A 68,937-nucleotide genomic window follows, 5' to 3' on the forward strand; every position below is an offset into this window, starting at 1 on the left:
GGGTTCTGCTATCTGGGATGAGCTCAACCCAGGCTCAGATTTGCTCTGCAGAAACCAGAGATGACCAGGTGCAGGAATGCCCTGGGATGTGCATGTTGGGTTCCCTAGTGCACCTGGATCATGGAATCATAGAATGTCCTCATTGGAAAAGACCTTGAGATCACAGAGGCCAACCATAACCTAACATCTCCTTGTACACAACTGTCAGACCATGGCTCTAACCTCCTTATCCAAAGGGCTTTTAAACACTTCCAGGGATGGTGACTCTACCACCTCCCTGGGCAGCCTGTTCCAGTGCCTGATGACCCTTTTGGGGAAAGAAAATTTCCTAATATCCAACCTAAACCTCCTCTGGTGCAACATGAGACCATTTCCTCTTGTCCTATCACTTGTTACCTGGGAGAAGAGGCTGGCCCCCACCTGGCTCCAACCTCCTTTCAGGGCATTGTAGAGAGCAATGAGGTCTACCCTCAGCCTCCTCTTCTCCATGTGGAACAATCCCAGTTCCCTCAGCTGCTCCTCTTAGGATTTGTATTCAAAACTCTTCACCAGCCTTGTTGCCCTTTTCTGGACATGCTTCAGCAACTCAATGTCCTTCTTGGAGTGAGGAGCCTGAAACTGAGCCCAGTATTTGAGGTGTGGCCTCACCAGTGCTGAGCACAGGGAGACAATCACTGCCCTGGTCCTGCTGGCCACACTTCCTGATACAGCCCTGCTGTGACAGGACAAGGGGTGATGGTTTGAAACTAGAAGAGGGAGATTCAGACTGGAGGGAAGGAAGAAATGTTTGACACTGAGGGTGGTGAAACCCCATCCCAGGATACAGTCACAGAATGTCAGGGGCTGGAAGGGACCTCTGGAGATCATCCAGTCCAGCCCCCCTGTCAGAGCAGCAGCACCTAGAGCAGGTCACACAGGAACTCATCCAGGCAGGTCTTGAACATCTCCAGAGAGGGAGACTCCACAACCCCCCTGGGCAGCCTGCTCCAGTGTTCTGTCACCCTCACAGGGACATACCCAGGGAGGTAGGAGATGCCCCATCCCTGGAACCCTTCCAGGTTATTTGGGCCTTTGGGGACCTGCTCTATTTGCAGCTGTCCCTGCTGGCTGCAGGGGGTTGGACTGGATGAGCTTTAAAGGTCCCTTCCCACCCAGAGCCCTCTGTGATTCCCTGATGCACAGCAGCATTTACCTGTAGTGTTTTCACCAGGAGGCCAGGAGAGGAGGTTTCCAGCCCCACTCTTTGCATGGGCAGCGTTAGAGGTGCCAGCAGGGATGCCCACAAGGTGCCAGCCAGGCAGTGGGGGTGATAAGCGCAGGATTCAGCCTGTGCCCAGCCCAGTGGTCCCGTGGGGACCCGGGGCTCTCGGTGGCTGTTGGCAGAGGCGGTGGGAGCAGGGCAGGGCACAGAGGGGGAGGTTAATGCCGTTGTAAGCCGGGGCAGAGGGTCTCCAACAGCCGAGGCCTCGCCAGCCAGATGGGGAGAGAGTCGTCTGCCGCTCGCCGGGGCCACAAAGGAGGGTCCCCTGGTAGCAGCTGGTCCTGAGGATGAGGTTAAGAGACACGTGTCAGGGCAAAGCCCAAGGGTGGCAGACGTGGCCCCAGCCTTTGTTGGGGGTCACCTCCCATCTGACAGGGAGCAGGTGGGGCGGGAGCAGCCCATGCCCGGGGCTGGAGGGACGTTGGCTCCATCGGGGCCCCGCCGGGCAGCGGCCGGCTGCAGGGCCACGGCACCTCCTGCCAGAGCTGCTCAGCACCCTGCTGCCTTTGCTGCTCTTCCAGATAATGAAGGGTTTTTTCCTTGTCTCCTTTTTTTTCCTTTTTTCTCTTTTCTTTTTTCTTTTTCCTTTTTTATTTTCTCTTTTCTCTTTTTTCTGTTTTCTTTTCTCTTTTTTCTTTTTTCTTTTCTCTTTTTTCTCTTTTCTCTTTTTATTTTTCTTTCTCTTCTCTTCTCTTTTTTATTTTTTATTTTCTCTTTTTTCTTTTCTTTTCTCTTTTCTCTTTTTTCTTTTCTCTTTTTCTTTTATCTTTTTTATTTTCTCTTTTCTCTTTTTTCTTTTCTCTTTTTCTTTTATCTTTTTTATTTTCTCTTTTCTCTTTTTTCTTTTATCTTTTTTCTCCTTTTTCTTTTCTCATTTCCTTTCTCTTTTCTCTTTTTTCTTTTCTTTTCTCTATTTTCTTTTCTCTTTTCTCTTTTCTTTTTTCTTCTCTCTTTTTTCTTTTGTCTTGTTTCTTTTCTCTTTTTTATTTTCCCTTTTTTTCTTTTTTCTTTTTCCTCTTCTCTTTTTTTTCTTTCCCCCTGAAAGAATGGGAACTGTCCCATGGTGGGAGCTGCTCAATGTCCCAGCCCGAGGCAAAGTGGGGGACAAGGGTGAGTGGTTCAAGAGATGGGGCAGGGTCTGGCCAAGCCTCTTCCTGGTCTAACAGGAGCCCAGTGGGGACTGGGATGAGTGTCCATCCTGTTTGCTCTCCTCTGCTACCATGGAGAAAACTCCAGGCAGTAATTTCCACCCCTCCCCGGGGTGGGAATGGCAGAGCTGCAGCCCCATGGGCACTGCTGGCCCCAGGACCCACTGTGGCTGGTGCACAGGAGGCACCAGGTTCCAGCTAGGGGTCAGACCTCACCCCTCACCTAGCTCAGCCCCCTGGGCTCCCCCTCCCCAGCAGCACAGGGCTAATTTCAATTATCTTCTGCAGGCCATATGAACTCTATTAATATCAGAGTAATGAGGTAATTACTGGGCTGTGGAGGAACGCTGGGGAATTGCTCAGGATGGGATTTCCCCAGCCAAGAGGGTAAAATCAAACTGCTCTTTGGAGAGGAGCAAAGGGCTGTCTCAGAGGGGAGCAAAGGCCAGCATGGGCACTAGGTGATGTTCAGGATGTCCTTCCCCATGGGGCCACCACTGCCATCCCTGGGGCCCCTCCTGTGTTGGTGCAGCCCTTTGGAGATGCCAGGGCCTGTATGGTGAGCTCTCAGCAGGGGTGATGTCCCCCAACCCCTTGCTGTAATCAGCCCAGCCCCTGCACAAGCCCCCTTCAGATCTCCTGCTTGGAGCATCCAGCCTGGAGTGCAGACGGATTCCTCTGCTTCACCTTCCTGGCCTGAGTGTGGGTTCCAGCCCCTGCCCTGATGCTTGGTTTAGGGAGCTCCTAAAGCAGCCCTGAGGTGGGCAGTGTCTGCTCTATGGATGGCAGCAGCACTGAGGCTGGGGGTTGTGGTGACTCCTCTTGAGGCACTCAGGGTCTAGCAGCCTGGTGAAGGATGGGGAGTGCTCACAGACCCTGCCTGGTCCTTGGACCCAAGGAGCTGGGGCTTTTACCAGGTCCAGCACCCTTCCTTGACCATCAGAAAGACCTAGTAAAGCTCCTAGCACCAACCTCCCAGGGAGACCCCATTTAAGGGACCTGAGCCATACACCAGAACAGACCATTGGGAAGGGGGACAATAGCAGGGGCCATGTGTTTATGTGTATGTCCTCCTGGAAAACAAGCTCCAGCTCCTTGTCAAAGAGCTTTGCATGGGGCAGTGGATGAGGCCTGCAGAAATGATGCCAAAAAATGAAGGGAAGGAGCCCCTCCTGCATCCCCCCCTGCCTGTCTGTGGGGTGCTTGGGGACATAAGCAGAGTCTGGTCCCAGCTGCAGCAGTGTCCCAGCCAGGAACTGGGGACAATGCTGGGCAAGGGGAGGGCAGGAGGCTGAGCTGGGGGAGTGAGTATGCAGCTAAGGGGTAAAAATAGCTTTTGTTGTGGAGCAGCAGTGTCCCAGACACCTGCCAAACAGGGAGGGAGCACGAGGTGCCTCCCAATTCCTTATGAAAGGGATTTAGTAAGGAAGGGGAGGGTGGCTTTTGGGGCCATGGTGTGGAGCAGAAAGCCAGGGGATGACAGAAGACCCTGCTGGGCATCACCCCATAAAATCCCAGGCTGGGGTGAGCCGGGACTCACTGGGCAGTGAGAAGAGGTGAGAATCCCTCTCCAGTGCCCCCTTAGACCAGAGGAGGACAGAATTTTGTCATGATGAGGGTGGTGAGACACCAGACCGTGTCGCCCTGTGACAAGGTTGCAGAGAAGCTGTGGCTGCACCATTGCTGGGACAAGGTCAGGTCGGGCAGGGCTTTGAGCAAGCTGATCTAGTTGGACGGGATGGTTTCTAAAGGTCCTTTCCAGTTCAAACCACCCTGTGACTCTATGATAACCACAAGTGGCTGGCCCAGAAGTATGTCTCCTGTCCCCTGTGGGTGATGGCCTGGGGCTCTGGAGCACAAATCCGTGCCTGACCCAGGGGGAGTAACGTCCCCCACTGCTTTTGTTGGTGCCAGCACTTTCGCAGCAGCTGCCCCGGGCTGGAAGAGGGCCAGCGACCATGTGACAATTTGTGACCCGAGCTGGGGGGTTCTCAGCTGGCTGCAAAGCATCGCCTCCGATCCTCCAGCTCCCAGCAGGGTTGTCCTTTAGCAGGCAGCCCCCAGCCAGCTGGGTGGGTTTGGGCAGAACATGCCACAGCTCGCAGCGGACGGGGGGCTCCGGCCACCCCCTGCCCACGGCTGGCTGCGGGGTGGCTCTTTGCTGCCATCTGCTGTCAGCTGGGAGCCCTGCAGCTGCCTCCTTCCGCCGAGCGAGGCTGAAACGCGGCCCGGGGCTGCTGTTCTTCCATGGGAAGGAGGAATAGTCCCTGGGAGGATGGATCCAGCACCCAGCAAACACAAAATCACAGAACTGTTTGGGTTGGAAAAGCCCTTTAATACCGGAATGCTGCGTCCAGTTTTGGGCTCCCCAGTTCAAGAAAGACAGAGACCTGCTGGAGAGAGTCCAAGGGAGAGCCAGGAGGATTATTTGGGGACTTGAGCATCTCCCCTGTGAAGAGAGACTGAGAGCCCTGGGGCTGTTTAGTCTGGAGAAGAGAAGGCTGAGAGGGATCTGATCAATGTCTCTCAATAGCTGAGGGGTGGGTGTCAAGGGGAGGGGGCCAGGCTCTTTTGGGTGGTGCACAGTGATAAGCCAAGGAACAATGGGTTCAAACTGGAACAGAGAAGGTTTCAGCTCAACAGGAGGAGAAACTTCTTTGGTGTGAGGGTGACAGAGCCCTGGAACAGGCTGCCCATGGGGATTGTGGAGTCTTCTTCTCTGGAGCCTTTCCAACCCCACCTGGATGCATTCCTGTGCAGACTGCCCTGAGTGATGCTGCTCTGGTAGGGGGGTTGGACCTGATGATCTCTTGAGGTCCCTTCCAACCTCTGATATACTGTGAGACCGTGAGACTGTGTTCAGTCCAACCCTTCTCTAACTCTACCAAAGCTGCTGCTAAACCATGGCCCTCAGCAGCACAGCTCTGCCTCTTTGAAATGCCTCCAGGGATGAGGCTCCCTGGGCAGCCTGTTCCAGTGTTTGGGAACCCTTTCAGTGAAGAAGTTTATTCCACTGTCCAATCTAAATGTACAGATGTCAGCATCCATATGACACACAGAGTAAACCTGTCATAAAGAGGGCAGTGTGGAACTTTAACCCTTTAACAAAGTAACCCTTTTGTGAAAGACCCTACTTGATAAAGTTAAAACTCTCCTTACTGGGTGTTTAGTGTCAGAGAGGAAAAACTCCTTCTTTCTTCATACATCTGCAGGGCCAGCAGTGCCCAGAAGGGGCATGGAATCACAGGATTGTTTGGGTTGGAAAAGCTCTCTAAGATTATCCAGTCCAACCATCAACCCAACACCACCATGGCGACCAAACCATGTCCCCAAGTGCCATGGCCACACATTTCTTGAACACCTCCAGGGATGGGGACTCCACCATAGAGAGCAATGAGCCTCAGCCTCCTCTTCTCCAGACTAAACACCCCCAGTGCTCTCAGCTGCTCCTCCCCAGCCCTGTCCTCCAGACCCTTCCCCAGCTTTGTTGTCCTTCTCTGGACATACTCCAGCCCCTCAGTGCCCTTCTTGGAGTGAAGGGCCCAAAACTGAACCCAGTATTCAAGGTGTAGCCTCACCAGTGCTGGGTAAAGGGGAATAATTCCAGCCCTGCTCCTGCTGGCCAGCTGGCCACACCATTGCTGATCCAGGCTAGGATGCTGGTGGCCTTCTTGGCCACCTGGGCACACCCTGGCTCATATATTGAGCTGCTCTTGGCCAACACCCCCAGGTTCTTTTCCACAAGGCAGCTTTCCAACCACTCTGCTCCATGCTGTTGTGACCCAACTGCAGGACCTGGCACTTGGCCTGGTTGAAACTCATCCCGTTGGCCCTGGCCCATTGATCCAGCCTGGCTGTAATCCTCTGCCTTCCTACCCACAAGTAAACCAACACTCCCTCCCAGCACAGTGTCAGCTGTAAACTCACTGAGGGTGCCTCCCTGCCCTCATCCAGGTCATCAGTAAAGACATTAAAGAGAACTGGCCCCAACTCTGAGCCCTGGGGAACACCACTGGTGACCAGCCACCAACTGGATTTAACTCCCTTCCCCACCACTCTCTGGGCTTGGACTTCCAGCCACTTTTTAACCCAGTGCAATTTGCACCCATCCAAGCCATGAGCAGACAGTTTTCCCAGGAGAATGCTGGTTAGATACTGCACATTTGAATTTATTTATATCTTCATCCAAATCTATCTATGTGAATATTGATCTAATCAAAGCCATTTTACTCCCTTTCCATCTCTTGCAAGGTTTTCAGGGCTCTCAGTCCCTCAGGGCAGGATTGGTACTGTGCCCCCTCATGAATTCCCAGGAGACACTGAGCAGAGCAGCACTTCCCTGGTGCTGAGGTCTAAAGACTGTCAGAGCATCTCAAGCACCTGAGATGCCACCTGGATCCCCATGGCTCAGGAATGCTGTCTCAGGGACTCAGTGTGAGCCCTTGAGGTCTTACATTTCGCTGCAGAAGGGATTAATTTAATTAACACAAGAAACAAACCATCTCACAGCTCTCTATAAATAGATGGGTGGGCTCTGACAGCTCCTGGTGATGCCAAGAAATGAGTCTAAGAATAGCTGCTTTATGCTGGAGCTCAGGAGGCTGGAGAGGTTAGGGCAGAAAACGCCAGGAAGGGCTCAGCCCCTTGATGGCCATGGCCTGGGGCAGCACTATCTGAGAAAGCAGTTCAGCATGGGGGGGGGGCCACAGGGTCCATCACCACCCACCCCACCAGGTCCTCCTCCTGGGCACCCTTTGGAGGGCAGCTGGAGACAGGCAATGTTCTTTTCAGCTCGAAAGTGACCCCAAGGGCTGGGGTCAGGGCCCTGGCAGCACCCCCACAGCCCTGCACTGCAGCCTCCCACACTCCCCAGCCCCTTCCCCCTCCCACTGCTCCTGCTGCCAGGGAGAAATTCCCAGCTGAGCCTTTGTCACCGAGGCGTGTTCCTGCGGGAAGTTTCTATTTCTGTCAGTAGCAATGTTTCAAGCAGCTCCCCCCCTGCCTGCTCCCTCTCAGCAGGAGCCCTGACGAACGCTGCTGGCATGCCTGGAAGCTGAGACTCACCCCTGCGTGCCAGCCCTGGCCAGAGCCTTCATCCTCCTCCTCCTCCTGCCCTGCAATCCATCCTGCAGTGCCACTGCACAGGAGGTACTCTCCTGGTGTCCTGCAGAGGGTCAAATGGAGCTGGGACCACCTCTTGTGCTGGGCTTCCAGTGCTTGCTGTCTGCCCTGGGACATGAAGGGGCTGCTAAAGAAGTGAAGGAGCCTGAACAAAACCAGGCTTGAGAGCCTGCCCAGGGAGCCATGCCTGCAGGAGAGTCCCCAGAAGAGCAGCTCCTCTGCTTGGTGGCACCAGGACCCCCAAGAACATTCAGTGCTGTTTCATGTCTTCATCAGTGATATTGACAGGTGGACTGAGTGCAGCCTCAGCAGGTTTGCAGCTGAGTGCTGTGGTTGGCACACCTGGGGGATGGGATCCATCCAGAGGCACCTGGACAAGCTCCAGAAGCTGGTATGAACCTCATGAGGTTCAACAAGGCCAGGTGCAAGGTCCTGCACATGGGCTGGGGCAACCCCAAGTATCATGGTGGAGGATGAAGGGCTGGAGAGCAGCCCTGTGGAGAAGGATTTGGGGGTGCTGGGGGGGTGAAAAGCTGGAGATGAGCTGGCACCATGAGCTCACAGCCCAGCACCAGCCCTGTCCTGGGCTGATCCCCAGCAGTGTGGGCAGCAGGGGCAGGGAGGGGATTCTGCCCCTCTGCTGTGCTCTGCTGAGCCCCCACCTGCAGTGCTGGGGCAGCTCTGGAGCCCTCAGCACAACACAGACAGGCACCTGCTGGAGCAGGGCCAGAGGAGGCCACAGCAAGGCTGAGGGAGTTGGGATTGTTCAGCCTGGAGATGAGAAGGCTCCAGGGAGACACAGAATCACAGAATCAGCCAGCTTGGATGAGACCTCCAAGATCACCAAGTCCAACCTATCACCCAACCCTAACTAATCAACCAGACCACGGCACCAAGTGCCTCATCCAGGCTTTTCTTAAACACCTCCAGGGAAGTTGACCCCACCACCTCCCTGGGCAGCACACTCCAATCTTTCTCTCTGTGAAGAACTTTCTAAGATCAAGCCTAAACTTCCCCCTGCACAGCTTGAGACCTTCTGATGCCCTCCTAGTGCTTAAAGAGGCTGATCAGAAAGCTGGGGACAGGGTCTCACCACCTGCAGTGTAACACATTTCTTCCTTCTCTCTAGTCTGAATCTGCCTCTTTTAGCTTCACACCATCAGCCCTTGTCCTGTCTCAAGAGGCCCTGCTCACAAGTCTGTCCTCAGCTCTCTGACTGACCTCTTTAAGCATTGAAAGGCCACCAAGGGTGGTAGATGCCCTGGAACCACTCCAGGTCAGGGCTAGAAGTCTAATCTCCTTTCCATTCAAAGAAACCACCACCTGCAAGACCTGCCTTGGGTCTCCATCCCACAGAAATCACTGAGGCAGTTCCCAAAGGAATATTAATTGCTGCAGAAGGGGTGAGCAGGTGGTCCCATGGCCAAACAGAGGCAGTGGCCATGGGACCAGCTTCCTGCCTTGCTGTGCTGGTGGGAGGAGGCAGTTTCTCTGAGGGAGGTGCAGTCTGTGTGCTGAGCCCTGGCACACACAGTGGTGTTTTCTCCATCCCAGCAGTGGACCAGGGAAAAGCAGGGTTTGGACACCATCTGGATGGCTTCCACGCCTCCAGGCCATGCTTCTCAGCATCTGTGGCTGCAGGCACAGAGCTGAGGAATGAAAGGAAACAACCCAAACGGTGCTGTTCTGTTCTGCTGTTCTGTTCTGCTGCACTGTTTCAAATTCCCACTGCTGGGAACATGGCCTTAGAGGCTGGAAAGATCAAAAGCAGAGATAGGGAGGAAAAAAAAAAAAAAAACCAAACAAACCTGGACAAACTGCTGATTGCAGCTGCCTGGCTGGGAAATAAAGTGGGTGGCAGAGGGAAAAATGAGCCCTCTCAGCACTCACAGAATCACACAACCATGGAATCGTGGAATGGCTTGGATTGCAGGGACCTTTCAAGGTCACCTAGTTCAACTCTCCTCCAGGTTGCACAGAGCCCCAGACAACCTCACCTGGAATGGTTCCAGGGATGGGGCATCTCCCACCTCCCTGGGAAACATGGGCCAGTGTCTCACCACTCTCAGTGTGAAACATTTCTTCCTTCTCTCCTGTCTGAACCTCCCTCTTTTAGTTTCAAGCCATCACCCCTTGTCCTGTCACAACAGGCCCTGCTCAAAACTCAGTCCCCAGCTTTCTGGTTGGTCCTCTTAAGCACAGAAAGGCCACAAGAAAGCCTCCCTGGAACCTTCTCTTCTCCAGGCTGAACAACTCCAACTCTTCCAGCCTGGCCTTACAGCAGAGGGCTTCCAGCCCCCAAGGTCCCTCAAGGACTGAAGGACCAAATTCGCCTCTGCTGTACAGAAACCAAGCTGGAGCAAGCCCAGATAGCCCTGTTGGGTGGGCAGAAGACAGGATGATGGAGCACCAGCTGGCTGGGTGATAGGACAGTGTAGAAGGGCTGGGGACAGTATAGAAGTGTTTGGGACAGTGTAGAAGGGCTGGGGACAGTGTAGAAGTGTTTGGGACAGTGTAGAAGGGCTGGGGACAGTGTAGAAGTGCTGGGGACAGTGTAGAAGAGCTGGGGACAGTGTAGAAGTGTTTGGGACAGTGTAGAAGTGCTGGGGACAGTGTAGAAGGGCTGGGGACAGTGTAGAAGTGTTTGGGACAGTGTAGAAGTGCTGGGGACAGTGTAGAAGTGCTGGGGACAGAGTAGAAGAGCTGGGGACAGTGTAGAAGTGTTGGGGACAGTGTAGAAGTGTTGGGGACAGTGTAGAAGTGTTGGGGACACTGTAGAAGTGTTTGGGACAGTGCAGAAGTGCTGGGGACAGTGTAGAAGTGTTTGGGACAGTGCAGAAGTGCTGGGGACAGTGTAGAAGTGTTGGGGACACTGTAGAAGTGTTGGGGACAGTGTAGAAGTGCTGGGGACAGAGTAGAAGAGCTGGGGACAGTGTAGAAGTGTTGGGGACAGTGTAGAAGTGTTGGGGACAGTGTAGAAGTGCTGGGGACAGAGTAGAAGTGCTGGGGACAGTGTAGAAGTGTTGGGGACAGAGTAGAAGAGCTGGGGACAGTGTAGAAGTGTTGGGGACAGTGTAGAAGGGCTGGGGACAGTGTAGAAGTGCTGGGGACAGTGTAGAAGTGTTTGGGACAGTGTAGAAGGGCTGGGGACAGAGTAGAAGAGCTGGGGACAGTGTAGAAGTGTTGGGGACAGTGTAGAAGTGTTGGGGACACTGTAGAAGTGTTTGGGACAGTGCAGAAGTGCTGGGGACAGTGTAGAAGTGTTGGGGACACTGTAGAAGTGTTGGGGACAGTGTAGAAGTGCTGGGGACAGAGTAGAAGAGCTGGGGACAGTGTAGAAGTGCTGGGGACACTGTAGAAGTGTTGGGGACAGTGTAGAAGGGCTGGGGACAGAGTAGAAGAGCGGGGGACAGTGTAGAAGTGCTGGGGACAGTGTAGAAGTGCTGGGGACAGAGTAGAAGAGCTGGGGACAGTGTAGAAGTGTTGGGGACAGTGTAGAAGTGTTGGGGACACTGTAGAAGTGTTTGGGACAGTGCAGAAGTGCTGGGGACAGAGTAGAAGAGCTGGGGACAGTGTAGAAGTGCTGGGGACAGTGTATAAGGGCTGGGGACAGTGTAGAAGTGCTGGGGACAGTGTAGAAGGGCTGGGGACAGTGTAGAATTGTTTGGGATAGAGTAGAAGTGCTGGGGACAGAGTAGAAGAACTGGGGACAGTGTAGAAGTGTTGGGGACAGTGTAGCAGTGTATGGGACAGTGTAGAAGGCCTGGGGACAGTGTAGAAGGGCTGGGGACAGTGTAGAAGTGTTGGGGACACTGTAGAAGTGTTGGGGACAGTGTAGAAGGGCTGGGGACACTGTAGAAGTGTTGGGGACAGTGTAGAAGGGCTGGGGACAGTGTAGAAGAGCTGGGGACAGTGTAGAAGTGTTGGGGACAGAGTAGAAGGGCTGGGGACAGTGTAGAAGTGTTGGGGACAGTGTAGAAGGGCTGGGGACAGTGTAGAAGGGCTGGGGACAGTGTAGAAGAGCTGGGGACAGTGTAGAAGTGTTGGGGACACTGTAGAAGTGTTGGGGACACTGTAGAAGTGTTGGGGACAGTGTGGAAGTGCTGGGGACAGTGTAGAAGGGCTGGGGACAGTGTAGAAGTGTTGGGGACACTGTAGAAGTGTTGGGGACAGTGTAGAAGTGTATGGGACAGTGTAGAAGGGCTGGGGACAGTGTAGAAGTGTTGGGGACAGTGTAGAAGTGTTGGGGACAGTGTAGAAGTGCTGGGGACAGAGTAGAAGAGCTGGGGACAGTGTAGAAGTGTTGGGGACACTGTAGAAGTGTATGGGACAGTGTAGAAGTGTATGGGACAGTGTAGAAGGGCTGGGGACAGTGTAGAAGTGCTGGGGACAGAGTAGAAGAGCTGGGGACAGTGTAGAAGGGCTGGGGACAGTGTAGAAGTGTTGGGGACAGTGTAGAAGTGCTGGGGACAGAGTAGAAGTGTTGGGGACACTGTAGAAGTGTTGGGGACACTGTAGAAGTGTTGGGGACAGTGTAGAAGGGCTGGGGACAGTGTAGAAGTGTTGGGGACACTGTAGAAGTGTTGGGGACAGTGTGGAAGTGCTGGGGACAGTGTAGAAGTGCTGGGGACAGTGTAGAAGTGTTGGGGACACTGTAGAAGTGTTGGGGACAGTGTAGAAGTGTATGGGACAGTGTAGAAGGGCTGGGGACAGTGTAGAAGTGCTGGGGACAGTGTAGAAGTGCTGGGGACAGAGTAGAAGAGCTGGGGACAGTGTAGAAGTGTTGGGGACAGTGTAGAAGTGTTGGGGACAGTGTAGAAGGGCTGGGGACAGTGTAGAAGTGTTGGGGACAGTGTAGAAGTGTTTGGACAGTGTAGAAGTGCTGGGGACAGTGTAGAAGTGTTTGGGACAGTGTAGAAGTGTTGGGGACAGTGTAGAAGTGTTTGGGACAGTGTAGAAGGGCTGGGGACAGTGTAGAAGGCCTGGGGACAGTGTAGAAGTGCTGGGGACAGTGTAGAAGGGCTGGGGACAGAGTAGAAGAGCTGGGGACAGTGTAGAAGTGTTGGGGACAGTGTAGAAGTGTTTGGGACAGTGTAGAAGGGCTGGGGACAGTGTAGAAGTGTTGGGGACAATGTAGAAGGCCTGGGGACAGTGTAGAAGTGTTGGGGACAGTGTAGAAGGGCTGGGGACAGTGTAGAAGTGTTGGGGACAGTGTAGAAGTGCTGGGGACAGTGTAGAAGAGCTGGGGACAGTGTAGAAGTGTTGGGGACACTGTAGAAGTGTATGGGACAGTGTAGAAGGGCTGGGGACAGTGTAGAAGGGCTGGGGACAGTGTAGAAGGGCTGGGGACAGTGTAGAAGTGTTGGGGACAGTGTAGAAGTGTTGGGGACAGTGTAGAAGTGCTGGGGACAGAGTAGAAGAGCTGGGGACAGTGTAGAAGTGTTGGGGACACTGTAGAAGTGTATGGGACAGTGTAGAAGGGCTGGGGACAGTGTAGAAGTGTTGGGGACAGAGTAGAAGTGTTGGGGACAGTGTAGAAGGGCTGGGGACAGTGTAGAAGTGTTGGGGACACTGTAGAAGTGTTGGGGACAGTGTAGAAGGGCTGGGGACAGTGTAGAAGTGCTGGGGACAGTGTAGAAGTGCTGGGGACAGAGTAGAAGAGCTGGGGACAGTGTAGAAGTGTTGGGGACACTGTAGAAGTGTTGGGGACACTGTAGAAGTGTTGGGGACAGTGTAGAAGTGCTGGGGACAGAGTAGAAGTGTTGGGGACACTGTAGAAGTGTTGGGGACACTGTAGAAGTGTTGGGGACAGTGTAGAAGGGCTGGGGACAGTGTAGAAGTGTTGGGGACACTGTAGAAGTGTTGGGGACAGTGTAGAAGTGTATGGGACAGTGTAGAAGGGCTGGGGACAGTGTAGAAGTGCTGGGGACAGTGTAGAAGTGCTGGGGACAGAGTAGAAGAGCTGGGGACAGTGTAGAAGTGTTGGGGACACTGTAGAAGTGTTGGGGACACTGTAGAAGTGTTGGGGACAGTGTAGAAGGGCTGGGGACAGTGTAGAAGTGTTGGGGACAGTGTAGAAGTGTTTGGACAGTGTAGAAGGGCTGGGGACAGTGTAGAAGTGTTGGGGACAGTGTAGAAGTGTTGGGGACAGTGTAGAAGTGTTTGGGACAGTGTAGAAGGGCTGGGGACAGTGTAGAAGGCTGGGGACAGTGTAGAAGTGCTGGGGACAGTGTAGAAGTGTTGGGGACAGTGTAGAAGTGTTTGGGACAGTGTAGAAGGGCTGGGGACAGTGTAGAAGTGTTGGGGACAATGTAGAAGGCTGGGGACAGTGTAGAAGTGTTGGGGACAGTGTAGAAGGGCTGGGGACAGTGTAGAAGTGTTGGGGACAGTGTAGAAGTGCTGGGGACAGTGTAGAAGTGTTGGGGACAGTGTAGAAGTGCTGGGGACAGTGTAGAAGGGCTGGGGACAGTGTAGAAGTGTTGGGGACAGTGTAGAAGTGTTTGGGACAGTGTAGAAGTGCTGGGGACAGTGTAGAAGTGTTGGGGACAGTGTAGAAGTGCTGGGGACAGTGTAGAAGGCCTGGGGACAGTGTAGAAGTGCTGGGGACAGTGTAGAAGGGCTGGGGACAGTGTAGAAGTGTTGGGGACAGTGTAGAAGTGTTTGGGACAGGGTAGAAGTGCTGGGGACAGAGTAGAAGAGCTGGGGACAGTGTAGAAGTGCTGGGGACAGTGTAGAAGGGCTGGGGACAGTGTAGAAGTGTTGGGGACAGTGTAGAAGTGTTGGGGACAGTGTAGAAGGGCTGGGGACAGTGTAGAAGTGCTGGGGACACTGTAGAAGTGTTGGGGACAGTGTGGAAGTGCTGGGGACAGTGTAGAAGGGCTGGGGACAGTGTAGAAGTGTTGGGGACACTGTAGAAGTGTTGGGGACAGTGTAGAAGTGTATGGGACAGTGTAGAAGGGCTGGGGACAGTGTAGAAGTGCTGGGGACAGTGTAGAAGTGTTGGGGACACTGTAGAAGTGTATGGGACACTGTAGAAGTGTTGGGGACAGTGTAGAAGTGCTGGGGACAGTGTAGAAGTGTTGGGGACACTGTAGAAGTGTTGGGGACAGTGTAGAAGTGCTGGGGACAGTGTAGAAGTGTTGGGGACACTGTAGAAGTGTTGGGGACAGTGTAGAAGTGTTGGGGACAGTGTAGAAGGCCTGGGGACAGTGTAGAAGTGTTGGGGACAGAGTAGAAGGCCTGGGGACAGTGTAGAAGTGTTGGGGACAGTGTAGAAGTGTTTGGGACAGTGTAGAAGTGCTGGGGACAGTTTAGAAGTGTTTGGGACAGTGTAGAAGTGTTTGGGACAGCGTAGAAGGCCTGGGGACAGTGTAGAAGGGTTTGGGACAGTGTAGAAGTGTATGGGACAGTGTAGAAGGGCTGGGGACAGTGTAGAAATGTTTGGGACAGTGTAGAAGTGTATGGGACAGTTTAGAAGAGCTGGGGACAGTGTAGAAGTGTTGGGGACAGTGTAGAAGTGTATGGGACAGTGTAGAAGGGCTGGGGACAGTGTAGAAGTGCTGGGGACAGTGTAGAAGTGCTGGGGACAGAGTAGAAGAGCTGGGGACAGTGTAGAAGTGTTGGGGACACTGTAGAAGTGTTGGGGACACTGTAGAAGTGTTGGGGACAGTGTAGAAGGGCTGGGGACAGTGTAGAAGTGTTGGGGACAGTGTAGAAGTGTTTGGACAGTGTAGAAGGCTGGGGACAGTGTAGAAGTGTTGGGGACAGTGTAGAAGTGTTGGGGACAGTGTAGAAGTGTTTGGGACAGTGTAGAAGGGCTGGGGACAGTGTAGAAGGCCTGGGGACAGTGTAGAAGTGCTGGGGACAGTGTAGAAGTGTTGGGGACAGTGTAGAAGTGTTTGGGACAGTGTAGAAGGGCTGGGGACAGTGTAGAAGTGTTGGGGACAATGTAGAAGGCCTGGGGACAGTGTAGAAGTGTTGGGGACAGTGTAGAAGGGCTGGGGACAGTGTAGAAGTGTTGGGGACAGTGTAGAAGTGCTGGGGACAGTGTAGAAGTGTTGGGGACAGTGTAGAAGTGCTGGGGACAGTGTAGAAGGGCTGGGGACAGTGTAGAAGTGTTGGGGACAGTGTAGAAGTGTTTGGGACAGTGTAGAAGTGCTGGGGACAGTGTAGAAGTGTTGGGGACAGTGTAGAAGTGCTGGGGACACTGTAGAAGTGTTGGGGACAGTGTAGAAGGGCTGGGGACAGTGTAGAAGTGCTGGGGACACTGTAGAAGTGTTGGGGACAGTGTGGAAGTGCTGGGGACAGTGTAGAAGGGCTGGGGACAGTGTAGAAGTGTTGGGGACACTGTAGAAGTGTTGGGGACAGTGTAGAAGTGTATGGGACAGTGTAGAAGGGCTGGGGACAGTGTAGAAGTGCTGGGGACAGTGTAGAAGTGTTGGGGACACTGTAGAAGTGTATGGGACACTGTAGAAGTGTTGGGGACAGTGTAGAAGTGCTGGGGACAGTGTAGAAGTGTTGGGGACACTGTAGAAGTGTTGGGGACAGTGTAGAAGTGCTGGGGACAGTGTAGAAGTGTTGGGGACACTGTAGAAGTGTTGGGGACAGTGTAGAAGTGTTGGGGACAGTGTAGAAGGCCTGGGGACAGTGTAGAAGTGTTGGGGACAGAGTAGAAGGCTGGGGACAGTGTAGAAGTGTTGGGGACAGTGTAGAAGTGTTTGGGACAGTGTAGAAGTGCTGGGGACAGTTTAGAAGTGTTGGGACAGTGTAGAAGTGTTTGGGACAGCGTAGAAGGCCTGGGGACAGTGTAGAAGGGTTTGGGACAGTGTAGAAGTGTATGGGACAGTGTAGAAGGGCTGGGGACAGTGTAGAAATGTTTGGGACAGTGTAGAAGTGTATGGGACAGTTTAGAAGAGCTGGGGACAGTGTAGAAGTGTTGGGGACAGTGTAGAAGGGCTGGGGACAATGTAGAAGTGTTTGGGACAGTGTAGAAGTGTTGGGGACAGTGTAGAAGTGTTGGGGACAGTGTAGAAGTGTTGGGGACAGTGTAGAAGTGTTTGGGACAGTGTAGAAGTGTTGGGGACAGTGTAGAAGGGCTGGGGACAGTGTAGAAGTGTTTGGGACAGTGTAGAAGTGTTGGGGACAGTGTAGAAGTGTGGGGACAGTGTAGAAGTGTTTGGGACAGTGTAGAAGTGTTGGGGACAGTGTAGAAGGGCTGGGGACAGTGTAGAAGTGTTGGGGACAGTGTAGAAGGGCTGGGGACAGTGTAGAATTGTTGAGGACAGTAAGCAGCTCTGTACAGCAAAGGTTTGGAGTCTCTGTAGCCAAATCCTGGAGTGTTTAGCATAAAGAAAATCAGGAATATGTGAACTGTCTGTTTTGTAAAGAAAGAACCTTCAGGGTTTATTCTGCTGCGACCTCAAGAAATTCCAGAGCTGCTGCTGTGTGGGAGGGAGCCTGAGGAGCATTTTTCCCCTCTGCACGTGGCCGATGCTGAGGGCTGGCTGTGGTCCCTGGCTGTAGTCCCTGGGCTGGGAAGGGCTGAGCTGAGCAGCCCTCACTGCAGCTCCCTGGCTCACAGCCCCTTGCTCTGTGCCCTGTCCAGCCTAGGGCACACAAACCGAATTCCTGTCAACCCCTGTGTTCTGCAGAGGGGCTGAGAGCTCAGCAGCTTCATCCCAGACCCACCTAGAGCTGCCTGAAGCATTGAGAGTGCAAGGGGCACAGGGGATGTGCCAAGAGGCATTTCCTACTCCTAGAGTAATTTTCTACTCCTGATGGCTGCCTCTCAGCTGCAGAAGAAAATGTGGCTGTGCCAAAGGAAACAAACCAGTGTTCCCATTTCCAGGATCCAGGACAAGCAAGGAAAAGCAACACAGGCTCTTGTGAATGTTTGCAAACATCTCCCTCACCTCACTGCAGTTTCACAACCACTGCAGCTGTTGGGAGCTGCCTGCTCCAGCCTCACTGGCTACTGAGAGACCCCTTGGGCCAGGGCTGGATGTGGTCAATGCCCCATGTGGCCTCCTCATCCCCCACCAACCCCTGTGCCATGGCTGGTTCCTAAGCAAGAGCCAGAAGTGTTTTGGGAAGGTGGTACACTGTGTAGAAACTGGCTGCAGCACAGCTCCCACCCTGAGGTGCCCCACAGGGTCTGGATGGGCAGCAGTGTGGGAGTGGAGTGCTCCATGAGATCCCCAAGCATCCTGCCCAGGCCTGCAGATCACAGATCATGGATTGATATGTGTTGGAAGGGACCTATCAGGGTCACCCAGTCCAATCTCCCTGCAGTCAGCAGGGACATCTGCAACTAGAGCAGGTTGCTCAGAGTGCCAAACAACCTCACCTGGGATGGTGCCAGGCATGGGGCATCTCCCACCTCTCTGGGCAACCTGGGACAGGCTCTCATGACCTTCAGTGTGAACCATTTCTTCCTTCTCTCCTGTCTGAATCTTCCTCTTTTCATTTCAAGCCATCACCCCTTGTCCCATCACCACAGACCCTGCTCAAAAGTCTGCTCCCAGCTTTCTGATCATGCTCTTTAAGCACTGAAAGGCCACCAGAAGGTCTCCCTGGAGCCTTCTCTTCTCCAGGCTGAACAAACCCAACTCTCTCAGCCTGGTCTCACAGCAGAAGGCTTCCAGCCCTCCCAGCATTGCTGTGGCTTCCTCTGGCCCTGCTCCCAACAGGTCCCTGTCTGTGCTGAGGACTCCAGAGCTGCCCCAGCACTGCAGGTGGGATCTCAGCAGAGCACAGCGGAGGGGCAGAATCCCCTCCCTGCCCCTGCTGCCCACACTGCTGGGGATCAGCCCAGGACAGGGCTGGCTCTGGGCTGTGAGCTCACAGTGTCAGCTCATCTCCAGCTTTTCACCCTCCAGCATCCCAAGTTCTTTTCCACAGGGCTGCTCTCCAGCCCCTTCAGCTGGTTGCTCTTGCTGAGCAGCCAGATGCTGCTGCCACTGGGTACCCCACTGCAGGGGTGGGCTGCAGGTGAGGGGGCTGTGGCTGCTGGGGGCTGAGTCAGCTGCCCCCTGCCCAGCTCCTGCTGCTCTTCCTACCACATAGCCCAACATGGGACTCCTGTCACAACCTGGGCCAGACCCAGGATGAAAAACAGAGTACTGGGATCCTGGGTCCCTGCTGGTGCCCCATCTTGGGACAGAGTGGGAAGACCGGGGAGCCACATTCACCCCAGTGCCTCATCCTGAGCTGGAATGTGGAGCAGCAGGGAGCACTGCTTACCTCCTGGGGTCTCATCCCAGGCTGGAACAGAGAGCACTGGAGAGCACTGGAGAGCACTGAGTGCTCCCGGTGCTGTGTCTCAGATGAAGTGGGGAGCGCTGGGGAGGACTGGGTGCCCTGGGGCAACTTTCAAGTCCAGAATAGGAAGCACTGGGAAGCAATGTCCTTCCCAGTGTCGCATGCCAGACTGGGAGCACTGGTGCGTTGGGTCCCTTCCAGCACTTTACCCTGGGCTAGAATGAGGACCACTGGGGAGCACTGGTTACCTCCCAGCATCACATCCAAGGCTGGTGTGAGGAGCACTGGGGAGCCATGTCCCTCCCAGTGTCCCGTGCTGGGCCAGAGTGGGGGGCACTGGGGAGCCGTGTGCCTCTCAGTGCCCTGTCCCAGGACGGAGCGGGGAGTGCCCGGCTGATTCTGTCCCAGCGGGGCAGTGTGGAGCGGAGCAGAGCGGAGCTGCCGGGGCGGTGCGGGGCGGGACGGTGCTGAGCGGAGCAGTGGGAGCTGTCGGGGCGGTGCGGGGCGGGACGGTGCTGAGCGGAGCAGTGGGAGCTACCGGGGCGGTGCGGAGCGGGACGGTGCTGAGCGGAGCAGTGGGAGCTGCCGGGGCGGTGCGGGGCGGGACGGTGCTGAGCGGAGCAGTGGGAGCTGTCGGGGCGGTGCGGGGCGGGACGGTGCTGAGCGGAGCAGTGGGAGCTGTCGGGGCGGTGCGGGGCGGGACGGTGCTGAGCGGAGCAGTGGGAGCTGCCGGGGCGGTGCGGGGCGGGACGGTGCTGAGCGGAGCAGTGGGAGCTGTCGGGGCGGTGCGGGGCGGGACGGTGCTGAGCGGAGCAGTGGGAGCTACCGGGGCGGTGCGGAGCGGGACGGTGCTGAGCGGAGCAGTGGGAGCTGCCGGGGCGGTGCGGGGCGGGACGGTGGGAGCTACCGGAGCGGGGCGGTGCGCGGAGGGGCGCGCAGGGAGCGGCGGGGGCGGCGCGGCAGGCGCGGAAGATGGCGGCGGGCAGGCGCGCCCCGCGCAGCGGGCTGCTGGAGCTTCGCGGCCCCGGCGGGCAGTGGCTCCGCGTCCTGCTCACCCTGACTGAAGACGTGCTGGGGGTGAGCCCGGCCGATAGCCCCGGTCCCGGGGAAGCCCCGGCGGCGCAGCTGAACGGCGGCGAACCGGGCTCCGCCGTGCCCGAGGCGCTCGCCAACATCAGGCGCACTGTGCGGGTGGTGAAGCAGGACGTTGGGGGGCTCGGCATCAGCATCAAAGGTGAGGGGGGAGCGGGAGAAGGGTTGCGGGGGCCGGGAAAAGGCACCGAGCACCGGAACCTGTTGCTTCCCTTTCCAGCAGCTCGCTGGAAGAAATAGGAGCGGGGTTGGGGCAGGGGCTGGGGTCGGCGTTGGGATTGGGTTGGGGTCTTCACACCCCGTGCACTGCCCTGGTCCAGCCCTTGGGCAGCACGGGGAAGGGGACACGTGGCAGTGACGGGACCCGAAACGTCCTCAGCTCACGGTGCTTTGGGGCACAGCCGTGACCCGCCAGCCCCTGTCCACCGTGCTCTCGGAGTCCCCGGCGTTTGGCAGCTGGAGGGGGCTCCCACTGCCCCCCTGCAGGCAGGGGTGAGCTGCTGTCCCTTGATGCAGCCACGGGGTACCCGCTTACGAAAAGCTGCCCTTTCTCAGTCAGAGAGAGAGGGCACAGCCGGCATGTCCTTGTCCCCGTCGTGCCTCTGTGCTGAGGAATGTCCCTTTCAAACTGTCAGCGAAGCGAAGAAAGCGATTAGAGCTCTCCAGGCACTCTTAAACCAACACCTCCAGCTTGGAGATGCCTGCTCCGGGAAAGCTGGACAGCGGGAAGGCTCGGTGGTACAATCCCGGTTTGCCCTCCTGACTTTGCCCCCTCACTGGCTCGCCCGAACTCTCCAGGCTGGAAAGTTGGTAGGGCAGGGACAGCACTTCTGCTGCCTTGGCGTTTCACGTGGCTCTGAGCGTGCTGGAAACTCCGTGAAAGGAGGATGGAGTGGGCAGCTAGTGGGCAGGCAAAGGGCTGTCACGGTGCCTGGGCGAGGTCTCCTGACCCCGTGTGCGGGCAGGGCCAGCTGCGATGGCTCTCCCCTCCTGACGTGGCTCGGCTCAGCCCAGCTCCGAGGGGCTGTGACGCAGCCTCCAGCTCCCTCTGGACCTGGCAGGGGTTTGCCATGTGGGTGTCTGAGTGCTGAGGCCCCGCTGGTGGTCGTGCCGGAGCCTGCTAGCCCTTTCTTTTTGGGAAGCATAAAGCCCCCTTGGTAGTAACCCCTTGGCTGCCAAGTTATTGAGAGCTCTGTGGCTCTCTCAGGGAAGGAAAAACATTACTTGGTTGAGCCCAAACTTTGTTTTTGCAGCGAGAGGTGCGGCAAACAAGTGTTTGTCAACTAAAATGGGAACAAGAAGCTGCTGAAGGTGGTGGGGCAGCCCTGCTGGTGCCCCTGTCACTGCCAGGGAGGGCATCACCCCTCCTCACTCGGGATGCTTTTGGGTTAAGAATTGTGCCAGCCGTGTTTCACCCAATGACATTTCACCATAAACTGGGCTGTGGGCAAGGTGGGACGTGGGGAGCTGCTGGCTGCTGAAGCTGCTGGGTTGGCCTTGCCCTGACTGGCAGGACAGTGGGAGCTGTGCAAGGGCCTGGCTAGCAGAGGCTCCTGGCCCTGGCAGAGCTGTTAGTGCTGGCAGCCCAGGCGAGGAGCTGCGGCTCTAAGGACAAGCTGAGCAACTCGGAGCAGCCCCCACGGGGGGCCTCTGACAGCTGATAGCCGGAGCCCTCGGCTGAGCAAGGAAATGCCTGTGGCACTGGCTGGGAGCAGCCCCGGGGCTGGCAGTGACAACACCCCGGGCTCAGCATCTCCTTTTGGGATGAGAGATCATCTCTGGAGGCTCCTCAGGACAGGCTGTCCTGGGGCGCAGGGCACGTTGGTGGCTGCCAATCCCTGGCTGCTGTGCTCCGGCTGGGGCTTGGCAGGAGCTGCTGCCCCCCTGCTCCCTGGCACGGCGGCAGCAGCAATGCTGCTCAGATCTCCCTGCAGGTTCAAAAGTTAACTTGCAAACTGATCTCTTCCAGCCGCCGGGAGGTTTGAAAGGCATCCTTTTAGACTGGAGAACAGGGAGCAGCAGGTCAAGAGGGGCTACTGTGCCAAGAGAAGCAGAGAGCCAGATTGGTTCTCTTCTCCCTGGCTCTTTTACCTCTCCAAAACCACTCAGCTGTCTTATCTGTTTAGATCATGGGAGTCCTTGGAGCGGGGATAGTCGCTCAGCACACACGATTAATAGTGCAAATAAAGATGTGCTCCCCTGCCAGCAGTGATGGGGAGAGGGCCACCCTCACTCTGTGAGGAAATCTGCCACCATTCAGGGGGCTGGGGAGCAATCACAGAATTGTAGAATGTTATGGGGTGGAAGGGCACCCTTGAAGGGTCACTCTGTGAGGAAATCTGCCACCATTTGGGGCAGGGGGGATTGGGAGCAATCACAGAGTTGTAGAATGTTGTGGGGTGGAAAGGGACCCTTGAAGGGTCACTCTGTGAGGAAATCTGCCACCATTTGGGGCAGGGGGGGTTGGGAGCAATCACAGAGTTGTAGAATGTTATGGGGTGGAAAGGGACCCTTGAAGGGTCACTCTGTGAGGAAATCTGCCACCATTCAGGGGGTTGGGGAGCAATCACAGAATTGTAGAATGTTGTGGGGTGGAAGGGGACCCTTGAAGGGTCACTCTGTGAGGAAATCTGCCACCATTCAGGGGGTTGGGGAGCAATCACAGAATTGTAGAATGTTGTGGGGTGGAAGGGGACCCTTTAAGGGTCAGTCATCTTCACCTGCTGTAAAGCCTCATGGTATTTTGGCTGCTGCTGGTTGTTACAGGGCATGCTGTGGGCATCTGAGGAGATGGGACATGGCCAAGCGCTCAGCCATGCTGGGGCCAGCTGGTACCTAAGCATCCCCCTCCCCACCCGCTCCTCCTCGTGCTCCCAACATCCATGACAGCTTCTTTCTCTTCTGTTCCAAGGTGGCAGGGAGAATAAAATGCCCATCTTGATCTCCAAGATATTCAAGGGGCTGGCAGCGGATCAGACCGAGGCGCTGTACGTGGGGGACGCCATCCTCGCCGTCAATGGCACCGACCTCTCCGAGGCGACGCACGACGAGGCCGTGCAGGCCTTGAAGAAGACAGGCAAGGAGGTGGTCTTGGAAGGTAGGAGACAAGAGGAGGATGAGGATCCTTCTGCTTCTTGGAGCTGATCCCTGTTTTTCCCAGGGATGTCCTGGGAGCGTGGGGATGGCACATCGTCTGCATGCTGATTTGCATACTCTTTCAAATGGAAAACAGGATGTGCAGGCTGGTTGATCTGCTCCTTGGAAGAGCTGGAGGTAACTGCTGGCATCTCCCTGTCTACCTCCAGAGAGGGAGGGACCACGTGTGTGCCACTGCTCGATGCCCAGCGGCTCCGTCTCGCTGCGGGCAGGCAGCAGTGGGAGATGTGAGGCGAGTTGATGTGGTTTGTGTCTCTTCTGTTGTACGGAGCCACCCTGAGGGCTGCAGTTCCTGGGGCAATGGAAAACTTTTCCTGCTCTCCCTGTGGTTTGCTTTTAACCCCAGGCTGGTGTGGCTCTGCAGGCTCAGGCCAGCAGAAGTGGGTACTGTGTGGGCACCTTGCTGAGTGCCTTTTTGTTTGCTAGGGTGGATTTGGGGCAGGCTGCTGGGTGCAGGCAGGGCCAGCTCAGGAGTGAAGCCCTCCCCCATGGGATCCCCAGCAGCTGAACCCTAGCTGCAGCCCCCCACAGATCTGGCAGCTGAGCTTACAATATCTCAGAGATGCAACCTTCACCATCCTAGGGGAGACTGGAGCTGATCCCTTGGGAATCAGTTCTGGTGCTCCCAGCATAAGGACATCAAACTGTTGGAGTGGGTCCAGAGGAAGCCACAAAGATGATCAGAGGGCTGGCGCACTTACCCTATGGGGACAGGCTGGGAGAGTTGGGGCTGTTCAGCCTGGAGAAGAGAAGGCTCTGGGAAGATCTGGCAGCAGCCTTCCAGTATCTGAAGTGCTACAGGGGAGGGAGTGTTTTACAGGGGCTTGTAGTGACAAAATAAGGGACTAGGGCTTTGAGCTGGGAGAGGGGAGGTTGAGACTGGAGATTAGGATGAAATTCTTGACAGTGAGGGTGGGGAGACACTGGAACAGGTCGCCCAGGGAGGTTGTGGAGGTGTTCAAGGCCAGGTTGGATGAAGCCTTGAGCAGCTTGAGCTAGTGGAAGGTGTCGCTGCCCATGGCAGGGGAGGTGGAACTGAATGATCTTTTAAGGTCCTTTCCAACCCAAACAGTTCTAGGATCCTATGAATCTAGGTATGGATTCCCTCTTGGTCCCTGGTGGCTGGTGTTCCCCATACCTGCAGGGCCTGGCACACTGCAGGAGCCCCTTGAACCCTGCCTGGGGAGTAGATGAGGGCTGGTGGGTTAGGACTGTGGGAGTCCTGAGGGAGAGACCCCATTCTGCTTTTAACTTTCACATCATAGTCTGCCCATGCTTGCCCACCTGTGGGCACCCAGGATTTGTCCCTCAGGACTGGACCCACTCTCTCCTCTCACTACTAACTAGCTCCTGGGGTGACCCTGTTTAACTGAGAGGTCTTGGCACCAGAGACCTTTCCTGGTGCAGCTATGGGGCTGCAAATCCCAAAGGGAGGCTTGATGTGGGGGCAGCACTCTTGGCTCTGCCTGGACAAAGCACAGTTCTGTGTCTCCTGCAGCCAGCAGCCTCCATGGCTCTCACTGTCCTGCGCCTTCCCCACCTTGTCTCAGCTCCAGATTTTCAGTTTTAGCTTCGCTCAGCCCTTTCTGCTGTGGGTTCCTCCTCTCCTGGGAGCTGCAGGACCACGGTTCAGCCAGAGGAATGTGCTGCTCTGCACAGCTGCTGGGAGCAGATAGCATTGTTGGTGGGATGGTTTGTGTTTTATTGACCAGGGAGAAACACAAGAGCCTCTTTCTCTGGGAGGCTGTGAAATTCCTCCCTGTAGCTGTTGTTCTTGGACCACCCCCTCGCTGTTATTTTCTTCTTATCCTTTACTTTGGCAAGAGTTTCCTTTCTGCTAGAGCTCCTGTGGGAGATGGAGATGAGCTGCCCTTTCTGTAGAGAACAGCTCCTCTCCTTGGACCCCTTCCTCCTCCTTCTCCTCCTTTTTCCTCCTCCTTCTCCTCCTTTTTCCTCCTCCTCCTCCCCCTTCCTCCTCCCCCTTCCTCCTCCCCCTTCCTCCTCCCCTCCTCCTCCCCTCCTCCTCCCTTCCTCCCCCTCTCCTCCCTCCTCCTCCCCTTCCTCCTCCCCCGTCCTCCTCCCCCTTCCTCCTCCCCCTTCCTCCTCCCCCTCCTTCCCCTCCTCTTCCCCTTCCTCTCCCCCTCCTTCCCCTTCCTCTTCCCCCTTCCTCTTCCCCCTTCCTCTTCCCCCTTCCTCTTCCCCCTTCCTCTTCCCCCTTCCTCTTCCCCCTTCCTCTTCCCCCTTCCTCATCCTCCTCCTCTTCCCCCTTTCTCTTCCCCCGTCCTCATCCTCCTCCTCCTTTCCTCTCCTTCCTCCTCCTTTCCTCTCCTTCCTCCTCCTTTCCTCTCCTTCCTCCTCCTTTCCTTTCCTTCCTCCTCCTTTCATCTCCTTCCTCCTCCTTTCCTCTCCTTCAAGAATCAAGAAGGTTGGAAGAGACCTCAAGGATCATCGAGTCCAACCTGTCACCCAGCACCTCATGACTATCTAAACCATGGCACCAAGTGCCACGTCCAGTCCCCTCTTGAACACCTCCAGGGATGGTGACTCCACCACCTCCCTGGGCAGCACATTCCAATGGCCAACCACTCTCTCTGTGAAGAACTTTCTCCTCACCTCCAGCCTAAACCTCCCCTGGTGCAGCTTGAGACTGTGTCCTCTTGTTCTGGTGCTGGTTGCCTGGGAGAAGAGACCAACCCCCTCCTGGCTACAACCTCCCTTCAGGTAGTTGTAGACAGCAATGAGGTCTCCCCTGAGCCTCCTCTTCTCCAGGCTAAACAGTCCCAGCTCCCTCAGCCTCTCCTCATAGGGCTTGTGCTCAAGGCCTCTCCCCAGCCTCGTTGCCCTTCCTCCTTCTTCCTCTTCCTTTCTCCTCCTTCTTCTTCCCCCTGCTGCTCAGGGATGCTGCAGGCAGCAGCTGGAGCAGGGCAGGGATCTCTGCTGCTCAAACGGTCATGGACATGGGGTGTAGACTTGGTGCCATCTCCATCTTCTCCCAGTGTTGGGTTTGCTGGCATGGTGGTGACCCTGCCTGGGGATGGGATGTCCTCTACCTTCTGTCTGACACTCTGATGGATCTCTGGGAGCTGGCTAGCCGAGTGCCCTGTCCTGGGGAGGTGGGAGGTGGGTGGTGGCAGGATTGTGGGGGCAGAGAGTGGCCTTGAGGTGCCCAAAGAATGTTAAAGGGGAGGCTTCCCTTTTCTCTTCTCCTGCTTGGGTTCACTCCAGAGCTTGGAGAAGACTTTAACACCTTTAACCTGATCTAGTTAAACATGTCCCTGCTCACTGCAGGGGGAGTTGGACAAGAAGACCTTGGAGGGTTTCTTCCAACCTTATGCATTCTGTGGTTCTATGGTGAGGTGGTTTCTGGTCCCCATGTGCTGCCACATGTGTCTCTGGCTTGCCTTAGGGTTGCTCTCTACCACAACTGAGGAATCTGGCACAGGAGTTTGGTGTCTGTTGGCTGCCTTACTCCTCCTGGCTGTATTAGTTCCTGAGTTTAGGAGCTTTTAGGGCAGCTTTCAAGCAGTGTCACAGGCATGGGAGAGCTTGCACCTCCTCATGGGGCAGAGCTGGGAAGTGCTGCATTTTAATGTGAGTCTCAGCTGTGTGCCAGATCTCACCCTGGGCTGCTCAGCTCTGGCTCTGCTTCCTGGGTGTCATTGCTGGCTGGGTGTGAGGACATGCAGATACCTCTCAGCATGTCCTGCCAAGAGGTTTTTTTTTTACTGCTCCCTTGGTATTTGCAGGAGGAGTTTGCCTGTATTTATATTACGTTGTTATTTTGGGGAGAGCTGCTCTCCCTTACCTTATTCTTCCTTGTTTTTCCTTCTGCATTGCTTGGTATCCAGAGACCTTCATGGCAGGGGAGAGGCTGATAAACATCCTTCCAGCTGTGCTGGGAAGGGCTTTGGTGCCAGGAGTGGTTTTCCCAGAGAGGCCTCTGCACTGTATTGGCATGGGGAGAGAACTGGGAGCAGTGGGGAGGAGGAGGAGCTGCATCTCACCTCGGTGGCAGCCTGGGGCTCGTTGGCTGCAGAGCAGCTCCTGGGCTGTGTTTGCAGCTCTCCAGGACTCACTCAGCCAAGTAACAGCTGAAACTGAGGAAAGCTTAGGGGTGCTGGGAGAGCTTGGTACTGGGGGTGCCTGTCTCTGGTGGGCTGATTGCCAGGCAGTCACAGAGGGTGGGGATGGGCAAGGTGTGAAATGTGGAATACCCACAAAATGTAGGTGCCCCTGGGGTGAGTTACACACAGTGAGGAGTGGAAAGGGGGTCCTGGGTGATGGCAGCTGGGGTTTGTGTGGCTGCCCATTGCTTCAGGGCTCAGAAGGGCTTCAGGATAGAAAGCCCTGAAGTGGCCTCCAGTGCATGAGCAGCTTTGCCCTCAGTGATGCTGTTTGTGCTTTGGTGGTTTAGGTGTGGGAGCAAACCTCAGCAGAAACAGAGGCTTTGGACTTGCCCTGGAGATGATGCAGAGAGATGGTGAGGGACCACATCCTCACACCTCTTCCACACCTTGCTGTCCTGAAGCTTTGCTTTCCCTAAGGAGTTTTCTGGGGATGTTTCTCATGATCATGTTGTCCCATGAGCTCCCTGATGACCCATGGGTCACCACTGGCCATGCAGCACCAGGCACTGTTTGACAAAGAGTTGGGGCATGGCATGTGGCACTGAGTGCTGGGACAGGATCCTGGGCCAAGAGGGGCAGTGATGGCATCTCCACCTGACAACATCCCATGGCATCTTCCTCCCTGGGGTGGAAGAACTTGAGCTGAGGCAGGTGGGACCAGCAGCTGCTGCATTGTTTGTGCTGGGAGCCAGAGGCATCCCTGGGTGGGATGCTGGATGGGGTGGCTGTTGGCAGTCCCTGTGCTGAGTGTTTTGGAAGCACACCACAACATCAGCTGGAAGTTCCCAGGTTGCTTCAGTGCCTCTCTGGGATGTGTGACTGCTGACACACACTTTGGATTAAAGTGTTCATTTTGCATCATTAGTCCTGTGGCACACAGGAACCCCCTGGCTTAGCATCTCCTTAGGGTCAGCACTAGACCCCCAGGACCTGTCTGGAAGCCTTTCTGATGTGCTGGCCAACTGTAGTTGGACTTTTTTTTTTTTTTTTTTTTTTTTGTCTTGCTGTGCTGTGTAGATGCTGCTGGAAAGCTCTTGGTAAGGGGAGCAGCAGGACCTATCCTGATCTGCAGGCTGAAGTAGAGCATGCCAGCACCATGCTGGTGGCCCAGGCAGTGGGTGGGTGCTCTTGGGCCTGCTGCTGGGTGCCTGTATGGCTGTGGTGGTTTTCCTGGCTGGAGAAAGGTTTGTGGCTCCTCAGCAAAGCTCTCAGGAGCTTGGCTATGGGTGGTGCTGAGCCAGGGGCATGTGTGTGGGGCAGGTCATAGTGACTTGGGGTCAGGGGTTCAGGAGTGTTTGGCTCAGGCTTGTTCTCCATCCTTGGGAGGGGTGGGCTGGGGGAGGGTGAGGGTCTGGTACCCAGGAGGTAAACCCAAGGGATTTGTATGCTTTTGCCCCTTTCTGGGCTGCTGAGGAGGAAAAACCCAACTGTAACAGGCAGATGTGAGCAGGGCTGGCCTGGAGCCTTTGGCTGAACATGTCCCTGCTGCCCTGCAGGGTTCAGGACACGCTCCAGGCTCTGGCCATGCTGCAAGCTTGGGAACCCCTGGGCTGTGACCCCCCTGCAGAGCCTGGCCACCAGCAGCTGCTCACACAAGGTCTGCTGAGAGAGTTCTGCTGTTCCCCCCAACCTGAGATAAAGTAATACTCAGTGCAAAGCCTTGAGCAGTTGAAGGTCCTGTTTGACCTTTCTCTTCCATGCTGGAGAGGGGCAGTGGGATGAGCTGTCCTCCCCAGGAGCAGAGCCTTCATGGCTTTGGGAGCTGAGTGGATTAGCCCAGCAGGCATCAAGAGGGCTGTTTGTTGGCTGGAGGTGGCTTGAAGTCAGCAGCTGTGTTTCTGCTGAGGGATTTTTAGAGGGTTCTGGCTAAGAAGAAGGGCAACCAGCCTGGAGGCCCAGCATGGGGGATTAATTTGGGAAAAAAAAATAATTCAAGAGCTGCAGTTGAGAGATGGTGATGAGACACTGGCACAGGTTGCCCAGGGAGGTGGTGGAAGCCTCATCCCTGGAGGTTTTTGCAGCCAGGCTGGATGTGGCTGTGAGCAACCTGCTGTGGTGTGAGGTGTCCCTGCCCATGGCAGGGGGTTGGAACTGGCTGAGCCTTGAGGTCCCTTCCAACCCTGACAACTCCATGATTCTATGAGAATACCATGGTCTGAGTTGGTTGAATGAGATGGAGGCAGTGTCCCATGCACCACTCCAGGTCAGGGCTTGAGCTGCTGGAAAGCTGTGCTGCAGAGAATGACCTGGGAGTGCTGGTGGAGAAGAAGTTCAGCAGGAGCCAGCAATGTTCTCTTGTGGCCAAAGGGCCAGTGGTATCCTGGCAAGCATTAAGAAGAGTGTGGCCAGCAGGTCGTGGGAGGTTCTTCTTCCCCTCTACTCTGTCCTGGTGAGGCTGCATCTGGCCTCCTGGATCCAGTTCTGGACTCAGCTCTGCAGTTCAAGAGAGACAGAGGACTGCTAATGGAGGGCCACAAGGATGCTGAGGGGCCTGGAGCATCTCTGTGAGGAGGAAAGGCTGAGAGCCCTGGGGCTGGTGAGCCTGGAGAAGAGCAGCCCCAGAGGGGATCTGAGCAATGCTCAGCAAGAGCTAAAGGCTGGGGGGCAAGAGGATGGGGCCAGACTCTTGTCAGTAGTACCCAGTGACAGGACAAGGGGCAAGGGGCACAAACTGGAACCCAGGAGGTTCCATCTGAACAGGAGGAGAAAATTCTTTTGTGTGAGGGTGCTGGAGCCCTGGAGCAGGCTGTCCAGAGAGGTTGTGGAGAGATTCCAAACCCACCTGGACATTGTGATCCTGGACAAACTGCTGTGGGTGCCCTACTTTAGCAGGAGGGTTGGACTGGATGATCCCCAGAGCTCCCTTCTAACCCTGACTATGCTGGGATTCTGTGTAATTAATGAATCCATTCCTTACCAGGTGAATCCCTGCAGTGAAGGGACTGACAGAAGTGAATCCATTATAAATCCCATGCAGGGGTCACTGGAGACAGGAGCTCCCGTGGGATGGTGGTGCAGCTCCCTGAGGAGCTCCCTGAGGAGCACCACAGCCTCCAACACATCTCAGCTCCTCTGCCAACTTGGGCCCCTTCCAGAGGGAACCCATCAGTGCTTTGTGACCAGCCTTAAATCCTCCTTGAAGCCATGTGCCAGAGATGCACACGCTGGCAATTCTCTGTGCCCCATCCTGGGCCAGGCACAGCTCCATCAGGATTTGACTCCACCTCTGCACAGCTGATGCCAGTGACATCTCTGCATGCCCAGGGAGCCAGGGGCTGGCACAGGGGCCACTGCTTAGGTTTCAGTGGCTGGGTGATATCTTTCTGGACTGCAGTCAGTGCCCAGGCACCAGGACAGTGGCAGGTCCCTGCTGCCAAGCTGAGGGACTCAGGGTGAAATCCAGCGTGGCTCAGATGCCAGTGGGAGCACAGCCACTATTTATAATGGGAAGCTCAGGGCACAAAGCTGGTGGCCCCATGCTGCCTCCTTGGCCCCAGGGCCACCATGGGCTGTCATTTATAGCTGGGTCCCACTGGGACCAGGCAGCTTGGGATGGGATTTGGGGATTTAGAGGTTTTGGAGGGCTTGCTGGGACAGGAGTGAAGGGAAGATGGGGGTGGTAGGCAGGGAAAGGGTAGGGGTGGTAGGCTCTGCATGCAGGCTGTCTCATGGTGGGAAAAGGGCTTCTCCTGGCACCAAACCAGGCTGCTGTGGCTTTGTTGCAGGGATGGACTTGCTCCACCAAGCAGCCATTTACAAGAGTTGGCTGCAAAGCCAAGCTCATGCACCCCTTGGTTCTGCTCCCCACAATGCTGGCTTGGAACTTGAGTGAGCCCAGCGGTGACAGTGGGGACGTGGCAGCAAGCATGTGTCTGTACCATGGTGCTTTCCCCAAGGGCCACCAAAGTGAAGCCCTTCCCTGGAGCCAGCAGCTGGTCCCATGCTGCATCCCCACGCCTGGCATCCCCCCCTGCTCAGCCAAAGCTTTTTTGGCCGCTGACGCTGACCTAATTTTCATGATTGTAGCTGTGGGGCCCCATCAGCTTGCGGTGACTTTCATCTCCCCCTTCCTCTAAACCTCGGGAGCCAGCTCTGAGGGCTCTGGCTCCAGACCCAGACTTGCTGGGGACTGGAAGCTGAGCTCTCGTCGCTGTTTTCTAACTGGTGGGGCAGGGCGATGTGAGCTGCGAGCACGCAGCCCGAGGCCGTTCCTGGGGCCGAGCCATGGTATGAGGGCTGCTCTCCCAGCTGGTGGTGGGACTGGCTGTCCCAGCACAAATTGGACTCTGTAATTTTGGCCTGGGACTCCTGCCCACTCCCCCGCCCCTGCCTCCATGTGCTGCCCTGGGGACCTGATCAGACGTGGATCTGGGTTAAAGGAAAGAAAAAAGCAGGGAAAGGCCATTTTTAGCCTTCCTGGGAGGCTGCCTGAGCTGGGGTGCTGGAGCAGAGGCATGGGTGTCCTTACCTTCCAGAGAGGTCCTGGAGATCCACTGCTGGCCCTAAGGAGATGCTAAGCCCACCTAGGTGTCAGTATTACCCTCTGATATGACACTACCCACTAATGCCACCCACTCCCCACACTCACAGGGGTGCAGCTCAGAGGACCTGCAGCACCCATGGGTGACAGCTCTGGGGAGGTAAGGCAGGTAGCAGCTTGCTCTGTTGCAGCGGCTTCTGGCAGGGGAGATGGGTGCTGGTGGGCAGGATGAGACCACCTCGGCCTGGGTCATGCCTTCAGCTGGGTGCTGCCTTTCTTCCAGTGAAGTACATGAAGGAGATCTCACCCTACTTCAAGAACTCCTCCACGGGGGCGACAGTCAGCTGGGACCCCTCGCCCACGGCCCTGCAGAAGCGGTCATCTCCCCTGCTGCCCCCTCGGGAGCTGCGGGAGAGCAAGACCCTGCCCCTCAAGATGTGCTACGTGTCCCGCAAGTGCCTCCCCGCCGACCCGGAGCACAGGTCAGGGCACGGAGCCGGGGGGTGGGGGTGGTGATGCGTCTGCGGTGCCCCGGGGTGCCGGGGACCCAGCGGGGACCCAGCGGGGCCGTGTCCCTGCAGGTACCTGGAGGTGTGCTCGGCGGACGGGCGCGTCGCCCTCTTCCTGCGGGCGAAGGACGAGGCGACGGCGCAGTCGTGGCTCGGTGCCATCCAGGCCAACGCGGGCGCGCTGCTGCCGCGGGTGAAGGAGGAGCTGCGAGCCCAGCTGGCCGGTGCCAGCGGGGTGGCTGGAAGGGACGTCAAGCACGTGGGCTGGCTGACCGAGCAGGTATTCCACGTCCCCGCAGCACCCCATGCCACCGTGCTCGCTGGTGGTCCTGACCCTGTCCCCTTGCAGCTCCCTAGTGCTGGCACCAGGAACCTCTTGGCCGTCCTGACCGAGAAGGAGCTGCTGCTGTACAGCAGCCTGCCGCAGAGCCGTGACGCCCTGGGCAAGCCCACGCACAGCTACCCCCTCATTGCCACCAGGTAGGGGACACTGGGCCAGCACCCACCTGCCCTGCATGAGAGATGGGGTGGTGGCAGTGGCAGGGGCGGGAGAGGTCAGGGAAGAGCTCCAGGGATGGTGACAGAGCCCCGAGGTGGTGACAGTGACTGGGGATGGTGACAGGGGCTGGGGGCCAGAGCAGAACGCCAGGGGTGTTGATGGGGCCCCAGGGTGGTAGCAGTGCCCAAGGATGCTGGCAGGGACTTGGGGCGGTAGTGTCCAAATATGGTGGCAAGGGTTCAGGGTAACACCCCAGGATAGTGATAGTGACTGGGAACGATGATGGGGGCTGGCGATAAGGGCAGGCTGACAGCAGAAATGTCAATTGCAGCAGAGGCTTTTGAGATGGCAGTGGAGTCCAGAGGTGATGGCAGAGTAGGATGGTGGCACGGATGGGTATCATGATAGAGCCCCAGGTGCGGTGGCAATGTCTGAGGGGGACGGAAGGAGCTGGGGATCGGGGCAGAGACCCAGTGATGGTGACTATGACTGGGGTGATGGCAGGGGCTGGGGATCAGGACAGAGCCCCAGGGAGGATGGCAGAAGCTTTTGAGATGATGACAGAATCCCAGGTCCATGCCACCGACCGTCCCGGGTCGGTGCCAGTCCCGGGGCGTTCCGGGCGGGCGCATCCGCGAGGTTGCAGCGCCCTCTGGCGGCCTGGTCCGGCAGCCGCAGGAGCGGAGCGGGCCGCGATGCGGGTGCGGGGATGGGAGCGGTGCTGAGCGGCGCTGATGGCAGTGCGGTGCCGCAGGCTGGTGCACTCGGGGCCGGCCAAGGGCTCCGCGCTGTACGAGGCGGAGCTGTCGTTCGCGCTGCGCAGCGGCAGCCGGCTGGGCGTGCAGAGCCACCTCTTCAGCCTGGAGAGCCCCCGCGACCTGGCGCTGTGGACGCGACTGCTGGTGGACGGAACGCACGGAGCTGCCGAGCTGGTCCAGGAGGTTTCGGCAGGTCAGAGGGGTTCTAGAATGGAACCGGCTGGTGGGGCAGGGGGCCACCATCTCACCTCTGTCCCCACCCTTGTCCCCAGCTTGCACGTGGAAGGGGCAGGACTGCACCCTGTCCATCCACATCGACAAGGGCTTCACGATCTCCACCACCGAGCCTGGGCTCAGCAAGACCATCCTGCTCCAACAGCCTTTCGAGAAGCTCCAGATGTCCTCTGATGATGGCACCAAGATGCTTTACCTGGACTTTGGTGGCCCAGAGGGAGAGATTGTGAGTTGGCTTTATCCTCCCCACGCCGAGTCCCACCGACCCTGGGGGGAGAGAATGAGCAGAGCACCCTTGCCACCTATGCACAGCACCTGACCTGCCTGGCATGAAGGGGTGAAGCATGGCCCATCCACCCACCCCTAGCTGCACACAGCCCCTGCAGTATGCCCCAGGGCCCCAGTAAAGCTGTGGTGACTTTTGGGGGGACTCTGCCCTCCCTGCTGGCTGTTCCAGGAGCAACCTCCCCATTGCAAACATCCCTCCATTCTTTTCTTGCAGCAATTGGACCTTCACTCTTGCCCCAAAACCATCGTCTTCATCATCCACTCCTTCCTCTCGGCCAAGGTGACCCGGCTGGGGCTGCTGGCATAAAGAAGGAGTGGAGCATCGGGCAGAGCAGCCCCAGCCCCACCAATCTATGCACCTCCCTCCAGGCCATCCCAGCCGTAAGCCAGCCCAAGGAGCCCGGAGCCCGTGTGGGGTCACACCACCCCCCACCAGGGAACAGCACCATCCAGCTGGGAAAAAAAAAAAAAAACAAACAACACAACCCACTCCAGAGGCGTTTCAGGGCGACAGTGGAGTGAAATCCCTCCGGGATGGCAGCAGCAGGACTTCCTGGTTCCTTCTTCCCCTCCTTCCTCCACCCCGACGCTGGGCGGCGGCTGGAGAAGCCGGCGGGGAGCCGGCAGCGGGCGGGCGGGCGGGCGGCTGCGCGGTGGTCACCCCAGTGCCTTGTGAGCTGATATTTTCTGTACGAATCACCTCTTTCTATCAATGGTTTCTATTTATATCGCCCAGTCCAACATGCCGACGTGGCAGCTCTCGCCCTCCTCGGGCCTTGGCCACCCCAGGAGCGTTTCCCCAGGTCCTGCAGCACAAGGGTGTGTTTGTCTGTGTCCCCACCCCAAGGGCTGGCGGCTGAAGGCAGCTCCGTGGTGCTCCAGAGGTGGCAGCTGCAGATCAGCTCCGTTTGCCACGTTTCCCACCCCCCCTCCCCAGCCTCTGCCAAATCAGGAACCACTTTTCTGGGTCAGAGTCTGCTTTGTTTGGCTGACTCCTGGGTCACTTTGTTTCTTGGTTTAGGAGGAGGGTTTTCGAGTGGCTGCTGGGAAACAACTTTTATGAAATGAAAGATTCTGCATGAAAAAAGCTTTTTTTTTTCTTTGGGGGTGGGGGGAGGGGGTCAAATAAACATTGCAGAGCACAACCAACAGCAGCCAAGGTGTGTCTCCTGGTTTCTTTTGGAGGAGTAGAAGATCTCTTGGTGGGTGATACCTGGACAGTGCCTTGGGGTGGTTTCTGTTGAGAGAAGGTTTACATGGAGGCTGTGGGATGTTGCTGTGAGCTGGAGGAGCTGGTCTGAGGGTGATGAGAACTCTGGGATGGGTTTCAGGTGAGGACAAAAAGTCTTTTAAGGTACCCAATGCTGTGCTGGGCATGGCAGAGAGGGACATGGTGATGCCTGTGATACCCAGTGTGAAGTGGCAAAGCTCCTCTGTCCCAGAGGAGTCTCTCCAGGAGCTTGGCCAGCCAGTGGTGGCTTCCCCATTTCCCAGGTGCTGTGCTGGTGCTAGGAGCTGTCGGTGTGGTGCACTGGGAGGTGTGATTTGTCAACGTGCTTCTAGCAGGCTGTGAGATGTGCTGGCCCAGCAGTCTGGGGCAGCTGCAGTAGCAGAGCTCTTGGCACGATGTCTGCACCTGCACAGGGACACTGGGACAAGAAGGGGGCATGTCTGCATCACTGCACAGTGAGGAGCTGGAGAGGTGGGCCTGTGTGGACCCCAGGAGGTTCAAAAAGGCCAAGTGCAAGGACTTTCACCTTGATCAGGGTAACCTCTGGTTAGCTGGGAGATGAGCTGGCACTGTGTGCTGCCAGCTCAGAACCAGCTGTGTCCTGGGCTGATCTCCAGCAGTGTGGGCAGCAGGGGCAGGGAGGGGATTTTGCCCCTCTGCTGCACTCTGCTGAGACCCCCCCTGTAGTTCTGGGGACAGCTCTGGAGTCCTCAGCACAGCAGAGACATGGAGCTGTTGGGGCAGGGCCAGAGGCCAGGCTGAGAGAGTTGGGTTTGTTCAGCCTGGAGAAGAGAAGGCTCCAGGGAGATCTTCTGGTGGCCTTCCAGTGCCTAAAGAGCATGATCAGAAAGCTAGGGGCAGGGTCTCACCATATGCAGTGTAAAACATTTTGAGTTTTGAGCAGGGTCTGTTGTGACAGGACAAGAGGTGATGGTTTGAAATGAAAAGAGGGAGATTCAGACTAGAGAAAAGGAAGAAATTTTTTCCACTTGGGGTGCTGAGAGCCTGTCCTAGGTTGCCCAGAGAAGTGGGAGATGCCCCATGCCTGGCACCATGCCAGGTGAGGTTGGTTGAGCCCTTGGGCAACCTGCTCTAGTTGCAGATGTCCCTGCTGACTGCAGGGGGTTTGACCAGATGACCTTTGAAGGTTTCTAAGGTTCCTTCAAACCTAAGCTATTCTATGATCCTCTTAAGCTCTGGTTTGCACTTCTTTTCTCCTGGCCTTGTACTTGGGGGGAGCCTGGGGTCTCCTAGGAAAGCACTTAGCCAGGGAGAAGGCAAAGGCTCAGGCTGCTGGCTGAGTAATAGCAACTCATTAGCTGTGAAACATCCTGCCCTGGTGGTTGGAGTTGTCCCAGCATGACACTGATGGGAGCTGTGGGGTCAACAGCATTGCTGGCTGGGCTGCAAGAGCTGTTCCCTTTGGAGCCTTGGAGAGGGGGTCTCTGATCCTTGATCAGCTGTGGGTGAAGTGCTGCTCCTTGGGTTCTTGTACAGTGGAGGTGACACTTTCAGGACCTATGATCTGCTGAGGGCCAGTCTCAGCCCACTACTGGGACCTGAATGATTTGGCAGAGTAGGGAGGGTGCAGATCCTGGTGCTGGCAGTGTGTGTCTGAGGGCATGTATCTGGGGAGGATGTGGTTTGCCATGTGCAGAACCACTCCCAGGTGCAGGGACCCTGGTGCTCTGGCAGCTTTTGGGGTGCAGGGGGAGAAGCAGGCCATGAGCTGCAAAAAAGAAGAGGGAGGAAGGCAGTAAAAGTGTGAAGCAAACAGAGGCAGTGGAGTGCCTGTGGTCTGAGCAGGGAGAAGGCACAGCAACAACTTATTTGGTGTGAAGAACTCATAGAATGGTTTGGGTTGGAAGGGACCTTAAAGATCATCCAGTTCCAACCCCCCTGCTGTGGGCAGGGACACCTCCCACCAGCCCAGGTCGCTCAAAGCCTCATCCAACCTGGTTTTAAACACTTCTAGGGATGAGGTGGCCACAACTTCTCTGGGCAACCTGTTCCAGTATCTCACCACCCTCATGGTAAAGAACTTCCTCCTAACATCCAATTTAAATCTACCCTTCTCTAGTTTAAAACCATTGCCCCTCTTCCTATCACCACCCTCACTGCAAAGAATTTCTCCCTCATCTCCAATGAGGAAGACTCCAATCAATCTCTCCTCTCCCAGCTCAAAGCCATTGTCCCTCATCCTGGCACTCCCAGCCCTTGCCAAAAGTCCCTCTCCAGCTCTCCTTCAGCCCCCTTCAGTTACTGGAAGGCTGCTCTAAGGTCTCCCTGAAGTTTTCTCTTCTCCAGGCTCTTTTTTTTTTTTGGGGGGGGGGGGGGGGGGGGGGGGGTGGGGCACATAAGCACTCAGCTACTCAGCTCTTGCTGGGACAGGGTGCTGGAGATGAGAAGGGGCTGGAGGAAACCATGAGGGTACAGCCTGTTCCCCCTCCCACAGAGCCCCAGGCTGGCAGCAGTGATCTTTTATGATGAAGAAGCTCCTACTTTTTATTGCACGTAGCTGTCAGATTTCCAGGAAAGCCTGCAAAATGGATTTGTAAAAGAAGAGAGGGAAAAAAAAAAAAAAAGGAAGAAAATCCCACACATTACTAACTGTTAAATCAATACAACAAGTAATTTAGAAACAGATGGTGTATTTTTTTTTCTGTGATCAAAAGCATGTCTGCACAAGGAAACACATTATTACTGCAATTTACCTTCCTCTCCTTGCCCTACAGCCATTACTCTTTGGGATTCATTCCAATAAAAGAGGGAATCACTCCCAATCCAGAGCAGATCTCCTATTAATCTTAGAGACCACAGAGGGCTAGAGTTCAGCATCCTGCTCCCTGCCTGGGCTGGGCAAGAAGTGACTCTGTTTGGAGGTTTCTTTTTCTTTGGTTCCCCTTCATTTGGTGTTGGTGATGAGCTGAGGATTTTTCTTCCCCCCTCCTCCTCTGTTTTCTCAGCCTCTGGAACAGGCTGCCCAGGGGGGTTGTGGAGTCTCCCTCTCTGGAGCTATTCAAGACCTGCCTGGATGTGTTCCTGTGTGATCTGCTCTAGGTGCTGCTGCTCTGGCAGGGGGGTTGGACTGGATGAGCTTTGGAGGTCCCTTCTGGTGAGAGTTCACCTGGAATATTGCATCCAGTTTGGGGCTCCCCAGTTCAAAAGGGACAGGGATCTGCTGAAGAGAGTCCAAGGGAGAGCTGTAAGGATGATGAAGGGCCTGGAGCACTGCCTGGGGAGGAGAGGCTGAGAGCCCTGGGGGTGTTCAGTCTGGAGAGGAGAAGGCTGAGAGGGGATTCAATAAATGTTTATAAATATTTGAGGGCTGGGGGTGAGGAGGGAGGGGACAGGGACAGGCTCTGCTCAGTTGCACCCTGAGGTAGGACAAGGGGCAATGGATAGAAACTACAGCACAGGAGGTTCCACCTCAACATGAGGAGGAACTTCTGCACTAGGAGGGTCCCAGAGCACTGGAACAGGCTGCCCAGAGAGGTTGTGGAGTCTCCTTCTCTGGAGACTTTCAAGCCCTATCTGGGGCTGTGTGACCTGTGCTGGATTCTATGGTCCTGCTCTGGCAGGGGGGTTGGACTGGAAGATCTCCTCTGTCCCTTCCAACCCCTAACATCCTCTGATCCTATGATCCTTCCAGCCCCTAACATTTTGTGATTCCGTGATTCTCTTCACCCTCCTGGCACCATCCTCTGGCTTAATCCTCTGCACCCCAGATCACCCCTACCACTCTGTGATTCTATGATTCCATGACCTGTTCCCAGTGCTGGATGCCATCTGTATGGAGTGATGAGTGCTCCTGCTTGGCACTGCACCACGCTGCTCCCTGGGGTGCACTAACAGCTCCTCAGGGTTCCATTCTGCCAGGCACTTTTATGGCTGAAGCACTAATATTTTTGAAAGGAGCTTTAAAATAAGGATAATGAATTCAACTTACAGAGCTGGGATGATGGCAGTGGGCTGAGATGAAAGCAGATTTCCTCAGCTGAGTCACTATTGAGGCAACTCTAATTTTATTTGGACCCTTGGGGAAAGGGGATTTTAAAGGTGCTGGGAGCATTGGGAAGTGACTGGCAAATGGGACAGGAAGAAAAAAAAAGGAATTTTTCTCTGTTTGAAGAGCTCCCAGGATGCTGGTTGCCAGAGCAGGGGCAAACTGGTGATGGAAATGGAGGCACAGAGACACCAGCAGCCAAACCAACAGGCACAAACGTGAGCAGGAGAAGTTCCATCTGAACATGAGGAGGGACTTCTTTAAGAAGAGAGCCTGAGAGCCCTGGGGCTGTTTAGTGTGGAGAAGAGAAGGCTGAGAGGGATCTGATCAATGTCTCTCAATAGCTGAGGGGTGGGTGTCAAGGGGAGGGGGCCAGGCTCTTTTGGGTGGTGCACAGTGATAAGCCAAGGAGCAATGGGTTCAGACTGGAACAGAGAAGATTTCAGCTCAACAGGAGGAGAAACTTCTTTGGTGTGAGGGTGACAGAGCCCTGGAGCAGGCTGCCCAGGGGGGTTGTGGAGTCTCCTTCTCTGGAGCCTTTCCAACCCCACCTGGATGCATTCCTGTGCAGACTACCCTGGGTGATGCTGCTCTGGCAGGGGGGTTGGACCTGATGACCTCTGGAGGTCCCTTTCAGCCTCTGACAGATTGTGAAACTGTGAAGGGTGATGGAGCACTGGAGCAGGCTGCCCAGAGAGGTGGTGGAGTCTCCATCTCTGGAAACATTCCAAACATGCCTGGGGGTGTTCCTGTGTGACCTTCTCTAGGTGTACCTTCCCTAGCAGGGGGGTTGGACTGGATGATCTCCAGGGGTCCTTTCCAACCCCTACCATTCTGTGATACTCTGAAACCACTGATGCAACCTGAGCCCTGGGTGGAGAGAAGTGGGTGATGGCAGTGTGGGTGGCACAGCTTGGCTCTGGTGCTGTCCCTTGCCCTTTGGGAGGAGGCTTGGCCAGGCTGTGGTGAGGCAAGCTGTGTTTCCTCTGTGCTGGCAACGTCACAAGCAGGAATTTGCCCCAGAAATGGCTTTCCTGTGGTTGTGAGACCTGGAATTGTAGAACCAGTCAGGGTTGGAAGGGACCACAAGGATCAGCAGGTTCCAACCCCCCTGCCATGGGCAGGGACACCTCACACCAGATCAGGCTGCCCAGAGCCTCATCCAGCCTGGCCTTAAACACCTCCAGGGATGGGACCCCAACCACCTCCCTGGGCAACCCATTCCAGGCTCTCACCACTCTCATGGGGAAGAACTTCTTCCTCATGTCCAACCTGAATCTCCCCACTTCCAGCTTTGTTCCATTCCCCCCACTCCCCCCCTATCACTACTGATAGCCTAAAAAGTCCCTCCCCAGCTTTCTTGGAGCCCTCCTCAGATCTGGAAGGCCACAATAAGGCCATCTTGGAGCCTTCTTTTCTCCAGACTCTTTCAGTCTGTCCTCATAGCAGAGGTGCTCCAGCCCTCTGCTCATCCTGGTGGCCCTTCTCTGGACACCTTCCAGCATGTCCAGATCCCTCTTGTAATAGAGGTTCCAGAACTGGATGCAGTACTCCAGGTGGGGTCTCACCAGAGCTGAGCAGAGGGGGAGAATCCCCTCCCTGGCCCTGCTGGCCACACTTCTCCTGCTGCAGCCCAGGCTCTGCTTGGCTCTCTGGGCTGCAAGTGCTCACTGACAGCTCCTGGTGAACTTCTCCTCCCCCAGCACCCCCAAGTCCCTCTCCTCAGGGCTGCTCTCCAGCCAGTCCCTGCCCAGCCTGGATTTGTGCTTGGGATTGCCCTGACCCAGCTGCAGGACCTTGCCCTTGGTCTTGTTGAACCTCAGAAGGTTGTCATGGACTCACCTCTCCATCCTGTCCAGGTCCCTCTGGATGGATCCCTTCCCTCCAGCCTGTCTGCTGCACCACACAGCTTGGTGTCAGCAGCAAACCTGCTGAGGGTGCACTCAATGCCTCTGTCCATGGCACCAACAAAGATGTTGAACAAGCCTGGTCCCAGCACTGAGCCCTGAGGGACTCCACTTGTCCCTGGCCTCCACTGGGACATGGAGCCATTGACAGCTACTCTCTGGGTGCAGCCATCAAGCCAGTTCTTTACCCATCTAGTGATCCACCCATCAAACCCATGCAAAGCAGCCCTGAACGAAGGAGCTGGGGAGGGAAGAGAGAGATGCCATGGGAAGAGTGATTAGGTTGTCCCCAGCTGTTTGCTCACCCAAGGCATCAAACTGTTTCCCTCCTGGTGCCTCTTGTACTTTCCATTAGCTGGCTCTGACCTTTTGGTGCCATAATCAAACAAGACAACCCCAACACTTAAATCTCAGCATTTAGCCCTGACATTTACAATTGCTTCTCCAGTTAGAGACACCAAATGAAAATTTCCTAGCAGACAGCAATGCTGCAGGGAAGGGGGAATCAAATCATTCATTTGCTGAGGAAGAGGTGTGCCAGGCCCGCAGCCCAGCGCTTGGTATTCCTGCTGGGGCACTCGGTGGTAAAAAGTCAGTGTTCATCTGGAGCTGGGGCTGGAGGTCCCACAGACATCTCCTCTTTGGGGTGTGGGGGAAACTGGATTTGGCATTTGATGAACGTAAGCAGGAGTGACCTCAGCCTGGTGGGAGCAGGGAAGCTGCGTTAAATGTTAAGGAGCCAAGGTGGTAATGAGGATGTTTGCTCCTGTTCAGCCCTGGCTGTATCCTTGCCTGGAAAGTGAGCACTTGGTGTATCCCTTGCTGTGTCCCTTGGTCCATCCCCTGTGCCATCCTTTGCTGTGTCCCTTGGTCCATCCCCCGTGCCATCCTTTGCTGTGTCCCTTGGTCCAGCCCTTGTTCCATCCCTTGCTGTGTCCCCTGTTCCATCCCTTGCTGTGTCCCTGTTCCATCCCTTGTTCCATCCCTTGCTGTGTCCCCTGTTCCATCCCTTGCTGTGTCCCCTGTTCCATCCTTTGTTCCATCCCCTCTTCCATCCCTTGTTCCATCCCCTGTTCCATCCCTTGCTGTGTCCCCTGTTCCATCCCTTGCTTTGCCCCCTGTTCCATCCTTTGATCCATCCTTTGTTCCATCCCTTGTTCCATCCCCTGTTCCATCCCTTGCGGTGTCCCCTGTTCCATCCCTTGCTGTGTCCCTTGTTCCATCCCTTGTTCCATCCCTTGCTGTGTCCCTTGTTCCATCCCTTGCGGTGTCCCCTGTTCCATCCCTTGTTCCATCCCTTGCTGTGTCCCCTGTTCCATCCCTTGTTCCATCCCTTGCTGTGTCCCTTGTTCCATCCCTTGTTCCATCTTTTGTTCCATCCCTTGCTGTATCCCTTGTTCCATCCCTTGTTCCATCTTTTGTTCCATCCCTTGCTGTGTCACTTGTTCCATCCCTTGTTCCATCCCTTGTTCCATCCCTTGCTGTGTCCCTTGTTCCATCCCTTGTTCCATCTTTTGTTCCATCCCTTGCTGTGTCCCTTGTTCCATCCCTTGTTCCATCCCTTGTTCCATCCCTTGCTGTGTCCCTTGTTCCATCCCTTGTTCCATCCCTTGCTGTGTCCCTTGTTCCATCCCTTGTTCCATCTTTTGTTCCATCCCTTGCTGTGTCCCTTGTTCCATCCCTTGTTCCATCTTTTGTTCCATCCCTTGCTGTGTCCCTTGTTCCATCCCTTGTTCCATCCCCTGTTCCATCCCTTGCTGTGTCCCTTGTTCCATCCCTTGTTCCATCCCTTGCTGTGTCCCTTGTTCCATCCCTTGTTCCATCTTTTGTTCCATCCCTTGCTGTGTCCCTTGTTCCATCCCTTGTTGCATCTTTTGTTCCATCCCTTGCTGTGTCCCTTGTTCCATCCCTTGTTCCATCTTTTGTTCCATCCCTTGCTGTGTCCCTTGTTCCATCCCTTGTTCCATCTTTTGTTCCATCCCTTGCTGTATCCCTTGTTCCATCCCTTGTTCCATCCCTTGCTGTGTCCCTTGTTCCATCCCTTGTTCCATCTTTTGTTCCATCCCTTGCTGTGTCCCCTGTTCCATCTTTTGTTCCATCCCTTGCTGTGTCCCTTGTTCCATCCCTTGTTCCATCCCTTGCTGTGTCCGTTGTTCCATCCCTTGTTCCATCTTTTGTTCCATCCCTTGCTGTGTCCCTTGTTCCATCCCTTGTTCCATCTTTTGTTCCATCCCTTGCTGTGTCCCTTGTTCCATCCCCTGTTCCATCCCTTGCTGTGTCCCTTGTTCCATCCCTTGTTCCATCCCTTGCTGTGTCCGTTGTTCCATCCCTTGTTCCATCCCTTGCTGTGTCCCTTGTTCCATCCCTCGTTCCATCTTTTGTTCCATCCCTTGCTGTGTCCCTTGTTCCATCCCTTGTTCCATCTTTTGTTCCATCCCTTGCTGTGTCCCTTGTTCCATCCCTTGTTCCATCTTTTGTTCCATCCCTTGCTGTATCCCTTGTTCCATCCCTTGTTCCATCTTTTGTTCCATCCCTTGCTGTGTCCCTTGTTCCATCCCTTGTTCCATCTTTTGTTCCATCCCTTGCTGTATCCCTTGTTCCATCCCTTGTTCCATCTTTTGTTCCATCCCTTGCTGTGTCCCTTGTTCCATCCCTTGTTCCATCTTTTGTTCCATCCCTTGCTGTGTCCCTTGTTCCATCCCTTGTTCCATCCCTTGCTGTGTCCCTTGTTCCATCCCTTGTTCCATCTTTTGTTCCATCCCTTGCTGTATCCCTTGTTCCATCCTCGGTGCCTCCCTGCTGTGGCTCTGCAGCCCTGTGGCAGCTGCTGGGCTGTGCCAGCACTGGGCAGGGATGAGCTTTCCTGGTCCTGTCTCTAGGGAAACCAAGCCCTGAACATTCAGTGGTGTTTGCCTGGTGGGGATGTAAGGCTGGTGGGATGTCAGGGTGTGCTGAGAGCCCAAAAAACTACCAATCAATCAGTCAATTATCTGTCTGTCTGTCTGTCTATCTCTCTCTCTCTGTCTCTCTCTCTCTTTCTCTCTCTCTCTAAATCAATCTATCTGTAAATCTATCATCTATTTATCAATCTCCATGAATCATCTATTTATCAATCATCCATCAATCTCTCATCTCTTATCTATCTGTAAATCTATCAATCATCTATCAATATCTATCAATCATCTATCAATATCTATCAGTCATCTATCGATTAATCTCTCATCTATTTATCAATCTCTCAACTATCATCTATCTTTCATCTATCATCTATTTATTAATATCTATCAATCATCTATTTATCAATCTCTCATCTATCATCTATCTGTAAATCTATCAATCTATCATTTATCAATACCTATCTATCAATCATCTATCTATTAACCTCTCATCTCTTTATCTCTCATCTATTTCTCTTTATCTCACATCTATTTATCAATCTCTCATCTATCAACCATCTATCTATTAATCTCTCATCTATTTATCAATCTCTCATCTATTTCTCATCTATCATCTATTTATCAATCTCTCATCTCTCTCCCATCTATCTTTCATCTCTCTCTCTCTCATCTATTTATCAATCTCTCATCTATCTATGTATCTATCATCTGATATCTATCATCTATTTATCAGTCTCTCACCTCTCTCCCATCTGTCTCTCATCTCTCATCTCTTTATCAATCTCTCATCTCTCTCATCTCTCATCTATCTATCTATCTATCTATCTATCTATCTATCTATCTATCTATCTATCTATCATCTATCTATCTATCTCTGTATCTATCATCTATTTATCAATCTCTCATCTATCAACCATCTCTCTCTCTCTCCCCCACCCCCCATCTATCTCCATCCACCCCTCTCTCCACCCCACCACATCCATTTACTTTCCCTCCCAGCCTTCTCACCCAGACCATGTTTCAGGAGGCTGAGGCCCAGCTGCAGGCTGAACTGGCAGCCAGCAGGCAGAGCTTTATTGCACAGCACCAGCCTGACACCCACATGCAATTTGGCTTAGTCTTCTAACACTCCTTCAGAGTCCTGCAGCCAGAAATGGGATTTCCTGTCTAACCTGGTGAGACACAGATGAGACCTTCCCAGAGTTTCCATGCTTTGTTAGACTCTCTGGTAGCAATCCTGCATGCTAGATTTTTTTTTTCCAACCCTCCCCCCCACCCCCCAAAAAAAAAAAAAAAAAAGAGAGAGAGAAAGAGTCCCTTTTAAAAGCAGAAGATTGTTTCTGGAGGCTTTGCTGTGCTGCTGCCACATCCATATGCAGTAGAAATGAGCTGTTGTTTCTGATGATGGAGTTGGGAAGAAAGACCAAATTAAAGATGTAAAAAAAAAAAAACAAAACAAATCCCAGTCTGCAGATCAGGAGAACCAGCAGAATTTCCAGCACCCAGAAAGCTCCTGCTCTAGCAAAGGGCACGTAGCCATGGCAACAGGAGCCCTCACTGTCACCACAATAAAAAAATATATTATTCTAGGAGAGCTCTTAAAAGGGAAATATACATTTTTGCTGGGGTGGATGATGAAATATTGGGCAGCAGAGTGAAGAATGAGCCAGAGGACTCCAGAAAGTGATCCTGGCAGTTTTGCAGCCTGCTGCAAGGTAGGAAGGGGGATGCAGAGCTGGCAGAAGGATGGGGAAGCATCCCATCATCCTGTCAAAGATGCTGAGGGTCCTGGAGCATCTCTATGAGGAATAAAGGCTGAGAGCCCTGGGGCTGTTGAGCCTGGACAAGAGCAGCCCCAGAGGGGATCTGCTCAATGCTCAACAAGAGCTGAAGGGTGGGGGGCAAGAGGATGGGGCCAGACTCTTCAGTGGTGCCCAGGGACAGGACAAGGGTCAATGGGCACAGACTGGAACCCAGGAGGTTCATCTAAACAGGAGGAGAAACTTCTTTGCTGGGGTAGAGGAGCAGGCTGCCCAGAGAGGTTGTGGAATTTTCTTCTCTGGAGAGATTCCAAACCCACCTGGACATTGTGATCCTGGGAAGCTGCTGTGGGTGACCCTCCTTTAGCAGAGGATTGGACTGGGTGATCTCCAGAAGTCCCTTCCAACTCCTACCACACTCAGATCCTGGGATTCTGTGATAGCTGCCTGCCATCTTCTCTGCTTGTGACTCAGAGCACCATGGAAAAGGTCTCCCCCAACACATATCCCTAGAGAGATGCCAATCTGATGGCAAAGGCTGGAAATCATGTGGCTGTGCAGGAGCAGCGTGGTGTGGGGTTCAGGCTAGTCCTAGGGGAGCTGTGCTGAGTTCTTGCAGCAGTAGCCAAAGCCCTGGCATCAGCAGGCACTGAGCATCCTCATGCCATCACAGCCTGCCATGTGCTCCTGGCTGCAGGGGATGTGCCAGACACGTGCTGGCCAGCTGTGAGCCTCAGAGATGCAGCAGGTTTTTGTGAAGGCTGTGAGTTTTTGGCCAAGAGAAAACTGTGGAAAATCAGCACATTGGCTGAACTTTTCCTGGGTTTGCATTTTGTAGAAGAGGCTAAAAACTGGTGCTGGCAAGCCAGCCTCCCACCAATGATTAAAAAAAAAAAAAAAATGTGTTGAGGTACGAAGAACATCTTGAAAAAAGGAGCAGGGCAATAAAAAAAAACCCCAAAACCTGCCTCTGTTCTTCCCCATACCCAGGATTTTTGACCCAGCAAGAAGCAGGAGGTGAGCAGCTCAGTGGAAAATTCCAGCAGGCACCACTCTGTACCCTGCAGCACTGGTGGGTAAACCCCCTCCTTGGCACACTCCAGCCTGAACCCTTCCTGAAGGTGCTGCCTGCAGCACGGAGAGGGAAAGCTGGCCCAGGAATGGAGGGGGAGAGGGAAAAAGTTGACCCAAAAATATAGAGGCAAAGAGGAGTGTTCCTATGCCAGCAGTACTGGATGGCATGGGAGCTCAGAGGCTAATTCCCCCTCTCCCACCTGCTCCTGTGCCCCCATCATAGCCCAGTGGGAGCTGCAGGGAGCTCATGGCTTGTGCTACTTCCTGTGTATCTGGAGGGAATCCTCTCTGGAAGTGAGCTCCTTTCAGTCCAGATGTAACTGAGGGGCCAGGGGAGCTTGGCATGTGCTGTGCCTAGCTGGGTGATGGCAGCTGGCTAGGGATGGTCCTGCTTTTGGTCCTCCCCATCTTCAGTGCACTGGCATGGAGTGTGGCTCTCTAATTAACATGATCCAGTACCTGAAAGCTGGGAAGGGACTTTTGACAAGGGCTTATAGTGACAGGGCAAGGGGCAATGGCTTTGAGCTGGAAGAGGTCAGATCGAAACTGGAGATGAGGAAGAAATTCTTTCCAGTGAGGGTGGGGAGACACTGGAACAGGTTGCCCAGGGAGGCTGTGGATGTCCCCTCCCTGGAGGTGTTCAAGGCCAGGTTGGATGAGGCCTTGAGCAAGCTGGGCTGGTGGAAGGTGTCCCTCTCCATGGCAGAGGGGTTGAAGCTGGATGAGCTTTGAGGTCCTGTCCAACCAAAACCATTCTGTGATTCTGTGATCCCAGGGCAATGGTGTTTAGCAAACAACTCTTTCAGGAGTCCCAAAGATACATTTCCCCTTCCATTAGACCCTACAAGCACAGGGTGCAAAAGATTTCTGAACCTTGCCCAGAGCAGAAAGGTGGAAGCTAGATGCTAGGGACTGGTGGCAGCAGGGGGATTGAGGTTGTTGCTTGGTGCCCCTGCCACTGAACATTCCTGTCTGAGCTGGTGGCTCTGGATCTCTCCTGGGTGCTGCTGGGTGTTGGAGCTGGCAGGGTTGACTCAAATCTGGACTCAAAACCACAGAATCATGACATGGTTTGGGTTAGGAGGGACCTCTAAAGGTCATCCAGTCCAACCTCCCTGCAGTCATCAGGGACACCTGCAACCAGAGCAGGTTGCTTAGAGCCCCAAACAACCTGACCTGGAACGGTTCCAGCCATGGGGCATCTCCCACCTCTCTGGGCAACTTGGGCCAGGGCCTCACTGCCCTCTTTATAAACAATTCCTGCCTTCTCCTCAGTCTAAATCTCCCTCTTTCAGCTCAACCCCCTCATCCCTGCCTCTATCCGAGCAGGGCTGGGAGTCAGCACAGAGGAAGAGGGGGCTCGGGGTCCCCCTGAACATCACCTTCCACACCGGGGGCTCACCCTGCGCCCCGGCAGGGTTCAATGCCTTGTGCAGGGGCATTTTTGCGTCCAAACCGGAGAGGTTTGGCTCTCCCTTACCCTGCTTGGGCCCCGCCGCTCTCCCCGGGCGCTGCAGGGGGAGCTCGCAGCGCGCCGAGCCCCGAGCCGCCGCTTCCCAGCGCATCCCGCACGGCTCCTGCCGCCGGCCCCGGGGGCGCTCCCGAGGGAGCCCAAGTTTCAAAGCAGAACTCAAAACAAGTTGAGGATGGTGCCGTCTGTCTCCCAACGATCCCTGCTGCTGTCTGGGACAGCCAGTCCGGGAAGGCAATAGCAGCTGATGGCTGACAGAGGACACTGCCCAGAATCCCAGGCAGCATCCTGGGGGTTGGAAGGGACCTCTGGAGATCATCCAGACCAAACCCCCTGCTAAAACAGGGTCACCAGCAGCAGGGTGCCCAGGATCACAATGTCCAGGTGGGTTTAGAATCTCTCCAAAGCAGGAGACTCCACAACCTCTCTGGGAAGCCTGCACCCTCAAGCCAAAGAAGTTTTTTGTCCTGTTCAGATGGAACCTCCTGGGTTCCAGCTTGTGCCCATTGCCCCTTGTCTGGTCCCTGGGCACCACTGAACAGAGTCTGGCCCCATCCTATTAGCTCCTAACCTTTTAGATTGAGCTGAGAAGATCCCCTCAGCTGAACAAGGAGGTTAACTACCTGTGCAGCTATTTTCTACAAGGGCTTGTGGTGACAGGACCAGGGGCAATGGCTTCAAAGCTGGAAGAGAGGAGTTTTAGACTGGATATTAGGAAGAAATTCTTTACAGTGAGGGTGGTGAGGCACTGCAACAGGCTGCAGGGAGGAGGTCCTGGATGCTCCCTCCCTGGAAGCGTTCAAGGCCGGATTGGGTGAAGCCTTCAGCAACCTGTGCTGGTGGGAGGTGTCCCTGCCCATGGCAGGGGGATTGGAACTGGATAAGCTTTAAAGTCCCTTCTAACCCAAACCATTCTATGAATCTCTGCTGTATGTACCTCTGCTTGCTCTGAGGGACCAATAAAAAGAAATGAAGGAGTTAGGAGTTGCCTACCCACCAGAAACCTGTTTTAAGTCTCTTCTCTCTCTTCCTCCTAGGTGCCATTTTCATGTAAATACAAAGACTCTGTGTACTTAGGAGCAGAATGCTGGCTTGGGATGCAAACAGGAGGCACAAAGGGCGTTGGGTAAATTGGAGATCGTTTAGCTGTTCTGTATACACAACTACAGACATACACATCATTACCCTTTTAGTTCTGCGGGTGTGTTTACACATACAGCTCTTCTATTTACATATTTATAGACATGCTAAATGTATTGAATGCTGTCAGGGAGAGCTCCCAGAGAAAAGAAACCCTGCCAGCTAATGAATAGGAAAAAAAACCAAAAACCAAAAAAAAAAAAAAAAAGGAGAAAACAAATAGAAAATAGTGGTAAATCAATAGCCTCACCTTTTCCTTCTGCTACCGGGAGTAAATTATGTTGCTGAGCAAATGTGGGTTTTACCCCACGGAGGACTGGTGTGCCAGCTCTTTGTGAATCCTGCTGCTTCCAGAGGGAGGTTCTCCTCTCCCCTCTACTCTTGCCCTGCTGAGGCCACATCTGGAATACAGTGCCCAGTTCTGGGCTCCCCAGTTCAAGAAGGTCAGGGACTTGCTGGAGAGGGTGCAGCAAAGAGCTAAAGGGATGCTGAGGGGACTGGAACATCTCCCTTATGAGGAAAGACTGACAGAATTGAGGCTGTTTAGTCTGGAAAAGAGCAGCCTTGGCGGGGGGAGATGGGGGGCTGGGAGGAATCTCATCAGTGCTGATCAATATTTAAAGGGTGGGTGTCAGGAGGGTGGGACCAGGCTTGTTTCAGTGGTGCCCAGTGACAAGGTGTGATGTACACCAACTGGAGCATGAGAAGTTCCATCTAAACATGAGGAGGAACTTGAATTTAAGGCTGATAGAGCCCTGGAGCAGGCTGCCCAGAAAGATGGTGGAGTCTCCATCTCTGGAGACATTCCAAACCTGCCTGGATGTGTTCCTGTGTGACCCTCTTTAGGTGACCCTGCCTTGGCAGGGGGGTTGGAATCAGATCTCTGGAGGTCCCTTCCAACCTCTACCATTCTGTGACTGTGTGATTCTGTGACTCTGTGACTCTGATTCTGTGATTCTGTGATTCTGTGACTCTGTGATTCTGTGATTCTGTGACTCTGTGATTCTGTGACTGGATTGAAGCTGGTTCTAAGCAGCCTCCTTCTTCTCCAGCTTGCTGGGTTTCTATTTTTTGAACAAAATACTTCACAACTTTCCTTGGAAACCAGACTGGAAGTCTCACTTTGTCCCAAGCCCTACAGTCTCACAGGTTCACCTAAAGAAGGCCACACAGCAATGCATCCAGGTGGGGTTTTGAATGTCTCCAGAGGAGAAAACTCCACCACTGCCCTGAGCAGCCTGTAAATAGTCCTCCCTGGTGCTGCTGTTTGGTGCTGTGGAGGCACTGGGGCAGTCCAGAGTCTCCCTCACTGCAGGCTGTGGTGAGGTTGTGATGGGAACTGGGGCAGCCCTCATCAAGTCTTGCTTTAGAGCAGCATCAGGAGGTTTTTGCCTAGGCAAGTCCACCCAGAGAGGACATCACACATTGATCCTTCCCTTGGCACACTCCTGGCTCATGGGAAAGAGGCTGGAGAATTGGAAAGGGGAATTTTTAGCTTTGAAGTGGAATTTCACACCTTTTCTGGGATGGTATTTCTGGGTTTGCTTTTTTCCTTTTTTTTTTTTTTTTTTCTTTCCCCTCCCCTCCCCTGCAACAGTCCATGGTGTTTCTAAACCAAACTGAACATGAGCTTTAAAGTTCTCCTAAAGGATAGGTTCCTATGTCTTGTCTGGAGCCTCAAACCAGGCACGTGGCAAACTACATATGAGATTCATAGAATCACAGAATGGCTTGAGTGGGAAAGGACATTAAAGATCATGAAGTTCCAACTCTCCCTGCCCTGGGAATGGACACCTTCCACTAGCCCAGGTTGCTCTAAGCCTCATCCAGCCTGGTCATAAACACTTTTAGGGATGAGGCATCACCAGCTCCTCTGGGCAACCTGTTCCAGTGTCTCACCACTCCCATAAGTAAAGAACTTGTTCCTAATGTCTAATCTAAACCTACCCTGCTGTAGTTCACCACCATAGCCCCTTGTCCTGTCACCACAAGCCCTTGTAAACAGTCCCTCTCCAGCATTCCTGGAGGCAAAGTCCTTAGTGAGTGCAGGTGAAACTCTCCCAGTGTTGTTCAGGCACTGTTCTTTTGGAGTGGCTTCTCTTCCAGAGACAAGGCAACGTGAGGTGGTATCTGGAAACAAAAAAAATATCCTCAGCAGAGCAGAAGCTGATCCTTGGTGGGGCTGCTTGTGCCTGCTCTGCAGCAGACGCTGCCCCTCAGCTCCTTTGAATTGCTCTCAGTCCATTACTGGGTTTTCAATTTCAGCCCCTTTCCTGGGAGCAAGCTCAGCTTTATGTTTCCCTTTTAAGCTGATTGAAATAAAGTATTTGAACAAATGTCATGGGCACTTAGAAATCTCTCCTCTGTTTACCTTCCTCTGCTTTCATTCTCCTCCCCCTTCTGCAGTACCAGCTCTGAAAGCCTCAAGTGCTGTCTCTCTAAATGAATGCATCCTGCAGGCAGGACACTGCACAGATTCATTAATTTCCTCTCTATTGGAAACAGGCCTTTATTATGTCTCCCTTCATGCTTTCCCCATGGTTGAATAGTTGAGCTCCTGTGTAAGCCATCAGCAAAGAGATGGTGGCTCCTTGAGATCCATTAGGTACATACCTCTGGGAAACTGTTCCTCAGCCAACAAACATTTTAGAGTCAGTACAGAAAACAAGCCCCAAAGAAGAAGTTTTGTGTTCTGCTGAACTCAATTCACAACATCTGCTGTTGTTTGTGTGAATCCTGGAGGTCCCAGGGAGCAAATCCAGAGGAGGTTCCACCTCAGGAGGGTACTCCTGCACCCCAGCACCCCCTGGCTAGCCCCAGAGAAGCATTTGGGCTGGGAAAGCTCTTTGAGATCATCCAGTCCAAGCATTCTTCAACTACCAACTCTGGTGCTAAACCATGGCCCTCAGCACCACATCTCTGCACCTAGGGCAGGCCACACAGGAACACATCCATGTGGGTCATAAAAGTCTCCACAGAAGGAGACTCCACAGCCTCTCTGGGCAGTCTAATTCAGGGTCTTCCCTTCCCTTCCCTTCCCTTCCCTTCCCTTCCCTTCCCTTCCCTTCCCTTCCCTTCCCTTCCCTTCCCTTCCCTTCCCTTCCCTTCCCTTCCCTTCCCTTCCCTTCCCTTCCCTTCCCTTCCCTTCCCTTCCCTTCCCTTCCCTTCCCTTCCCTTCCCTTCCCTTCCCTTCCCTTCCCTTCCCTTCCCTTCCCTTCCCTCCCCTCCCTCCCCACCCCACCCCACCCCCAGGTCTCTCAGACCTGAAAGGAGCATGAGACATGGCCATGGGGAAGGGAATGACATGAGGATGGAAATGACATGGGGATGGGAATGACATGGGAAAAGGAATGACATAGGGATGGGAATGACATGGGGAATGGAATGACATGGGAATGGGAATGACATGGGGATGGGAATGACATGGGGAAAGGAATGGCATGGGGATGGGAATGACATGGAAGATCCTTTCTTCTCTACAGATAACATCCATCACCCAAGGAGCAGCACCGCTGCCTTTCAGCCAGAGACTGCTTTCAACCACACGCCAAATGCTGCTGGAAAATTTTGCCAAAGGAGTCAACTTTCTGGGAGTTTGGGAGAGGGAAGAGTTAAGCTTTCAGAAGCAGAGCATTTTATTTTTGTAACCAAACATTCCCACTCCAGCCAAAGCAGGACTGGTGACCAAGGTATATTTGAGGCTGTCAGCTCTGCTTTGCTCTCTGTTGTTAAAAAACCTGCTGCTTCCCTGCCTGGAAATGTCAGAGGGAAATTGAAAAATAACATTTTCCCCTCTCCCTGATTCCACACCTGCTTTCCTTCCACTGGGGCTGCCATTTCTCCAGGCATCCTGACAAGCTTGGCACCAACAAGCAAGTCGGAGGCATCCTGGAAGCCTGGGGATACCTGAACCCAGTGGGGTGCTGCTTCTGCCCAAGAGTGTAGGCAAAAGCATGGGATCTCCTCTCTGATCACAGAACCCCAGCATGGTGTGGGTTGGAAGGGACCTCTGGAGATCATCCAGTCCAACCCTCCTGCTAAAGCAGGGGCTCCCACAGCAGGTCACACAGAAACACAGTGAGGTTCCCGAGAAGGAGACTCCACAACCTCTCTGGGCAGTCTGCTCCAGGGCTCTGTCAACCTCACAGCAAAGAATTTTCTCCTCATGTTCAGATGGAACCTCCTGGGTTCCAGTTGGTGCCCATTGCCCCTTGTCCTGTTGCTGGGCACCACTGAAAAGGGTCTGGTCCTACCCTCTTGCTGAGCACTGATCAGATCCCCTCTGGGGCTGCTCTTCTCCGGGCTCACCAGCCCCAGGGCTCTCAGCCTTTGCTCCTCACAGAGATGCTCCAGGCCCCTCAGCAGCTTTGTAGCCTCTGCTGGATTCTCTCCAGCAGTTCCCTGTCTCTCTTGAACAGGGTAGCCCAGAACTGGATCCAGTATTTGAGGTGTGGCCTCACCATTCTGAGTGCAGGGGGACAATCACTGCCCTGGTTCTGCTGGCTACACTATTGCTGGTCCAGGCCATGATGCTGCTGGCCTTCTTGACCAGCAGGACACATCTTCATCATCTGCTTGTCAATCAACACCCCCAGACCTTTCTCTACTGGGCAGCCTGGAGCATTCATGGGGTTGTTGTGAGTCAAGTACAGGACCCAGCAGCTTGTACAAGCTGAGCACCTAAAGCTTGTTGGGGTGCAGCCCACCCACCCAGCATTGCTTTTCACATCACCTCATTTGTTGGCAGATGCTCAGTGCTGGAGCTGGGATAGCTCAAATAACAATATCCAGGCTGGGAACCCACCCAGCTGAGCTAGTGCTTGTGGACCATGCCTGTGATCCAGCTGGGATGGAGCAAAACTAGAAGTGGAGAGATTCAGATTGGATGTTAGGAAGAAGTTCTTCCCCAGGAGGGTGGTGAGAGACTGGAAGAGGTTGCCCAGGGAGGTGGTGGAAGCCTCATCCCTGGAGGTTTTTGCAGCCAGGCTGGATGTGGCTGTGAGCAACCTGCTGTGGTGTGAGGTGTCCCTGCCCATGGCAGGGGGGTTGGAACTGGATGATCCTTGAGGTCCCTTCCAACCCTGACAGTTCTCTGATTCTATGAGAATACCATGGTCTGAGTTGGTTGAATGAGATGGAGGCAGTGTCCCATGCACCACTCCAGGTCAGGGCTTGAGCTGCTGGAAAGCTGTGCTGCAGAGAATGACCTGGGAGTGCTGGTGGAGAAGAAGTTCAGCAGGAGCCAGCAATGTTCTCTTGTGGCCAAAGGGCCAGTGGTATCCTGGCAAGCATTAAGAAGAGTGTGGCCAGCAGGTCGTGGGAGGTTCTCCTTCCCCTCTACTCTGTCCTGGTGAGGCTGCATCTGGCCTCCTGGATCCAGTTCTGGACTCAGCTCTGCAGTTCAAGAGAGACAGAGGACTACTAATGGAGGGCCACAAGGATGCTGAGGGTCCTGGAGCATCTCTGTGAGGAGGAAAGGCTGAAAGCCCTGGGGCTGGATGATCCTTGAGGTCCTTTCCAATCCTAACAGTTCTGATTCTATGATGCTTTTCCTGTAGGCTAAGGTACCACTGTCCAACACAGAGCTGGCTCATGCCCTCAGGGCTGAGCAAACCAGAGGAGGACCTCAGAAGTGCTTTGGAAGCTCAGGGAGAAGACATGACCCTGCCCCCTGGGAACAGGAAGGCATCTTGGCAGTGAGTTCAGAACTGAGCTTGCAAGGTTTGGTGCCCTGCTCCTCTGAAAGCCTTTGACACATGGTGCTGTGGGTGTGTTGCTTTTATGAATATGCAAATCCCAGCAGTGCAATTACAGATGATGAGATGCAGTCAAAACTTTTCAGAAGTGAATGCATGTGCCTGAGTCTGCAGATTTCTGTCACAGTTCTATTTGCAAAATAGATGAGATAATGCTGCTGAAGAGAACAGCTTCCCTGGCACCCAGGCAGCCAGACACCTTCCACACCTCACACTGCCCAGCTGCCAGCTCCCTTCCTGCCACTGGCACCCCTGCTGCTGGCTGGGGATCATGCTGAGCTCCTGGGCATCAGTGCCCTGGCACCCTGAAGCAGAGCCAAGCCTCTGTGTGGTTTCAAGGATTGGACCAAGGCACTGCCATTGTCCCATGAGGGGCATGGTCCTGCTGCAGATCTTGGACAAAACTCTGTAGGAGAACCAAGAGGGACAGGGATCTCCTGGAGAGAGTCCAACTGACAGCTATGAGGATGATGAAGAGCCTGAGCACTGCCTGGGGAGGAGAGGCTGAGAGCCCTGGGGCTGTTCAGTCAGGAGAGGAGAAGCATGAGAGGGGATTCAATAAATCTCTGCTATGAAGAAAGGCTGAGAGCCCTGGGGCTGTTTAGTCTGGAGAAGAGAAGGCTGAGGGCTGCCAATAGCTGAGGGGTGGGGGTCAAGATAGAGGTGCCAGGCTCGTTAAGGTGTGCAGTGATAGGACAAAGGACAACAGGTACAAGCTTGAACCCAGGAAGTTCCATCTCAGCATGAGGAGGAACTTTGCTGTGAGGGTGCTGGAGCCCTGGAGCAGACTGCCCAGGGGGGTTGTGAAGTCTCCTTCTCTGCAGAGATTCCAAACCCACCTGGATGCATTCCTGTGTGACCTGCCCTGGGTGATTCTGCTTTGGCAGGGGGGTTGGGCTTGATGATCCCTAGAAGTCACTTCCAAATCCTCCCATGCTGTGACTTTGTGATTCCCAGGAAGGTCAAGCATGGGAGGTGGATGGCTGCCTGTTTCTCACTCTGCTTTCATTCCTTCCTGAGAGTGTTCAGTGTGTGGCAGGCAGTCCATGGGGACCTATGCAGGCTGTGTTGGAAGCTCCATCCCTTTGACCATGAAGTGTTTCATGGTAAATCCACAGGGCAGTGCTGACCTGCAGCACCTGGGCTCCTGGCAATGTCTTGCCCAAGCTCTCTTCATGCTGCTGGGCCTTCTGCAGTCCTTGGGTTGTTGGCTGGGGGCTACCTACATCTCCTCCTGCTCCCAGATAGTCTAATTCCTCAACGTGATCCTGTCTCTGCTGCATTCTGCACTTGGCAATGTTTGGTTGAAGGCTGCATTCAAGAAGCTTTGAGGTTTTGTCCAGCTTTGATAATTCCATGATTCCCAGTTCATTAGTACCCCCAGCTTCCTTTTGGTTTTTAAGATGAAGCATCCCAGGCTGCCATGGAGGACACCCATCCCCCATGGTTGAGGGGACTCATTAGAACATCTTGGCTCCTCCCAGCCCAGCTCTGGTGGGAATTTAGAATCATAGTCTTGGGTTGGAAGAGAGCTTTCAAGGGCACCCAGTCCATCCCCCCTGCAGTCAGCAGGGACAGCTGCAACTAGAGCAGGTTGCTCAGAGCCCCAAAGAACCTCACCTGGAACGGGGCATCTCCCACCTCTCTGGGCAACCTGGGCCAGGGTCTCACCACCCTCAGTGTCAAACATTTCTTCCTTCTCTCTAGTCTGATTCTCTCTCTTTTAGTTCCAAAGCATCACCTCTTGTCCTGTCACAACAGGCCCTGCTCAAAACTTTGTCCCCAGCACTCTTCTAGGTCCCTTGCTTTCTGATCATCCTCTTTAAGTACTGAAAGGTCACCAGGGAGTCTCCCTGGAGCCTTCTCTTCTCCAGGCTGAAGAATCCCAACTTGACCCTTATCTGCTCTGTGTCCCCCCACTCCCCTCTTAATTCCATCACCTTCCAGCACTTTCCAGCAAGTGATACCCCCAGAGGAGGCTGGCAGTGGCCTTCCTCCCTTCCCCCTCTTCTTTCTCTTTCTTCTTGCAAACACCTACATCCTTCCTGCATTGTTTCAAACCACAAGACAATGAACTGAGAAGCAAACCCTGTCAAACAGTGAGTGGAAAGGTCTGTGGGGGGAGGTGGACCCCTGGGACTCGGTGGGCTCCACCTCCCCCTGCAAATACCACCGGAAACCTCAGTCCTGCTGCTTGCATAGCCGAGGCTGGGGGGAGGGGAAGGAGAGGGCTGGGATGCTGACCCCAAAACGGCAGCACTTGCTCAAACCTCTGATCTTCTCCAGCCTTTTTTGGTCATTGTGTCCCTTGCTGCCTCTCCCACAAGCCCCAGCAGCAGGACCCAGCAGCAGGACCCAGCAGCACAGTGCTTGTGGCATGAGGCTCTTCTGCCTCTGGGAGCTCCTTGTTGGGCTCTCACCAGCACTTTATTTAGTCAAGAGCTTTTTCTTCAAGCTCCTCTCCTCCCCCTGCAGCTGCTGTTGGGCCAACTCCGTGCTAGCTGTGTGCTTGCTGGGGGAGAAGGGTTGGATCCTCCATGCCAGGCTGGCAGGGCTGGGAGGAGGCTGCTCCATGTAGGACTCAGGTCCTGCTCTGCCTTGAGGTGCTAAACTGAGCACAGCTGCCTGCAGGATGGGGTGACTGCCCTGCCCTGGGTGTTCCAGCCCTTCTCTGAGTGTCCCCAACCCTTCTCTGAGTGTCCCCAGCCCTGCTGAGCCCTGGGTGCCTTCAGTCCTGCTGGCAGTAGCTCACGCTCCCTGCTGTTTGGAACCCCAGAGCATGTTTCCTGCCTAGACCATTACAATACCTGGGAAGAGCAGTGAAAAGCTGCAGGAACAGAAGGCTCCTGTGACTCTCCAGGAATGCCAGCTGAGCACCAGCAGCTCAAGCATGCCCCAGATTATTTGGCTTCGAGGAAAACCTTTGCTTGGGCTGCTTTGTCACAGGCAGTTTCCTTGAGCACCTGGGAAGGTCAAAGCAGTTCCCAGCCAGGGAGCATTTAATGGGATTGTGTACTTGATATGCTTGGAGGTTATTCTAGGGCAACTGCTTGGGTCCTGATAAGGCAAGGCAAGGCTTCAAGGCAGCTCAGAGTACTGCTGTGCTTCTCTACAGCTGATATCCTGTGCTGCAGGGGGTCAGAGGGAAGGGTTGTGTTTCCAGGAGTGGTGCTGGATGACGCTGAGAGCACACAGACCTGGCCACGGCCTGCACTCCATTCCCTATGCACTCCACCAGCTCCTACAGCTGCAGCATGAGGCATGGACATGGGAATCAGAATCACAGACTCACAGAATGTGAGGGGCTGGAAGGGACCTCCAAAGCTCATCCAGTCCAACCCCCCTGCCAGAGCAGGAGTACCTGGAGCAGGTCACACAGGAACACAGCCAGGCAGGTCCCTCCAGAGAGGGAGACTCCACAACCCCCCTGGGCAGCCTGTTCCAGGGCTCTGTCACATTCACAAGGGAAAAAAATTTCCTCCTGTTTCCATGGAACTTCCTCTGCCTCAGCTTCCACCACTGCCCCTTGTGCTGTCCTTGGGCATCACCCAGCAGAGCCTGGCTCCAGCCTCTGGGCACTCCCCCTGCACATCTTTATCCCCAGCAATGAGGTCACCCTCAGGCTCCTCCTCTCCAAGCTACAGAGCCCTCAGCTCCCTCAGGCTATCCTCATGAGGAAGATGTTCCACTGCCTGCAGCATCTTTGTGGCTCTGTGCTGGACTCTCTCAAGCAGTTCCCTGAGGTCCTTCTTGACCTGAGGGGCCAAGGACTGGACACAATATTCCAGATGTGGCCTCAGCAGGGCAGAGGAGAGGGACAGGAGAACCTCTCTTGACCTACTCACCACAGCCCTTCTACTCCACCCCAGGATGCCTTTGGCCTTCTTGGCCACCAGAGCACATTGCTGGCTCATGCTCAACCTCCCATCCACCAGGACCCCCAGGGCCTTTTCCCCTTCACTGCTTTCCATCAGGTCATTCCCCAACCCATCCTGCTCCATGAGGTTGTCCTTTCCCAGGTTCAAGACTCTCCCCTTGCCCTTGTTGAACTTCATTCCATTTCTCCCTGCACAGCTCTCAGCCTGTCTCAGTCTGGCTGAATGGCAGCACAACCCTCCTGTGTCAGCCACTCCACCCTGCTTGGTGCCAGCAGCAAACTTGCTGGCAGTGCCCTCTGTGCCCTCATCCAGGTCACTGATGAATATATTGAACAGCTCTGGTCCCAGTACTGACCCCTGAGGGACTCCACAAAGATGGTGGTTTGAAAACCAGGGTGCTCAAAAGTTATCCTGCTGGAGCTCCTCTGCTATAAGGAGAGGCTGAGAGAGTTGGGGTTGTTCAGTCTGGAGAGGACAAGGCTCCCAGGAGACCTTCTTGTGGCCTTCCAGAATCTAAAGGAGGCTCCAAGAAAGCTGGGGAGGGACTTTTTAGGGTGCCAGGGAGTGATAGGACTGGGGGGGATGGAACAAAACTACAAATGGGTAAGATCAGATTGGGTGTTAGGAAGAAGTTTTACACCATGAGGGTGGTGAGAGCCTGGCACAGGCTGCCCAGGGAGGTGGTGGAAGCCTCATCCCTGGAGGTTTTTGCATCCAGGCTGGATGTGGCTGTGAGCAACCTGCTGTGGTGTGAGGTGTCCCTGCCCATGGCAGGGGGGTTGGAACTGGCTGAGCCTTGAGGTCCCTTCCAACCCTGACAATTCTCTGATTCTGTGCTAGCAGGAACCTTTCAGGATGCTTTAATCAATGGTAATTGCTCTTTAATGATGAGTTTCTCTCTCCATTCTCCAAAGCACTGTCTCACAGCACTGGGGCTCCCCCAGGGTAAAGGAGGAGTTCTCCTGATCCCATGCAAATAGTTCCTATTTCCAGGGCCTTTTGTGTAGGTGTCCTCAGGGATGTCAGATGCTCCACAGCTCCTTTGCCATACCTGGGTTGGAACTAGATGATCCTGGAGGTCCCTTCCATCCCTGCCAATCCATTCTATGATTCTCTGCTTCTCTGCACCCCCTCTGCACCATGCAGGTGAGCGGCAGGCGGTGTGAGCCCTCCGCAGGGTGGCTGCCAAGAGACCAGCCTCCAGTAAAACACTCAAACCAAGCTCTAATTACAAAAACTCCCTGCATCACCACAGAAATATTTTCTGTAAATTGCTGAGAGGAAAAAAAAAAGGAAAAAAAAGGAAACTTGCTGTAAACTGTGCTGCCAGCCAACAAACCCCCTCGCAGCCGAGCGCTCCGGTGTGGAGCGAACGCCTGCCCCCCAGAAAGAGGAAAGAGATTCAATATGTTCTGAAATGCCTTTACCCTGCCTCTCTGCTGACTTCCCCCAAGCCATTCTTGGGAATTCAAATCCCTAGGACTTCTTCCAGCTGTCCTCCTTCATGGTGGGAGTTACAAGCTCCTGACCAGGAAGCAGCAGTGGTTGCTCTGTGTGTCCCAGCAGGGCGGAGAGATGACGGACGGCCAGTGCCCAGCTTCCTGCTGCCAGCACTGCCTGGGGTGATCATCATCACAGAATCATCAACCAGCTTGGAAGAGGCCTCCAAGATCATCAAGACCAACCAATCACCCAACCCTAACTAATCAACCAGACCATGGCACCAGGTGCCTCATCCAGGCTTTTCTTAAACACCTCCAGGGATGTTGTCTCCACCACCTCCCTGGGCAGCACATCCCAATGGCCAAGCTCTCTTTCTGGGAAGAACTTCTTTCTAAGATCAAACCTAAACTTCCCCTGGCACAGCTTGAGACTGTGTCCTCTTGTTCTGGTGCTGCTTGCCTGGGAGCAGAGCCCAACCCCCACCTGGCTACAACCTCCCTTCAGGGAGTTGTAGACAGCAATGAGGTCTGCCCTGAGCCTCCTCTTCTCCAGGCTAAACACCCCCAGCTCCCTCAGCCTCTCCTCACAGGGCTGTGCTCCAGACCCCTCCCCAGCCTTGTTGCCCTTCTCTGGACACCTTCCAGTCCCTCAACATCTTTCTTGAACTGAGGAGCCCAGAACTGGACACAGCACTCAAGGTGTGGTCTAACCAGTGCTGAGCACAGTGCAGGATGACTTCCCTGCTCCTGCTGGCCACACTGTTCCTGATCCAGGCCAGGATGCCATTGGCTCTCCTGCCCACCTGGGCACACTGCTGGCTCCTGTTCAGCTGCTGTCACCCAGCACCCCCAGGTCCCTCTCTGCCTGGCTGCTCTCAGCCACTCTGTCCCCAGCCTGTAGCACTGCCTGGGGTTGTTGTGGCCAAAGTGTAGAACCCTGCACTCAGCCTTGTTCAATCTCATCCCATTGGACTCTGCCCATCTGTCCAGCCTGCCCAGGTCCCATGGGAGGGGCAGCTGCTTGGTTCTCTCTCTGGGTGAGGGTCCTGGTAGGTGAGGGGTGGGGATGTTTAGGATCTCACCAAGGGGTAATCACAGACTCACAGAATTGCCTGGCTTGGAAAGACCTTAAGATCATTGAGCCCAACCATAACCTAACACATGCCTGTACACAACTGTCAGACCATGGCCCTAAAGTCCTCATCCAAACAGCTTTTAAACACCTCCAGGGATGGGGACTCCACCACTGCCCTGAGCAGCCTGTTCCAGTGCCCAATGACCCTCTCAGGGAAGAAATTGTTCCTGATATCCAACCTGAACCTCCTCAGATGCAACTTGAGGCCATTTCCTTTTGTCTTAACCCTTGACACCTGAGAGATGACCCCACTGGGCTCTAACTTCCTTTTAGGGAGCTGCAGAGAGCAATGAGGTCTCCCCTCAGCCTCCTCTTCTCCAGGCTGAACAACCCCAGGTCCCTCAGACACTCCTCATAGGATGTCTGTTCAAGTCCTATGAGTCCTGTTGATGTATTTGTCCCCTGTGATCCTTCTCTGTGGGTGAGTTTGCAGTCAGTGCTGTGCTGCTAGATGGCTCAGAGTGCAGCACAGATGCTCTCACTCCTTATGCACCATGATGCAAATGAGCCAGGGCTTGGCCTCTCCTTGAATTACCTTCTTGTTTATCCCCATCCCAAAGCTGGCTGAGCTGTCTCCATCCATCATGGCTACAAGCACTGCAGAGCCATGGTGGCAGAGGGCTGCTGAGGGTGGCTGAAAGGTGGAGTGGGCTGTGCATGACCTCTGTGCCAGGAGCTGTGGGAGTGGGGACTCTGAGTCATGAAATGGTGAGGGAGTAAGGGAAGAAGGGAGGTTCATGCTGTCAGAGGCATAAAGACCCTGAGGACCTTGGCAAAGAGAGGGCTTTCTGCACCAAGGGGGTGAGCAGTGTCTGCCCTCCTCCCATGGGGTCCTGGCTGGGAGGAGACAGAGCATTCAACCCCCCCAGCATCTCTTTTTTTTGCTCAGGGTAATCTGATCATCCCAGCTGGGCTAATGAGGAGCAGTAGATTGGGCAGTGCCCAGGGAAAAGAACCAAAACCTGGGCAGAGGCTCCCTGCTGGGTTCTCAGCCTTTTGCTGCCTTGGAGCCGTGATGGAACTTAAGCACATGCAGAAAAGGGTTGTTCAGCCTGCAGAAGAGGAGGCTCAGGGGAGACCTTTCCAGCTTCCCAACACTTAAAGGAGGCCTATGAGAGAGCTGGGGACAAACATTTCAGCAGGGGCTGTTGTGACAGGGCAAGGGGTGATGCTTTGAAACTAAAAGAGGGAGAGTCAGACTGGAGAGAAGGAAGAAATGTTTGACAGTGAAGGTGGTGAAACCTGTCCCAGGTTGTTCAGAGAGGTGGGAGATGCCCCATGCCTGGGACCATTCCAGGTGAGGTTGTTTGGGGCCCTGAGCAACCTGCTCTGGTTGCAGAGGTCCCTGCTGACTGCAGAGGGGGTGGACTGGCTGAACTTTGCAGATCCCTTGCAACCCAAACCAGTCTGGGATTCTGTGATCAGCACATCAGTGTTTTGTAGGAGCCATGGAGATGCTGGGATGGAAAGGCTGAGCACTGCTGAGCACCACCTGCACAAATACCTGCAGATGAGCTCATCAATTTCATCTGTAAAAATCCCCTCCTAGTAACTTCTGCATTATTTGACCTTCTGTCCCCACAAACAATGATGGCAGAGCAGCAGAAAGCTCTCTGATGTGCCTGCAGTGTAATCAAGTAACCCCTCCAGGAATAAAATCTGCAGCAATTCCTGTGGCAGGCATTATGCTGATTTATCAAATGGCAGGGGAAAGTCAAGAAGAGTTGAGGATACTGTGATAAAACATCTGACCTCATATCTGCCTCTAAATTACCCTTCTGTCCAGAACAGGATCTCACCCTGAAGAAAGGATTTCTCCTCTCCTCTCCTCTCCTCTCCTCTCCTCTCCTCTCCTCTCCTCTCCTCTCCTCTCCTCTCCTCTCCTCTCCTCTCCTCTCCTCTCCTCTCCTCTCCTCTCCTCTCCTCTCCTCTCCTCTCCTCTCCTCTCCTCTCCTCTCCTCTCCTCTCCTCTCCTCTCCTCTCCTCTCCTCTCCTCTCCTCTCCTCTCCTCTCCTCTCCTCTCCTCTCCTCTCCTCTCCTCTCCTCCTCTCCTCTCCTCTCCTCTCCTCTCCTCTCCTCTCCTCTCCTCTCCCTCCTCCTCTCCTCTCCTCTCCTCTCCTCTCCTCTCCCTCCTCCTCTCCCTCTCCTCTCCCTCTCCTCTCCCTCTCCTCTCCTCTCCTCTCCTCTCCCCTCTCCTCTCCTCTCCTCTCCTCTCCTCTCCTCTCCTCTCCTCTCCTCTCCTCTCCTCTCCTCTCCTCTCCTCTCCTCTCCTCTCCTCTCCTCTCCTCTCCTCTCCTCTCCTCTCCTCTCCTCTCCTCTCCTCTCCTCTCCTCTCCTCTCCCCTCCCCTCCCCTCCCTCTCCCTCTCCCTCTTCCTCTCCGTCTCCCTCTCCTCCTCTCTCCTCCCCTCTCCTCTCCTCTCCTCCCCTCTCCTCTCCTCTCCTCTCCTCTCCTCTCCTCTCCTCTCCTCTCCTCTCCTCTCCTCTCCTCTCCTCTCCTCTCCTCTCCTCTCCTCTCCTCTCCTCTCCTCTCCTCTCCTCTCCTCTCCCTCTCCCTCTCCCTCTCCCTCTCCCTCTCCCTCTCCCTCTCCCTCTCCCTCTCCCTTCCTCCCCTCCTCCCCTCCCAGTCAGGGCTGCTTTCCCTTCCACTCCATCATCTTCACAGCAATAACACAGATGTAACAGAGACAAATTGGCCTCCCAGTGCTGGCCATGCCCTCTGGGTTGGGTTTGTGTCTGGGGAGGCTTTGGTAGCAGGGGAGGTGCTATGGAGGTGACTCCTGTGAGAAGTTCCCTGGCTCCAAGTCAGACCTGCCCACGGCCAAGGCTGAGCAGGCAGTGATGGTGGCAGTGCCTTTGAGATAAGATATTTCAGAGGGGAAAATCCTGCTGGGCAAGCATTGCTGTGGCCTCCTCTGGCCCTTCTCCAACAGGTCCCTGGCTGTGCTGTGCTGAGGGCTCCAGAGCTGCCCCAGCACTGCAGGTGGGGCCTCAGCAGAGCAAGCAGAGGGGCAGAATCCCCTCCCTGCCCCTGCTGCCTACACTGCTGGGGATCAGCCCAGGACGTGGCTGGGGCTGGGCTGGCAGTGCATGGAGCTGGCTCATGATCAGCTTTTCATCCCCAAGACCTTCTCCAGAGGGCTGCTCTCAAAATTCCTTGTGCTGAAAGGGTTAACTCTGCTGAGATCCTGCTGCTAAGGTTTGTTAAACTCTCCATTACACCCCACAGTGCTGCTAATGATGTCTTCATAAACCAAAGCCAATTAGCCAGGTCTCTCCCTGCTGTGCCTCTCAGCATCCCCCTCCATCACCAGCCCTGGTGGCACTTGCCTGGATCCTGCCTCCCCTGTGTGCCCTGCCCCAGAGCTGACTCGAAGCCTTTTGAGGTTCTAGTTGGTGCTTCTTGACTGGCAGTGGAAGTGCTGCAGCTCCTCCTGTCTAGGAGCAGCACCTCCAGGAGGGGAGGTGCTCAGCTGGGAGGAGGGGAGGTGGGAGAGCAAATATCCTTCTTCAAATATGGAAAAAACTGCTGCAACAGGGAGAGCAATAAATCCTTCCTTGTCTTGAAAAGTGAGGGATTTGCTTTGTAGGGAGAGAGATTTAGGTGATCTGCCTGGAATTTAAAGGTTTTTAAAGGGAGGTTAGGCACACAGGGAGGGTTTAAGTAGAGCTGACCTTGCCCTGAGGTGCCCAGGGTGATTTTAGATGGCTTCTTCAGACCCAGCTGCCACATTTTCTGTAGTGTCAATAATAGGCCAAGGGTTCAGACCAAGGAGGAGCTCAGCCTGCCATGCCACTGCTGCCCAGCACACTGCCCCCAGGTGCTGGCTGATGTCTGCTCTTGGGGCTGGGCTGAACCTCTTAGAAGCTGTTCAGTCTGGAGAAGAGAAGGCTCCAAGGTGACCTCCTTGTGGCCTTCCAGGATCTGAAGGGGGCTCCAAGAAAGCTGGGGAGGGACTTTTGAGGGTGTCAGGTAGTGATAGGACTGGGGGGAATGGAACAAAGCTGGAAGTGGGGAGATTCAGGCTGGAAGTGAGGAAGAAGTTCTTCCCCATGAGAGTGGTGAGAGCCTGGAATGGGTTGTCCAGGGAGGTGGTTGAGGCCCCATCCCTGGAGGTGTTCAAGATGAGGCTCAAAAGGGCTCTGGGCAAGCTGATCTGCTTGAGGATGCCCCTGATGATTGCAGAGGGGGTTGGACTGAATGACCTTTGGAGATCCCTTCCAACCCAGACCATTCTATGATTCTATGATTCAGTTGGAATGCAGGAGGTTTAAACTAGAGCAGGGTAGATTTAGGTTGGACAGGTTTAAGGCCAGGCTGGATGAGGCTCTGGCCAGCCTGATCTAGTGTGAGGTGTCCCTGCCCATGGCAGGGGGGTTGGAACTGGCTGATCCTTGTGGTCCCTTCCAACCCTGACTGATTCCATGATTCTATGATTCTATGATCCTAAGCTGGATGTATTCCATGAGCCAGAGGCTCAGAGGGGATCTTATGAAAGTCTATAAATATCTGAGGGGTGCCAAGATGAAGGGGTCAGGCTCTTTCTGGTGGTGCCCAGTGATAGGACAAGGAACAACAGGGATAAACTGGAACCCAGGAGGTTCCACCTCAACATGAGGAGAAACTTTACTGTGGAGGTGCTGGAGCTCTGGAGCAGGCTGCCCAGAGAGGTTGTGGAGTCTTCTTCTCTGGAGACATTTAAGCCCCATCTGGATGTGTTCCTGTGTGACCTGCCCTGGGTGATCCTGCTTTGGCAGGGGGGTTGGACTCGATGATTTCCAGACCCCTCCCATTCTCTGATTCTCTATGGGGGGTGGGAGTCTTGGCTCCCACTTGCTTCCCTGGAGCAATTCCATGTCCAGAACAAATAGCTAACAGCTGGGATGCTGTTTAAGCACAGCTGCCATCATGCAAATTTTGAGATTGGTAGAGATTAAAGTGCTCTGGATCATCTCATCATTTCTCATTAATACTTTGGGCTCTCTCATAGTCAACTACTCTGCAGCCCTGAGGTGGCTCCTGCATCACTGCAGCTGGAGATGTGTCACCCCACGGCAGGCACTGACCCTTTGCCTTGCAGACAAACAGAAGCAGCCCACACCAACGCTGGTAGGCTGGCTAGAAAGTCCTTAAGAGCATGGGTATGGCTTGGCACAGTCATGAGGGTAGGGAGGTTATGCAGAGGGACTTGGATAGATTGGATCCACAGCCAACATTACCAGGAGGAGCTGCAACAAGGCCAAGTGCCAGGTCCTGCACTTGGGGCACAACAACCCCAAGCAATGCTCCAGGCTTAGGGCACTGTGGCTGGAAACTGCCTGGCACAAAGGGACCTGGGGGTACTGATGGACAAGCAGCTGAAGAGGAGCCAGCAGTGCCCAGGTGGCCAAGAAAGCCAAAGGCATCCTGGCTGGGATCAGCAATGCTGTGTCCAGCAGGAGCAGGGAGGGGATTGACCCCTGGGACTCAGCTCTGGGGAGGCCACACCTTGAGTGTTGTGTCCAGTTTGGGGCACCTCAATCCAAGAGAGATGTGGAGGTGCTGGAGCCAGGGCAGAGGAGGGCAAGGAAGCTGGGAAGGGCCTGGAGAAGAAATCTGGTGAAGAGTGACTGAAGGAGCTGGGGATGGTTAGTGTGAAAGAGAGGAGGCTGAGGGGAGACCTCCTTGCTGTCTACAACTCCCTGAAAGGAGGTTGTGGAGAGGTTGGTGCTGGTCTCTTCTCACAGGTCATTAGTGATAGAACAAGAGGGAATGGCCTCAAGCTGTGACTGGGGAGGTTTAGACTGGACAGTAGGAAACATTTTTTCATGGAAGGAGTGGTCAGGGATTGGAATGTGCTGCCCAGGGAGGTGGTGGAGTCACCAATCCTGGATGCATTTAAAGGTGGTTTGGATGTGGTGCTTGGGGATATGGTTTAGGAGTGAGCCCTGCAGAGTTGGGTTATGGGTCCTTATGAGTTGGACTTGGTGATCCTGAGGCCTTTTTCCCACCTGAGTATTTCTGTGATTCTGTGAATCCTAAATTGCCAGAGTCATCTTGCCACCTAGGAGACCTTCTTGCTGGAGAAGAGTGGCTTCAAAACCACTGTCACAGCAACACAAAAATGATGCAGCTGGAGGCTGCCTGCTGGGGTGCAGGTCCACAGGGACACTGGGCAGGGGGGTTGGACTCAAAGATCTCCAGAAGTTCCTTCCAACCTCTCCCACACTTTGATTCTGTGAAGGCTAAGACATAGATGGGTCTTGGAATCATAGAATCATAGAATCATAGAATGATCCAGGCTGTAAGAGACCTCCAAAGCTCATCCAGTCCAACTCCCTCTGCAGTCAGCAGGGACATCCTCAACTAGATCAGGTTGCCCAGAGCCCTGTCCAGCCTCACCTTTAATATCTCCAGGGATGGGACCTCAACCACCTCCCTGGGTAACCTGTTCCAGTGTTCCACCACCCTCCTGGTGCAGAACTTGTTCCTCACATCCAATCTCAATCTGCTCTGCTCTAGTTTGAAGCCATTGCCCCTGGTCCTGTCCCTGCAGGCCTTTGCAAACAGTCTCTCTCCATCCTTCCTGTAGCCCTTCAGGTACTGGCAGGCTGCTATTAGGTCTCCCTGGAGCCTTCTCTTCTCCATGCTGGACACCCCCAGCTCCCTCAGCCTGGCCTCATAGCAGAGCTGCTCCAACCCCCTGATCATTTTCATGGCCCTCCTCTGGACCCTCTCCATCAGGTCCATGTCCTTCCTACATTGAGGTCTCCAGACCTGCACACAGCACTCCAGGGGAGGTCTCCCCAGAGCAGAGCCAAGTGGCAGAATCACCTCTCTGGCTCTCTGGCAATGCTGCTTTGGATGCAGCCAGGCTGTGATTTGCCTTCTGTGCTGCAAGCTCACACTGCCTGCTCCTGGCCAGCTTCTCATCCATCAGCACCCCCAAAGCCTTTTCCTCAGGGCTGCTTTCTCTCACCTCATCACCCCCATGTCTGTATTGATAGTGAGGATTGTTCCAGCCCAGGTGCAGAACTCTGCACTTGCTCTTACTGAACCTCATCAGGTTCACCTTGTCCCACCTCTCCAGCTTGTCCAGATCCCTCTGGATGCCATCCTGTCCCTCTGGTGTATTGACAGCACCACTCAGCTGGGTGTCATCTGCACACCTGCTGATGGTGCCTCGATCCTGCTGTCTGTAGCATTGATAACAATATTAACCAGCACAGGTCCCAGTGGAGACCCCTGAGGGACACCACTGTCCCTGCTCTCCAGCTGGACTTCAAGCCATTGAGCACTACCCTCTGGATGCGACCCTCCAGCCAATTCC

The 68,937-nt window shown here is 54.6% G+C and overlaps 1 protein-coding gene across 1 annotated transcript; it reads left to right on the forward strand.

Moving 5' to 3' along the window:
• The first annotated feature begins 19,761 nt into the window (after window positions 1–19,761).
• SNTA1 (syntrophin alpha 1) lies at window positions 19,762–34,377 on the forward strand. Its single transcript, XM_054391854.1, has 8 exons — window positions 19,762–20,023; window positions 22,793–22,978; window positions 31,928–32,126; window positions 32,226–32,433; window positions 32,503–32,633; window positions 33,407–33,603; window positions 33,683–33,870; window positions 34,147–34,377. Exons 1-8 carry the CDS (start codon window positions 19,762–19,764, stop codon window positions 34,237–34,239), a joined length of 1,464 nt encoding a protein of 487 aa, XP_054247829.1. The 3' UTR covers window positions 34,240–34,377.
• Window positions 34,378–68,937: the final 34,560 nt, after the last annotated feature.

This window comes from Indicator indicator, chromosome 24 (assembly GCF_027791375.1).
Source record: "Indicator indicator isolate 239-I01 chromosome 24, UM_Iind_1.1, whole genome shotgun sequence".
NCBI lineage: Eukaryota > Metazoa > Chordata > Aves > Piciformes > Indicatoridae > Indicator > Indicator indicator.

Coding starts and splice junctions, on each gene's coding strand:
- SNTA1 (XM_054391854.1), top strand. CDS start 19,762: ATGGCGGCGGGCAGGCGCGCCCCGCGCAGCGGGCTGCTGGAGCTTCGC. Junction 32,634..33,406: donor TACCCCCTCATTGCCACCAG/GTAGGGGACACT, acceptor GCGGTGCCGCAG/GCTGGTGCACTCGGGGCCGG. Junction 33,871..34,146: donor GTGGCCCAGAGGGAGAGATT/GTGAGTTGGCTT, acceptor CTTTTCTTGCAG/CAATTGGACCTTCACTCTTG.